Source organism: Pelophylax lessonae (assembly GCF_965119305.1).
Source record: "Pelophylax lessonae genome assembly, chromosome: 1".
In the NCBI taxonomy this organism is placed as follows: Eukaryota; Metazoa; Chordata; class Amphibia; order Anura; family Ranidae; genus Pelophylax; species Pelophylax lessonae.
Window position 1 is genome coordinate 818,915,101 of NC_138768.1, and position 72,089 is coordinate 818,987,189.

Here is a 72,089-nt window from a genome sequence, read left to right on the forward strand (position 1 = left end):
GTGGTCACAGCATACATTTTCATTTTATAGCATCAGCATTATAATACCAATACAAACAATAGTTACATTTGAAAATCCAATGTAACCTTAATTGAAAAAAATCTCTTTTTATGTTGTGAGTTCTGCCTGTCTTCTTTCCCGCTCTTTCAACAACTTCCTGGATTCCCTGTATTCTTTGCAGCTTCTACTCTCCTGTTTACTTTCCATTAATAAGGACTACATGGTACCTTGCTGCCTGCAAGCAGTGATTCCTGTACTGACTCCGCCTCCTGAAACTCCTCTCAGCTCCTCTGTAATTTAGAAGGCAGGCTCTGGGAAATGTGTGACACAGCAGTGCTACTCACAGGACATAGTGACTACATGTCACAGAATTAATGGAAGGAAAAGTAAGGCCCGAAGCAAAAAAAAAAAAAAATAAGCGAAGGGCCTCATGAGGGGGTTTACTGGGCCACGGGCAGTTTAGGGGTTAATGTCATCAGGCCATGTAGGTCAGGTCACGGATTGGGCAGTTCACTTAGTAGGTGGGGTCTACAGTATGGTAAGTGGGGGGGACTTACGGTCTTTCCAGCACATTCCTCGAGGCAGCAAGAAGAAAGGATCCCCTGGGTTTTCTCCCTGTGCTTGCTGCTGCGATCGACTCTTGATGGGGGACTTGGAGGCTTTCATCTCTCGGCTGCGGGAGGCAGCGGCGTCTCGTGGGACCCTGTGGCTTGAACGTCACCTGGAGGCGGCCATGGCGGAGGACGTTGCAGAGGTGGGGGAGCGGCATTCCCACGCTCGGCAGTCACGGCCGCCGGAGCGCTATAGCCCGGAATTCTCCCCTGGAGCTCAGCGCCACGATGGGAGCCCCGGTGGGGACCCTCCAGGGCCGCCGTCCCATCGTTCGCCTGCTGGGGGCGGCGGGGCCTCTGGGAGGAATCCTCGGCGTCGGCGGAGCTCCAGTGGGCGGGGCCATACTCGTGCAGGGCCTCCGGCCCCGCCCGCTCGTCCAGATGGCGGAAGTACAGCGGCTGCCCGTAGCGGTGAAGACCGGCCGCCCGGGTCAGCTCGGCGGGGGAGAGGAACTAGCAGTCGCCCTGGCCAGTCGGGAGGAGCGGCCGGCACTGCTACACTGCGCATGTCCGGTGCGGCGGTGGCCCCGGAAGTGGATGCGGAGCCCGGTCACGGCAGGAAGCGTCAGCGGAAGTCGGTGGGGGACGTCAGTTCCGGTCATCGGCGGGGGGGGAGACGGAGCGGAGTGCCCCCCCTGCGCTTGCTGGTTCCAGGTCGGTCGGTGTGGATGAAGATCCGGAGGTCCGGTCGGAGGGCGAGCTGTCCAGTTCCGAGGAGGGAAGTGCTCCAGGACCGTCGTCTGCTGTGGCTGCGGGACCCGCGGCCGCGGGGTCTCAGTCAGGTGAGCCTTTGTCTTTGCACCCTTTGTCTGTCCGATCTGCTTTGTCTGCGTTGGTGGGGGCGTTGGGGGTGGAGCAGAACCGGGGGGGGGGCCCGCGGTGGTGGTGGGGGCTCCGGGGGGGATGGGCTCTCCGCAGGTCGTGGAGGGGAGGGTCCCAGGGCCTGCTGCGCCGGTTGCGGCGGGGGGCCTTGGGGACTTGCTGGCGGGCCTGCGGTCCTTGGTCCAGCGTTTTGATGGGAGTGTGGTGAGTTCGGCGCCGGTGGCGGCGTGGGGTTCGGTGGGGGCTCCGGTCGCGGCGGCGTCTGGCACGGGGCCTGCGGGGACTGGGTCGGCCCCGGCTGCTTCGGGGGACACGGTGGTGACGCCGGTGGAATCGCCTCCTGCGGTGCCGGCGGTGGACAAGGTTGCAGAGCCCAAGGCGTCAGGTAAGGATGATGCGATTCGTTTGGCGGATTCCGCGAAGTGTGAGGTGTACGTCTGTTTTGAGGGCCCCTTGGGGGCGCACCTCAAGGCGGAGGTCCGGGAGAAGATCTGGAAGGATGAGTACGTCGAGATATTTACGTTACTTCCGTTGGAGAAGTTTAACCTGGATAGGGTGAAGCCGGAGGAATCGAAGAAGGAAGATGAGGAACGGCAGCGTTTTCGTTTAATTCCGCGCACGTTTAGCAATTGGCTTCAAGCTTTTGCTATTTTTGCGAGTGTGGTGGGCGAAAAGCATCCAGAGCATTGCTCCGCTTTGTTTTGCTATCTGGATGCGATCGGGGAGGCCCACAGGGTGTATGGGGGGGTGGCGTGGCTCCGGTATGACGAGCAGTTCCGTCAACGGAAGGCGGTTCGCCCATCGTTGAGGTGGGATCATAAGGACATTAGTTTGTGGATGCGCCTCATGACATCTGCCCGGGCGGTACCGTCTTCCTTTCCGAGCGACCTTCCCCAGGACAGCCGGCCGCGAAGCGTTGGGGTTTCTGTTGGCAGTTCAACGAAGGGACGTGCCGCTTTGGAACTGCCTGCAAGTTCAAGCATGAGTCTCCGGTTGTGGGGGCTCTCACCCCTTCTCCCGTTGTTTTAAGCAGGGTAAGCCCCGTACCGGGGACGCTCAGCACAAGAGGGACGATGCCGGTGATGGTGGAAAGGATGCGGCCTTTCCTAAGTAGGTATCCGGACCGGGCGGCGGCCCGCTTGCTGGAGGAAGGGTTCTCGGTCGGTTTCCGCATTCCTTGTTCTCTTGATTGTGTCCCCCCTTTGGCGGATAATTTGCGTTCGACTCGGCTGAACCCCGGGGTGGTGTCCGACAAGTTGGCGAAGGAGGTGGCTTTGGGCCGTATGGCGGGTCCTTTTGATGCGCCGCCCTTGGCTGATTTGGTGGTTTCCCCGTTGGGTTTGGTGCGGAAGAAGGAGCCGAACAAGTTTCGAATGATCCACCATCTGTCCTTTCCAAAGGGGGGTTCGGTCAATGATGGGATTGATCCGAGTGCCTGTGCAGTGTCGTACACGTCTTTTGACGCTGCCATTTGTTGGGTTCGCCGTTATGGGCAGGGTGCGTTGCTGGCAAAAACGGATGTGGAGGCCGCGTTTCGTTTGTTGCCGGTGCATCCGAGCAGCTTTCGGTTGTTGGGTTGTAGGTGGTTGGATGCCTTTTATGTCGATCGCTGCTTGCCCATGGGCTGCTCCATCTCCTGTGCGTTTTTTGAGACCTTTAGTTCGTTCGTGGAGTGGGTGGTACGGGAGGTGTCGGGGGTCAATTCGGTTATCCATTACCTGGATGATTTTCTGTTTATTGGCCCCCCGTCTTCTCCCTTGTGTGGTGTCTTGCTGGCTTCCATGCAACATGTGGTGGAGCGTTTCGGTATTCCTTTGGCGGCTGATAAAACGGAAGGTTCGAAGACCACGATCAGTTTTTTGGGCATTGTCATTGACTCGGTGTTGATGGAATGTTGCTTGCCGGACGACAAGTTGCGGTTGGGGGTCTTTGGAGGCGGTAAAAAACAGTGTTGGTAACAAAGTGTTTAGGGTGACCCATCTAGGTATGGAGCCCTCTGGTATCCCGGTTAATAGTGGATATTAACAGGAAGTGGTAGGAGGTATCAGTGGTCAAGTGGGTTTTCCCTGAGCTGGTGTTGCGCGGCTGGGGACCGTTTAACGGATTACGCTGATACCAGGTTAATTGGAATCTTGTGCCTCCCAAGACCAACAACTTATTTATGGTACTGGAATATTTATGGTTATGTTAAAATGTGTTTTGGTTATTTTGGTTATTTGTTAATAAATGGCCCACCGGGCCAATTTTCTCCAAAACTGGTGTCACTGGTATTTTGTTTAGGTTAAGCATATGGTTGGGGCTAACAGGGAGTAAGCCTCAGGAATACCCTAATCATGTGTGGGGATCGTCACAAAGCAAGTTTACAAATTTCAAGATCATTCAGAATAATAGGAGAAGGCTAGAAATAATTGAAATACAATGTGGAAATGAATATATGATTTTATATTCTGACCATAGATACAGTTTAACTACTTAGATACCGGGCACTTTCACCCCCTTCCTGCCCAAGCCAATTTTCAGCTAATAGCGCTGTAGCATTTTGAATAACAATTGTGCGGTCATGCAACACTGGACCCAAACAAAATGTTTACCATTTTTTCTCACAAATAGAGCTTTCTCTTGGTGGATTTTTTTTTTTTTTTTTTGCTAAACACATAAAAAAGACTGAAATTTTTGAAAAATAAGGAAGACTTTCTTTGTTTATGCTATTAAATTATATAAATAGGTTTTATCCTGCACTGATGAGCACTGATGAGGCGACACCGATGGGCACTGATGAGGTGGCAGTGATGGGTACTGATGAGGTGGCAGTGATGGGTACTGATGATGAGGCACTAATATGCAGCACTGATGGTCACTGATATGCAGCATTGATGGACACTGATAGGCGGCACTGATGAGCAGCACTGATAGATGGCACTAATAGGCAGCACTGATGAGGAGGCACTGGCAGGCATTACTAATGGGCGCTGATTGGCATCCCTAATATGCACTGATTGGCATCTTTGATGAGCACTAATTGGCATCCCTGGCAGCCACGGGTTGGTGTAAGGGATGTCAGGTACTGTCAGGTACCCCATAAAAAAAACACATTTCCGTTTTATGGCATTTCTATTAATTTACCTGTAGATAGCAGCACAAAGCACAAAGTTCAACTGCAAGCAAGGCATGGGAGGAGCTAAAAAGTTAGACCTTTTGTTCCTGGGGGACAGAATAGCAGTTGCTGTCCACCAGATTAAAAGGTCATCATACCTCACTCATGTCCTTGTAATTGCAGGTAAGAAGGAGAGTTGGGATGCCAACTCTATCCCTAGTGGCATGGGTTGGCATCCCTGGTGGGCTTTAGTGGGCATCCTTGATGGGTCTGCACTGATAATCAATGTGCTGTTTATCAGCGCAGACCCCCCCTGTCAGGAGAGCCGTCGATCAGCTCTCCTCTGCTTGCGCCATGTCAGCGCGAACTGAGGAAAGCCGATAAACGGAACCTCCTGGTTATAATGTGACCAGCTGTGACTAGACTACGTCATAGGCTGTTTACCAGGATCGGAGATGCGGTGTGTCAGAGTGACACACCACTGATCGCTGCTCTGCGCCCAGTCAGGATAACCTAACCACTTTGCGACCATCATTCTGCTATATGGCAGGTGGAAAGTGGTTAAGGCCTCATGCACACGGACTTCTGAAAATAAGGAGCATTTTTTCTGCCAGAATTTGGCAGAAAAAAACATCTGCAATGTTACAATATACACTAGATTGTCAAAAGTATTGGGACGCCTGCCTTTACACGCACATGAACTTTAATGGCATCCCAGTCTTAGTCTGTAGGGTTCAATATTGAGTTGGCCCACCCTTTGCAGCTATAACAGCTTCAACTCTCCTGGGAAGGCTGTCCACAAGGTTTAGGAGTGTGTCTATGGGAATATTTGACCATTCTTCCAGAAGCGCATTTGTGAGGTCAGGAAGTTATGTTGGACGAGAAGGCTAGGCTCGCAGTTTCTACTCGAATTCATCTCAAAGGTGTTCTATCGGGTAAAGGTCAGGACTCTCTGTAGGCCATTTATGTTCCTCCACCCCAAACTAGTTCATCCACACTATATTGCCAAAAGTATTGGGCCACCCCTCCAAATCATTTGGTGGAGGGGGGATTATGGTGTGGGGTTGTTTTTCAGGGGTTAGGCCCCTTAGTTCTAGTAAAGGGAACTCTTAAGGCGTCAGCATACCAAGACATTTTGGACAATTTTATGCTCTCAATATTGTGGGAACAGTTTGGTGATGGCCCCTTCCTGTTCCAACATCACTGCGCACCAGTGCACAAAGCAAGGTCCATAAAGACATGGATGAACAAGTTTTGGGGTGGAGGAACCTGACTGGTCTGCACAGAGTCCTGACCTCAACCCGATAGAACACCTTTGGGATGAATTAGAGTGGAGACTGCGAGCCAGGCCTTTTTTCCAACATCAGTGCCTGACCTCACAAATGCACTTCTGGAAAAATGGTCAAACATTCCCATAGAAACACTCCTAAACCTTGTGGACAGCCTTCCCAGAAGAATTGAAGCTGTTATAGCTGCAAAGGGTGGGCCAACAGACTAAGACTGGGATGCCATTAAAGGTAATGTGTTGGTAAAGGTAGGCGTTCCAATACTTTTGGTAATATAGTGTATTCCTGCACATACTTTCAAGTAGAGTTGCACCGATACCAGTTTTTTTTACCAGTTTTTTTTACCAGCGAGGACAAGTACTGATACTTTCGGTTAAGTAAGTACTCGCCGATACCAAGTACTGATACCTTTGCGGTGTCGTTTTGCCCATACTGAATGAATGGGCTCAAATCGCACTGCAAAGTATAACATGCGATTTGAACAGGAATGCTGTGCAATTCCTGTCTGAATCGCATGCGGTTTACCCTACTGCTCCTGTGTGAACCCAGACTGAAGTCACTATGACAAGCCTGGGTTCACACAGGAGCAGTGTGGGAAACTGCATTTGATTTGAACGGGAATCACATTCCTGTTCAAATCGCATGTGTTTCTTTACAGTCTGATTTGAGCCTATTTATTATGTATGGGCTCAAATCTCTCCACAAAGATACTGGTTTAAGGTAGTGGAGCATTTTCACGAGTATAGGTATCGGTGCAACCCTACTTTCCTGCATCTTCTAATATACCCAAGAAACTTCAAACCAGAGGAGTTGTGTTACTTAAATATCACATTCAGCCTAGGAAGTGAGCACTTTGGCCCATCGTCTCCTGTGCACTGTATATATCATTAAAGCCACTTACCATAGTGAAGTGATTTTAAAGTCTTTTTTTTTTTTTTTGTTTAAAAATAACAAACTTTTTATACTTACCCCCTCTATGCAGTGGTTTTGCACAGAGCAGCCCAGATCCTCCTCTTCTCATATAGTTACATAGTTACATAGTTAGTGAGGTTGAAAAAAGACATCAGTCCATCCAGTTCAACCTATGATGCGTGTGTGTGTTTGCTTTTAACCGTACATTGTATACCCCTGTATGTTGTGGTCTTTAAGGTGTCCATCTAATAGTTTTTTGAAACTATCAATGCTCCCTGCTGATATGACTGCTTGTGGAAGAGAATTCCACATCCTTACCGTTCTTACAGTGAAGAACCCCTTACGCACTTTAAGGTTAAACCGCCTTTCCTCTAGTTTTAGTGAGTGGCCACGTGTCTTATTGTATCTCCTTTCTCTGAATAGTTTGTTCCTTATGCTCGGGTCACCAGTACAGTATTTGTACATTGATATAATATCCCCCCTCAATCGTCTTTTCTCCAGAGAGAAAAGGTTCAGGGCTTGTAGTCTTTCCTCATAGCTGATGTCCTCCATTCCCCTAATTATTTTTGTTGCCCTTCTCTGGACTTTCTCCAGTTCCAGCACATCCTTCCTGAGGACCGGTGCCCAGAACTGGACAGCATACTCCAGATGTGGCCGGACCAGAGTCTTGTAGAGTGGGAGAATAATCTCTTTATTTCTGGAGTGAATCCCCTTTTTTATACATCCCAGTATTCTGTTGGCTTTGCTTGCGGCGGCTTGGCATTGCATGCCACTGCCAAGCTTGTTGTCTACCAGTACCCCCAAGTCCTTTTCCATCCTAGACTCACCCAGAGGTTCCCCCCCTAGTGAGTAGCTTGCTTTCTGGTTTCTGGCCCCCAAGTGCATTACTTTACATTTATCAACATTAAACCTCATCTGCCATGTAGTTGCCCACCCCGTTATTTTGTTCAGGTCTGCTTGCAAGGTTTCCACATCCTGCATAGAAGATATTGGCATGCCTAGTTTAGTATCATCTGCAAATACTGAGATTGTGCTAGATATCCCCTCCTCTAGATCATTTATGAACAAATTAAACAGGATTGGTCCCAGGACAGAACCCTGGGGGACCCCACTTTCCACACCCGCCCAATCCGAGTACTCCCCATTAATCACCACCCTCTGTACTCTCCCCTGGAGCCAGTTCTCTATCCAGTTACTCACCTTCTGATCCATACCTACCTTCCTTAGTTTGTACAGTAATCGTTTGTGGGGAACGGTGTCAAAGGCCTTTGCAAAGTCCAGATACACCACATCCACAGGCTTACCTTTATCTAGGTGGCTGCTCACTTCATCGTAGAAGGTTAATAGATTGGTTTGGCACGAACGATTTTTCATGAATAGTGCTGATTACTACTTATAATACCGTTTTCATTACTAAAGTCTTGTATGTGGTCCCTTAACATCCCCTCCAAAATTTTGCAGACTACAGATGTTAGGCTGACCGGCCTATAGTTACCCGGGATATATCTCGGCCCCTTCTTAAATATTGGTACCACGTTGGCTTTTTTCCAATCAGCTGGCACCATACCCGTCTGTAAACTATCCTTAAAGATCAAGAATAATGGTCTGGCGATCACCTGGCTGAGCTCATTAAGAACCCTCGGGTGCAAGCCATCCGGTCCCGGGGATTTATTTATGTTAAGTTTCTCTAGTTTGGCTCTAAGTCTGTCTTCTGTTAGCCATGGTGGCACTTCCTGAGGTGTATTATTTAGTTCGGCCTTACAAGCTGGGTTTGTGTAGCCCCCCGATTCTTTTGTGAAGACTGAAGAGAAGAAATGATTTAACACTTCCGCCTTTTCTCTGTCCTCAGTGGCCATATTTCCTTTATCATCTTTTATGGGGCCAATGTGTTCTGGTCTCGCTTTCTTACTGTTTATATACTTAAAAAACTTCTTGGGGTTCTTTTTGCTCTCCTCCGCTATATGTCTCTCGTGTTCTATTTTAGCCGCCCTGATTTCATCTTTACATTTCTTATTACACTCTTTGTAGTGCTTAAATGCTGCCAATGAGCCCTCAGTCTTGTATTTTTTGAAGGCCTTTTCCTTAGCACTAATATGCATTTTTATGTTGGAGTTTAGCCATCCAGGGTTTATTTTTGCTCTTTTAAATTTATTTCCCTTTGGAATGCACTGGTCAATCCCCCTGTTTAGTATACTCTTGAAGCACTCCCATTTTTCCTCCGTGTTCTTTGTTCCCAGGGTTCTATCCCAATTGATATTTTCTAGCAGTGAGCGCAGTTTAGGGAAATTGGCTCTTTTGAAATTCAGTGTCCTTATATTACCCCTCTGCTTCCTATTACTGTAATTAATACTGAAACTTATTGACCTATGGTCACTGTTTCCCAAGTTGTCCCGTATTTCTATATCCGTGATCAGGTCTGTATCGTTGGTAATCAGTAGGTCAAGTACCGCATTGTTTCTTGTCGGTGCATTCACCATCTGACCCATGAAATTGTCCTGCAAAACATTTAGGAACTGCCTAGCCTTGGCTGAGTGCCTCATCGGCACTCCTGACCCCTCCCTCATGCCAAGTGCCCCCACAGCAAGCAGCTTACTATGGGGGCACCCGAGACAAGCCACTGCTCTGTGTGTCCTATCAGACGTGGAGCCCCGTCTCGGTCCCGCCCCCGTCTCTCCTTTTTAGAGTCACTGACTTTGATTGACAGCAGCGGGTGCAAATGGCGCTCGCTGCTGTCTCAGCCAATGAGGAGGGAGAGTCCCGGACAGTCTCTCGTGCAACAGGGCTGCTGCACACAGAAGGTTTTTTTTATCTTAATGCATACAATGCATTAAGATGAAAAAACCTTCTGCCTTTAGAACCAATTTAAGGGACCAACTGTGAGATGTGGTGGGTAGTCAATCAAAGTGCTGACCTGCTTAAGCCAGTATTTGCAGATCTGAGCACCCTGGGGTCTTAGGGGTCTTGGGATGCTCTATTAGAAAACAGAAATAATATGCAGCCACCTCTTAGACCTGCTCTAGCAGAGGACATTACATTATCAGCTCAGTACATATCCACTTAACTCCTGCTCATTGTAAGATGAGGGACAGAGAAGACACTGAGTAACATAAAGGAGACAAGGTGTAGAGGCTTGTGTATGGGGAGCCCTCTTATGCAGTGCTGTATTTTGGCCTAGGCCAACAAGGCCCAGGCCTAGGGCAGCACTTTGAAGGGGGGCAGCAAAAAAGCACAGCCCCCCCTCCACCTGAGACCCTTTTCACCACTGGTTGCTAGAGCCACCTTTCCCACCTCTCTCCCTCACCCCCTTTCTCTCTCCTACCCCCCTCTCTTTCTCTCTCACAGCCCCCCCTTTCTGTCATCTCTCTCTCCATTTCATCCCCCCTCTCTCTCATCCCCCCCTCCCCTACCCCCCTCTCTCTCTACCTCCCTCACCCACCCCCCTCTCTCTCTACCTCCCTCACCCCCCCCCTCTCTCTCTCTCTTCCACCCCCTCCCCCTCATGAGATCTCAGGGGTTCATGCTGGGACTTGAGTCCTCCAATTTTGGAGGGAGTCACATCTGTTAAAAGGGAAGGAGTGGGGCAAATTTACATAGGTAGGGGGGGAAGGGGGGCGCCCAATTTTAGTCTTGCCTAGGGCAGCACAAAACCATAATACACTACTGCCCTTATGGGGAGCAGAGTTTTCATAGAACTATAATTCTGCTAGACAATTAATCTGGGGTGGATGAGACATGACCACATTTGGTCCATTTGGTCCGTGTTCAGGATTTGTAAACCGCTCCTTATACAGAGACCATTTACAGCAGGATTTCTCAAGATTTTACCTAGGAGAAATCTTTATCAAAAAGTTTAAGATGTCGAGGGACCCCTAAAATAATGTTCACATCTACAGCTTACAGAACATTGTTGTGATCAGCAAGCTGATGCTATAACAACAGATACAGTGTATTTAGAAATAGCATTAAATAATACAACCAATATTAAAATGTACCTATTTCATGTTAAACTTGTGCTTGCCTTTTTCTGCACAGATGCTCAATTCTGGGTTGAACTTGAGATAAGCAGTGTACATGGTGAGAGCAGCATGGGGTACAGGGGGGCACAATACATGGGGGGCAGCAGGGCACATTTCATGGGGGGCAGCAGGGCACATTACATAAGAGCAGGGCACAGTACAATGGGGGCAGCAGGGCACATTATATGGGAGCAGAATGCAAAACATGGTGGCAGCAGGGCGCATTATATAAGAGCAGGGCACAATACATGGGAGGGCAGGAAGGTACATTGCATGAGAGGAGGGCACGTTACATTAGAGCAAGACGCACTGCATGTGAGCAAGGCACATTACATAGGTGCAGGGCACATTACATTAGAGCAGGACACACTGCACGTGAGCAGGGCACATTACATAGGAGCAGGACACACTGCAAGTGAGCAGGGCATATTACATAGGAGCAGGGAACATTAAATTAGAGCAGGACACACTGCACGTGAGCAGGGCACATTACATTAGAGCAAGACACACTGCACGTGAGCAGGGCACATTACATAGGAGCAGGGCACATTACATTAGAGCAGGACACACTGCACGTGAGCAGGGCACAGTACATTAGAGCAAGACACACTGCACGTGAGCAGGGCACATTACATAGGAGCAGGGCACATTACATTAGAGCAGGACACACTGCACGTGAGCAGGGCACAGTACATAGGAGCAGGACATATTACATTAGAGCAGGACACACTGCACGTGAGCAGGGCACATTACATAGTAGCAGGGCACATTACATTAGAGCAGAGCTCACTGAATGGAAGTAGGCCATATTACATGGTGGCAGAGCATATTACCTGAGTAGGGCACATTACATTAGGACAGAGTACATTATATGGGGGCATAGCACATTACATGGGTGCAAGGCATATTAAAGGGCACACAGCAGGGCACATTACATGGGAGCATAGTACATTATGGGGCACACAGCAGGGCAGGTTATGGTAGCGGTTCCCTTCACATGCAGAGCAATGCAGGGAAGAGGCTGTGATTAGTCTTCTTGTGGCGCGCTGTTCTCCGATTGTTCCTCCTCCCTTGCCCATTCCATGTGATGTTATATACATGCAACTGGGATAGACAAGAAGGGAGGAGGGGCTGGCAGGGAATAGTGTGCCACAGCCAGCTCTATCACAGCTGCTTCCCTGCACCAGTCTGCATATGTTGGCAGTGGAAATGCGATCTACCCGTCAGCTGCCTGCTATTGATGGGTAGATTGCAGCAGAACCTCTGGGGACCTCTCATGGAAGCCTAGGGTTTCATAGAATCCTGTTTCAGAAATGTTCCATAGGCATTTAAAGTGCCTTTGTTACCACTGTGTCCTATAGCGATGTTGGTGTCATCAAAAGGAACCCCAGAGAACAGCAGGGGACCAGATATATCACACACCCAATTAAATTATCAAGATTCTGCAGCAAGGGAATCTCTTAAAGAAAGTAAAGATCAGAAGAAAGGTGAGTATTAGGTCTTTTCTTTGCTGGGACACCTTCACATTTCTATTACTAATATAGGAGCAAATTTTACGTAACCATGTGTATTCAATTTAAGAAAAATTGCACTAAGAGAAACATTGAAGATGCTTTTGCTGAAAATGCAAATCACTTGGCTGTCTCTGACCTAAATGCTTTGAATCACAGACCTAGAAGGGGCATGAAGCGATCAAAGTCGGCAGAAGGTCAGAACTCCTGCACACTGGTTACAGGTCAGTCACTCCAAAAGTGCTAAATACACAGGAATAGCATAACAGGCCAGGTAACTAACATTTTCAGAAGGAGAGATGAGCAATGGCAGCCTTCATATTTCTGCAGTTCAGTTCATTACATCCCCTTGTCTTGCTGATAATCCTTTAAACCCCCACTAGAGGGCAGCATAGATCCGTAAATGCTGTGAGTGAGCTGTTTGTGTGTTCTGATGTGTTTCAGTGTATTCCCCATTTGCATCATTTTAACAACCAAGGTAGATAGACATGAGCAACCGGTTTATAAGAAGGGTGGTAAGAAGGGTGGTATATGAAGAATACTGATCATGCGCACTTTCGCCACAATCTACTGTATGTTGCCAGTATTTAAAGGTAATTTGCTGTCTGTGTTACTCCATATTTTAAAAGTAGCACACTGAAGTCTATGGGTTCTACAGCACACACAAGGGAAGAAGAGGACAGTCTGGCCAATGGTAAACTTTGCAGTGGAACCCTGGTAGACTCCATGCCAGGTTTTGATCAGCCAAGTGGAAAGGGCTGAAAAAGGAATGCTTTTCAAAATGTTCCCTAGTTAATGTAATGTTGTAAGTAAATTTCTTTATTATTATGGTCAGGACTAAAAAAAAAAAAAAAAAAAAAAAAAAAAAAAAGAGAGAGAATTAAATTAAATTTAGGAAAATAATAAAGATAGCATATTCCAGTTTTGCATTTTCCTGTTGAGCCTCAAGGTGGAGCTTTAGGCTGCTTTTTACATTTTCACACTCTGTTTGCTCCTTTGATGTGAAGCCTGCTGTTTGCACATTTAAAATGCTCTGATTGTGAGACTGTTGTCTCCTGCCTAAAGGGTGAAACTCCCCTTTCCTGGGGTAAAAAATCAACAAATAAAGAACAAACAACATAGTGTATATAATTGCAACACAAATCATATTGTAATTGAATGCTTTTAAAAATTACCTTAACGTTTCAATCTGCAGCTGTTGTAATTTTCTGAAAATGCAATATGGCTACCTGGAGGTGTTCTGTACACCGAATGTATACTGACCACACCCCAGGAACATCATTTTTCTGCTTGTGTGATTGGCTCACCAATTTTCCCAGAAGTCTGCCTAAGATACAAGTCAGATTTCTGGCATCCCCTGCAACAAAAATTTCATTTTTGGTGAGATATTTCCAATAGGAACACGTCTAAAGGGATGCAGGCCCAGCAGCTTTCCTCATTAGAGCCCTGCAGCTTCCACGGCTGGTTGATAATTATGAAACCACTCCCATTTGATCCACTCGGCACAGAGGAACAAACAATGATTTCTTCAGAATAACAAAAGGTAGGAATCTGCAACAAAGGTTGTTAAAATCCTTGCAAAGTACAGAGATCACCCAGAGGGGAATATTTTTTTCTCAACAAAAGTGGAGTTACGCTTTAAGAGCTGCCTATAATTAACCTGTACTGGAAAAGTAAAAGTTTTACTAAATAGGATTGTTATTACCTTTATTAGTTAGAAATGCCTCTTCTGTGCACCCCTAAGGTTCAGGTTCAGTGGAGGTCTGCTTACTTCTGACTTTATGGCTATGGCATGTGAAGCACCATTCCACTGTCCAATGAGAGTGCCTCAGTGGCCAAAAAAGGCATTCTCATTGGACAAGGGGCTGGCAGTTTGTAGAATATCACTAAATACTGTAGTTATCCTGTGGTGTCTTCTATTATCACTCCACAGAAACTGCTCTCCTAAGACTCACTTACTAACAGCTAAAACTAGCGGTCACTGTTCCGTACTCCTACTCTTGGACCTCTATGTTGCTTTTGATACAGTTGACCACTTCCTCCTCCTTACAAAAACTCAATTTGCTTGGTCTTCATGGCTGTGCTCTCCCTTGGTTCAAATCTTACCTATCTCACCGCACCTTCAGTGTCATTTACATCTTCACTTCCTCCTCTCCAACTCCTCTTAGTGCCGGTTCACACTGGTGTGATGCGGGAACCCTGCGATTGCACTGTGGGTTCCCGCATCGCACCAGAATCGCAGGCATTTCACACTGCTATATGCAAACTGCTGGGACTGTCAATACAAAGGTAATACAACCCCCCCAGATTAGTTTGCATATCGCAGTACGAACTGTCAATTCGGACATGAATCAATTCGCATAGGTGTGACCAAAAAAAAAAAAAAGTGTCCTGCACGACTTTGGTCCGAATGTGATGCAAATTAAGCCATACAATCTGTATGGCTGGATTCGCATTGCACAGACATCTCATGTGATTTGCATAACAGTGCGGTGCGAATCCCATGCGATATCTGACATCGCTATAGTGTGAACCGACACTTACTGCTGGAGTCCCCCAAGGTTCTGTCCTTGGACCTCTACTATTCTCAATCTACACCTCCTCCCTGGGTCAGCAAATAGCTTCCCATGGCTTCCACTACCATTTCCATGCTGATGGCACCCTAATCCATCTCTCTACCCCTCAGCTCACCCCATCAGTCAGACATATCAGCCTGAATGTCACACCATTTCCTCAAACCCAATCTATCCAAAACCAAGCTCATAGTGTTTCTTCCCCCACATGCCCCTTCCCCTTCCCCTGATCTTTTGAGATCAATAGCACAACTATCAGCCCTTCCACACATGCCAGTGTGCTAGGGGCAACCCTGGACTCTGAACTATCCTTTCAGGCTCACATCCAATCCTTGTCCTTAATCTCCGCAACATCTCTAGAATACGCCTCAATGACACCACCAAGCTTCTAATTCACTCCCTGGTCATCTCTCGCCTCAACTACTGCAACTTCCTTCTGATTGGATTACCTATACATAGACTATCACCCCCTTCAGTCTATAATGAATGCTGCTGCAAGACTCATCCACCTTACCAACCGTTCAGTGTATGCTACCCCTCTCCGCCAATCCCTTCACTAGCTTCCACTCACCCAACGAATAAAATTCAAAGTACTAACAATAGTTTACAATGCCATCCACAACTCTGCCCCCAGCTACATCACTAACCTGATCTCAAATTATCAACCAAGCCGCTGTCGTTGGTCCTCCCAAGACCTCCTGCTCTCTAGCTCCCTTGTCACCTCCTCCAATGCTTGCCTCCAGGATTTCTCCAGAGCTTCTCCCATCCTTTGGAACTCCCTACCCCAAACTGTCCGAGTTTCCCCTAATCTATCCATCTTTAGACGAACGCTGAAAATCCTTCTCCTACAGAAGCCTATCCGGCTTCTAACTAATACAATGTTTCACTTTCTTCATCAGCTAATTTCCCACAGTTATTACCTTTTGTATCGATTGACCCTCCCTCCTAGATTGTAAGCTCTAAGGAGCAGTGCCGTTTGCACAAACTGTTGGCTCTATATAAATCCCGTATAATAATAATAATAATAATATTATAGTTAGTTTATCTATCGCACTCAGTGGAAAATGTTTACATTAAATGTTGGCATCTAAATATACCTACAGAAGCCTATAATTCTCTATGAAAGATTCACATAGACACAATACATGGCAACCAGCAAAATATGAACTTTTCCTATCTTACTATCTTATACTAAGAGCTTGCTCATACAGCTAGCAGGTGGTTGAATTATGGCTTCTTCCAGGTGCTGGTTTTCGGCCGCCTTCATTGGCTGATGTGGAATGATGTCACTCCCAGACATGCACAGGTTAGTCATCCTGGCACACGGGCACAGTGCCAGGATGTACTGTAAATAGAGTTGCATATTGCAGAAGATTACAAGCAAGCGGGTATGTTTCTTTTATTTCAGAAGACACATTGCATGCCTCTTCCACAATACAAAGACCACCTGGTTGCACTTTTTTTTTTAAATGTACTCTTTTTCTCCACTTCAACCTCGTACAATTACCAGAATAGCCTTTAAACCGAAAAAAAATACAAAGAGTTATTCCTGAAATAGAAGACTGTATATATGGGAAGAGTCAGGCATCTGACACACCTGAAAGTGTACCGGACGTGAAAACGTTGCTGTACCACTTAAACAGAGCCGAGTTTGTTGTTCCCAATGCCCAACTTCACAGAAGCCATGGTTTCCATGCACTGCAATGGTGTTTGGAATAAATGGCCCTATAGCATTGGGCTGTAGCTGTGGTATACACTATTGGTATTGGATGTCCATGTTACCAAGTCAACCCGGATTGGAGCAATCTGGGCCCTACCCTCACAACGACTATGTTCTTTGGGAAAAAAGAGAAGGCTGCTTTCCCAGATATTACCACAGTGGTAAAATGTAATAGGACCATCAACAGGATGGGCCAGATGGCAACAAAATTTAAGAAGCCAGAGGGATTTTATAAATCTTTAAAACTGAGTTTATTGTGCTAAAAAGAGCTGAAAACGCACTTATCATTGTGCTGTATACTCCGAACAGACACAAGTAGTGTCTCCAGGATGCCGTGCATTCCACAGACCGAGCTATCCAAAACCGGAGGTGACCTAATGATGCTAGAGGAGCGGATTTTAATTTTATTATTTTTATAGCACACTTTTATGCATTAATTTGCACTGATTGTTTGCTTATTTAAAGGTGTAGATTTGAGTTATAGGATTGTTTATAGGGACACTATTATTTGTATATTAACAGCGCTAGCAGACTTACTCATATCACTTATTTTTAAATGAATACCTTTTTTTGGACTTAATTGCACGTTCACACATGGTACTTAAAGGGATTGTTCACAAGAGTTTACATCTATTTATTTATTGCACAATATAAGGCAGCGCCACCCTTACCTCCCCCTCTCTATTTTTATCACCTAGAGTAATGGTTGCCCTGGGAAGCTAACCGGTAAGTGTATGCCAGGAGCAACAACTGTGTGAAGCTGGTGGATAGAGCGCACCCAGAGTCACAGCTTAAAGATAGGCTTTCAGATGGAGTGTACCAGGAACTGCAGCTAAGCAGAAGAGCAGCTGGATGGCGTGTCCCATGAACTGTGGCAGTGGACAGTGGGACCAGTAGAGGGCAGGCAGGTAAGTAGCATGGGAGCTCAGCAACTACCTGGACAAACATTGCAGAAGGTGTTGGTCCACTGAATGGCGTGGGTATGCCTAATTGGCTGTACAACGCCAAGGGTAAAATCCAGAAATGTGTACGGCTGCGTGCCATAGATGACATGCCACTTGAGCGGGGGCAAATGTAACTAGCAGCCGTTACAGTACAACTGACCCTGGGGATCCAAGGAATGTTTTGCATGACTCGTCCTGTTATCCTAAATTGGGGAATATACTATTTATTTTTGAGATTTGCTTCGGCAGTGAAACATGTAGATACAATCTGTTTTGAGAATACCCTGCTGTGATTTGCATTAGGGAAGCAAAGAAATACAGTTCAATAATAGAAAACAGCTTGAAAATGTCATTCTATCAAAGGACAGCAGGGGGTGCCATCCGACTGCATTAGGCTTTAAAACTTTTAGGCAAATTCATGTGTTATAAATCACAAATCACAAAAACAAATAGTTCATTCCTCCATTTGATATATTGGTTAGAGAGACATGAATCATTTTTTATGCTCCTCTTGCCAACTATATATTATGAACTTCTGGTTATAGCAAAAACACAGAATACATATTCAGACGTCATACTGTTGTTTTAGACTTTTGTTCTCCTCAGTGGAAGAGATGGAACCCATGGCTTCTGTGGAGTGGGGTTTGTGTTGTAGGCCAAAAGGAATCAAAAATACCTTTTGAATAAAAATAACAGCATTATCCTCCCTACCTTCACAGTCTGAGCCTGTGCCATGGGATACTCTCTAAGGTTAGGTTCACACATTTACATCCTACGTTCACCGCGTAGGTAGGCCATTCGTTTCAGTGGGCTACCCTACCTTCAGAAACACAGGGAAAGAAGTATTTTTTTTTAAACATAGCGCTGGCCACAGCACTATGCAATTTGGGGTGCGCAAAAACATGCCATGTTTGCATTTGCTAATGAGCAGTGCATTTTGCCTGCGGGTTGGGAACATGCGAGATTTTGCAATTTTTTTCTTGCCCGCACAAAAGTGAACTTAGGCTAATACCTGCTTTATCACTGGACATCATCTGCTTCATTAACAGTTACGTTGTATCAGTGTAACACTTTCCACACATGTTAAGCTGGGTACACGCTATGAGAATGTAGCACTACTACCGCAGGAGCCATTTCAATATTGTTGGTTCCGTACTCTGCCGCTCAACCCCAAGAACAATCTCCGCCTCTCTGGCACACCTGACCATAGTGTAAGTGCAAAGACCAATGAAACCCACACATTATGATAAAACACAGAAATGTCTTACTATAAGTTTTCTGTGTAAAAGTAACAGACAGTAATAGTGTATTCTTGAATGAATTAGCTGAAGAACAAATACTGGGATTAAGAGCAATATAACTCGATATATATATATCAAGCTGCTCCCAGGAGATTTAACAACTGTGGACACACAATGGCCAAGTCCTGAGGCTGACCAGCCTTCAATGGATCACAGCATAACTTGATCCACAGGTAGCCATCACAAGGGTATTCTTCCGCTTGAATACCCTGGATCTCGATATCTTCCAACTTCCTCAGGTGTATATACGACAAATATCTCTCGTAAAAGTCTCTAGTCAGCAAAGTCACCTGAGCACCTGAATCAAGAAGGGATCTTGTGTAAATTCCTTCCACCAATACAGGCACTACAGACAGAGGGCCTACTAACTTGGCAGAAGGTTTGGTGGAAGCATTTAAATTATCAGGCCTATCTGACTAGATTCACACCTCTTTTCTCTTGGTGCCGGAGACGCTGCTTTTTTTTTTTTGGTCGGTAGGCATTCTTAACAGAGACAGCATAAGTGGATACAAATGCAGGTGGTCTCCATTGATCCCTTTCAATCTTATTAAGGGTTCTTCTTGAAGGCCCAGGCCTTTTCACCATCCTTGGGTCACTTCTTTGTGGTCCATGCCAGCCTTCTATCCTTTTCAGTGGACTTGGGCATACTCTCTGGTAATGACCCACACTGCCAAATTTTAGACAGACGTCAGAATTTGTTGGCCTCTTGCTAGGCACAACAGGCAGTACATTCCGACCCGTGACACCCTCGTTGGATGACTTGGGGAAATTTACTGCCAACATGTTTACCATGTCCATCATCTGAGACATTTTTAGCTTCAATGCAGCTATCTCAGACTTGATATCCACCTGTTCTGCTTCTTTGCACAGCCCGGAGGTAGCGGCTGTGCCTTCTTTGGCGATTTGTCTTGATGACCAGGTCATCATCTCTCTTAACTGGGACATCTGAGTCAATATTGACTGTATTGGCCCCCAACAGCAGATTCCAACCTTCGGCTCTTCTTCTTATTTTACAGCAGGGCTTCCTCTTCTCGAATGATCTTCATTAGTTTAGAGTAATTGAGAGAGTCACTCAAACCGCGGGCTCGAAGTTGTAGCACAGTAGGATCTAGTCTCTTTTTGCAGTTGTCACATGAGAGCTCTACTTGCAGCTTTGGGTTCCATTCCACCCTCCATTATGACTTGATGCAGAATCTGATCTAGCTGCACGACATAGGCTGATAGCTTCTCACCCTCTATCTGGTAAGTGTGGTTAAAGAAATAGATTAACCCCGCACCATCTTCAATTCTTCCATAGACCTCACGGAGCACTCGGAAGTAGTGCAGCCGGGTTTATCCCATTTCAGGTTACTAATCACATCCAAAGCTGGAGCCTGCAGACTTTCAACCACTCTCTGCCTCTTCGCTATGTCGGCCACTTTTTACTCTTTAACTGCTTGGAAAGCTTGGTCAATCCTGATGTCAAAGTCATCGTCGCCTGAGGGTAAGGGAAATTTCCCCGAGAAGAACTGTAGCTTGTGATACCCATCATTGGTCAGTAGGGCTGGCTTCTTGAGGAGCCCTTCAAGCAGTTTCCCAAACTCTGCCACTAAGAGGGAAGAGGAATCTTCAGAGGATATAGCTGGCTTTGAGGTGGTGACCTCTGAGTCTGGCATGGTGCATCCTAAGCTCTCTGGTATAGAGCTTGATTAGTCCGGATGTACTAATAAAGCATTACCATCTGCGGTTAGTTGAAAGCTATCTTTCCGCAGAACATCAGGAACTCTCTTCTTCCACTCTGTCAGGACATAGGTACAGTTGGAGCGAATATCTGTCTTCACATCCAATATATATACTCTCTGGCCCAGATCCAAGGCATCCAGGGCTTGACAAACCCAATCCTCAGTCCAGTCACCACCAGGAACATCAATCACCACACACAACTCCACTTGGCCGTTTTCTTCTCTACACCTCTGGGTTGAGGCAATCCAAGTCCATCTCTGTGTTTTTAGGGGTGCTGTCTTGAGGAGTTGATTGCAGAATAGCGAGATATCCCGGACGAGCCCCCACGTGTAGCGCTACTCCCGCCGGAGCCACTTGAATATTGTTGGTTCTGTACTCTGCCTCTCAACCCCAAGAACTCTCTCTGCCCCTATGATAGATCAGGCAATAGTGTAAGTGCAAAGACCAATGAAAACACACACATTGGGATAAAACACAGAAATGTCTTTACTATAAGGTTTCTGCGTAAAAGTGACAGTAATAGTGTATTCTTGAATGAATTAGCTGAAGAACAAATACTGAGATTAGGAGCAATGTAACTCAATACAGTATATTAAATCAGGCTGCTTCTAGGGGATTCCACAACCGTAAATTACCCCAGAAGCAGAGGCAAGCACTTAAACAGCAATGAATCACAATATAACAACTTTACACAAGCTTGGTTACCTCTACTTAAATTAGCGCTATGAGTCCAGGCAGGAGGAGAGCAGAAGAATGACATTTTCTTATGTCAGACCTCTCTCTTCAATCCCCTGACACCACAGATCCAACTACAAACACGGTAACTAATTCAGTGCTTAGTGGTTTATCTACCAAGTCAGACTACACTCAGGGCCAGCGTTAGGGGGGGCAACCTGGGCAACTGCCCAGGGCCCCGAATGTCCAGGGGCCCCGGGCCCCGTGTCACTGTCAGCAGCGGGCTCAGGGCTCGAGTCCTGCGGGAACGCATGGGAACGGCGTCCCTGTACTTATTCTACAACAGGAACGCCGTTCCCATTCCCCCCGAGCCCCGACACGATCCCAGTGCCACCTCCTGCTCTGGGATGGCGGTTCGGTAAGCCCAGATTGCGGGTCCCCGACTCGCCATCCCAGAGCATTGCTGTAAACATAGCCAGAGGCACTACAGGAAGCAGAGCGGATGCTTCCTGTATAGCGCCGGCTTCTGTCACAGGCGGAGTGATATCAAATGTACTCCGCCTCTGCCTGTGACAGGGAATAGGAGCCATAGAGGAAACATCGACTCTGCAGATGGGAGGGAGGGAGGTAAGGAGAGACATGAGAGGACAGAGACACGAGAGAACAAGAAAGAGAGACATGAGAGGACAGAGACACGAGAGAACAAGAAAGAGAGACATGAGAGGACAGAGACATGAGAGAACAAGAGAGAGAGAACAAGAGAGAGACATGAGAGGACAAGATAGAGACATGAGAGGACAAGAGAGAGACATGAGAGGACAAGAGAGAGAGACATGAGAGGACAAGAGAGAGAGACATGAGAGGACAAGAGAGAGACATGAGAGGACAAGAGAGAGACATGAGAGGACAAGAGAAAGACATGAGAGAGAGACATGAGAGGACAAGAGAGTGAGACATGAGAGGACAAGAGAGAGAGACATGAGAGGACAAGAGAGAGAGACATGAGAGGACAAGAGAGAGAGAGACATGAGAGGACAAGAGATAGAGAGAGAGACATGAGAGAGAAAGACATGTGAAGAGAGAGACATGTGAAGAGAGAGACATGTGAAGAGAGAGACATGTGAGGAGAGAGACATATGAGGAGAGAGACATATGAGGAGAGAGAGAGACACAAGAGAGAGAGACATGAGAGGAGAGAGACATGACAAAGAGGAGAGAGACATGACAGAGGAGAGAGACATGAGAGGAGAGAGACATGAGAGGAGAGAGACACGACTGAGAGGAGAGACATTGGAGAGACATTAGAGAGACATGAGAGGACAGAGACACAAGAGAACAAGAAAGAGAGACATGAGAGGACAGAGACATGAGAGGACAAGAGAGAGACATGAGAGGACAAGAGAGAGACATGAGAGGACAAGAGAGACATGAGAGGACAAGAGAGAGAGACATGAGAGGACAAGAGAGAGACATGAGAGGACAAGAGAGAGAGAGACATGAGAGGACAAGAGAGAGAGAGACATGAGAGGACAAGAGAGAGAGAGACATGAGAGGACAAGAGAGAGACATGAGAGGACAAGAGAGAGAGAGAGACATGAGAGGACAAGAGAGAGAGAGAGACATGAGAGGACAAGAGAGAGAGACATGAGAGGACAAGAGAGAGACATGAGAGGACAAGAGAGAGACATGAGAGGACAAGAGAGAGAGAGAGAGAGACATGAGAGGACAAGAGAGAGAGAGACATGAGAGGACAAGAGAGAGACATGAGAGGACAAGAGAGAGAGACATGAGAGGACAAGAGAGAGAGACGTGAGAGGACAAGAGAGAGAGACGTGAGAGGACAAGAGAGAGAGACATGAGAGGACAAGAGAGAGAGACATGAGAGGACAAGAGAGAGAGAGACATGAGAGGACAAGAGAGAGAGAGACATGAGAGGACAAGAGAGAGACATGAGAGGACAAGAGAGAGAGACATGAGAGGACAAGAGAGAGAGAGAGACATGAGAGGACAAGAGAGAGAGACATGAGAGGACAAGAGAGAGACATGAGAGGACAAGAGAGAGACATGAGAGGACAAGAGAGAGAGAGAGACATGAGAGGACAAGAGAGAGAGAGAGACATGAGAGGACAAGAGAGAGAGAGACATGAGAGGACAAGAGAGAGAGAGACATGAGAGGACAAGAGAGAGACATGAGAGGACAAGAGAGAGAGACATGAGAGGACAAGAGAGAGAGACGTGAGAGGACAAGAGAGAGAGACGTGAGAGGACAAGAGAGAGAGACGTGAGAGGACAAGAGAGAGAGACATGAGAGGACAAGAGAGAGAGACATGAGAGGACAAGAGAGAGAGAGACATGAGAGGACAAGAGAGAGAGACATGAGAGGACAAGAGAGAGAGACATGAGAGGACAAGAGAGAGAGAGAGACATGTGAAGAGAGAGACATGTGAAGAGAGAGACATGAGAGGAGAGAGACATATGAGGAGAGAGAGACACGAGGAGAGAGAGACACAAGAGAGAGAGACATGAGAGGACAAGAGAGAGAGACATGAGAGGAGAGAGACATGACAGAGAGGAGAGAGACATGAGAGGAGAGAGACATGAGAGGAGAGAGACACGACAGAGGAGAGGCATTAGAGAGACATGAGAGAGAGAGAGACATGAGAGAGACATGAGAGAGAGAGAGACATGAGAGAGAGAGACATGAGAGAGAGAGAGAGAGACATGAGTGAGAGAGACATGAGAGAGAGAGAGACATGAGAGAGACATGAGAGGAGAGAGACATGAGAGAGAGAGAAAGAGAGAGATGAGAGAGAGACATGAGAGAGAGAGAGAGAGAGAGACATAAGAGGAGAGACATGAGAGTAGAGAGACATGACAGAGAGGAGAGACACATGAGAGGAGAGAGACATGACAGAGAGGAGAGACACATGAGAGGAGAGAGACACGACAGAGGAGAGACATTAGAGAGACATGAGAGAGAGAGAGAGACATGAGAGAGAGAGACATGAGAGAGAGAGACATGAGAGAGAGAGAGAGAGAGACATGAGAGAGACATGAGAGGAGAGAGACATGAGAGAGAGAGAGAAAGAGAGAGATGAGAGAGAGAGAGACATAAGAGGAGAGACATGAGAGTAGAGAGACATGACAGAGAGGAGAGACACATGAGAGTAGAGAGACATGACAGAGAGGAGAGACACATGAGAGGAGAGAGACATGACAGAGAGGAGAGACACATGAGAGGAGAGAGACACGACTGAGAGGAGAGACATGAGAGAGAGAGAGAGAGACATGAGAGAGATATGAGAGAAGAGAGACATGAGAGAGAGAGACATGACAGAGAGAGAGAGACATGAGAGAGAGAGAGACATGTGAGAGAGAGAGAGGAGAGAGAGAGAGAGACATGAGAGAGAGAGAGAGAGAGAGAGAGACATGTGAGAGAGAGAGAGAGAGACATGAGAGAGAGAGAGACAGACATGAGAGAGAGAGAGAGAGACATGAGAGAGAGAGAGAGAGAAATGAGAGAGAGAGAGAGAGAGACATGAGAGAGAGAGAGACATGAGAGAGAGAGAGAGACATGAGAGAGAGAGACATGAGAGAAAGAGAGACATGAGAGAGAGAGACATGAGAGAGAGAGACATGAGAGAGAGAGAGAGAGACATGAGACAGAGAGACATGAGAGAGAGAGAGAGAGAGACATGAGAGAGAGAGAGACATGAGAGAGAGACATGAGAGAGAGAGACATGAGAGAGAGAGAGACAGACATGAGAGAGAGAGAGACATGAGAGAGGGAGAGAGACATGAGAGAGAGAGACATGAGAGAGAGAGAGAGAGAGAGAGACATGAGAGAGAGACATGAGAGAGAGAGAGACATGAGACAGAGAGAGAGACATGAGACAGAGAGAGAGACATGAGAGACAGAGAGAGACATGAGAGACAGAGAAAGACATGAGAGAGAGAGAGACATGAGAGACAGAGAGGTATAAATTTGGGGCCCCACTCTTAGGTTTACCCAGGGCCACACTTTGTCTAAAACCGGCCCTGACTACACTGCACACACAGTACATATACAGAGCCCCGAGTATGTGTGTACATGCCCATATGGCACCAGTAACTTCAGTCCCTTGGAAGAAGGATGAGGCCTTGTATCTTTGGCTAGCCACTTTAGTTTGTGCACTTAGAACTCCTGCTTGGAAAAGTGTAACTGGCATGCTGACAGTATCCGGAAAGCAAGGCGGACACTGTGACTGCTTAACAGGGCTTCAATAAGACCCAGGTTCTGGCAAGTGAGGACAAAGTGAAGTAACTCTGTCTGTGTGCAGTGCCCTTGTTTCCTGCAGATAGGCAAGTGCCCTCTCACCAATCCTGCTGTCAAGGCCCAAACTAATGTCCTGGAACAGGCAGACTTTTCTGGTAACCCGACTGGTCACCTCACACTGGAACGCTTCACGGCTGTTGGTGCAGGTGCACCTGGATATGCACCTGGGATCCCCCTCTCTCAGGCTGGATGTCTGGAACTAGCTGTGGATGCCTGAAACAACGCAGTGGATTGACCCAGTAGGCGACACCTCTCCCCTGGGTCCGGTCTCTTCTCCTGCCTTGTGGTGACTGAATTCTCCTCAGCAGGTGGATGTCTCTTCTTTTCCTCTTGCCAGATAATCCTAGCGAAGATCCCAGAATAAAGAAAGGAACTGTGTGTGAAACTCAGATAGGCCTACCTGTCTGGTTCCGTGTCTAGCTGAGTGCAGAGTGTAGTCCAAGAGAAGAGAGTGACAAATACCAATTGTAGTTATATAATTGACTGAGTATACTTAAAGCAGTTATTGCGGTATTATTCTTATCTTTCTAAGTTGGCTTGCATAACCCTTTAAAGAGCCAGACTTCATTGTATCATAATTCTTTACTTGATACAGAGTAAATTCATCTTTATTTAACGCAAGCCTGTGTGTTGTCCCATTGTGTCACCGTGAAGGACTGCAGCTGGAGAAAGGTAACAAGCCATTATTATTTATTGAATTGGTATATTTCAACCTGTGTTATCCTGTAAACCAATGGTATTCCAGTCCTACACTGGGTCAGTTGTGCCTAGGGAGGGTTCCAGCCAATTTGGTGGGTTGTTAGGCAGAACGTAGACCCAATTATCTAATTAGCAGCTCCTATGGGGTTGGTGCTACATGTTTTATAGCAGAAAGTAAAAAATATATATTTTTTCTTTTCTAAATTGTCGGACTTTTTTGTTTATAGCGCAAAAAATAAATAATGCAGAGGTGATCAAATACACCAAAAGAAAGCTCTATTTGTAAGAAAAAAAAAGGAAATCTATTTTATTTGGGTACAGTGTCACGCATTTGTCAGTTAAAATAATGCAGTGCTGTATCGCAAACAATGGCCTGGTTATGAAGAGGGGTAAATCTTCTGAAGGACAAGTGGTTAATAATTTTTTACAGCCCATTTCTGGGGAAAGGAAAAGTGCTCCCTTGTAGTGAGGATGCCCCTGTAATGGAAGAGTTAAATGCTTGTTTAGGTCTAGGGGGCCACAAAAAGCGGTTTTACTTGATCCCCTTTTCCCCTAGAAGCTGATGCTCTCCTCTACTCCCTTAGGGTGGTTTCACACCTCTGCACCGCAGTTTGGCTGTAGTGTGGATGCAGCACCGTGTGCCGGCAGTTTATGTGCAGGTTTCCTGTAGTTTCCAAATTACTTCTATTAGTTTGTGCGTTTTTACTGCGTTTTCTGAAATTGCACCAAAAGTCCTTTGGTGCGCTTTTAGAAAACACACCAAAATGTCACGGTCTAATAGAAGTCTATGGAAAAGTGTGGGTAACAAAAACCACGGCTACACAGCGCGGCAACCAAACTGCAGCACGGTGGTGTGAAACCACCCTTGGACTCTGGCAGTGGACAGTCCCGCTGGGTCTTCACATCCAGTTCAGAGCTTTGGGCTCTGCATTGGACTTTAGATAACCCCCAAGGAGAGAAAGAAGAGAAAAAACTGTGGGGACCAATCAGTCTTATGTCCTGGAGGGAACCTGTGAAAGTGAAGTGCGGGAACAGCCCCACTGCAAGGGAAGGAACATATTTACCTTCCCTTGAGTTAGGTTTTAGGGAGGTCCTCATACTAGGCAGAGAAGGATTTTATAGAGATTTTACAATCAGATTGCAATGTGTGTGGCTAGCTTAGTGGTTAATAGCACTTTTTATTCTCATTGATATCCACTTTGAATTTGATGCATTTTACCTGTTTTTTCCAGACATTGAGGAATTTCTAAAGCATGGTGAAGAGATTCCAATGGGTCCAGCTGCAACCCAATTAACACCAAGCAGGTTAACCTCCCTGGCGGTATGATTCTGTCAGGAATTCTGTTCCAAAAGCGGTACAATTCTTTTCATGGAAATTTGGCGTTATGTATTATAGGCCTACAATTCTTAGTAATTACTGACTTAAACCTGACCAAAATAAGACTCTAGTAGACATCCCAGATGTGATAAATTTGAAACACAAACAAGTGAATTATAATCGAATCAATAATATTATTTTACTATTTAATATATAATATATATAATAAAATTATATTATTGATTAGATTATAATTCATGCGTTATATATTATATATATATATGTGTGCATATATATATATATATATATATATATATGTGTGTGTATATAGATATATATTTATATATATATGTGTGTGTGTATATATATACGCATGAATTATAATCGAATCAATAATATAATTTTATATATATATATATATATATATATATATATATATATGTGTGTGTGTGTGTATATAGGTATATATATATTTGCATATGTATATATATATATATTTGCACATATATATATATATATATATATATATATATATATATATATTGTGAGGGATTAGCTCGGTAGCGGGTGTGGATAACCCCTTTTGGGGGGGGTTCGTCACACAGGGAGATAGCCGAGGAGTGGTTGAAAACAACAGTTTATGGTTTATTCGTCCAATTTCTTCAAAACAGTGCATGCAGCAAAAACATCAAAATAAAACAAAACACAAAATAAATCCTGGCCACTGTGGGCGTCTACCTTCTCACACACCGGAACCTATCTAAGGAGTCTTCCCAACCTACTCTTTGGGCAGACCCTGCTGGTTCTACAGCAGACACTCAAATGTCCATTTGTGTTTTCTTTACACAGAAAAAAATTCAACACCTCACCTTTAGAAGTCTCTCATCTGACTGCTCTCCCCAGCTTACACAGCCTCAGGAGACAGCAATCAATAGACTCCCTTTGGACAAGTTATAGAGATCTTAATTGCCTCATTCTGAACAGCTGAAAGTGTTCTCAACTTCCGTACACCTTCCTGCCTACCTCTGCAGCCGACACCTGATAGCAATTAGTGAATTGTCTAAACCAAGCAGAAATATATCTCCCGTCAGTGACAACACCCATAGATTTTCCTGACTTCCTGTCACATACCCCCCCCCTCTTGTTTCAACCCTAGGGTTGGGACACAGGTTGACAGGCACGCATGTGCACGGGACAAACCATCTGCATTCCCCATTTGAACACCGGGGCGATGCGTTACCACAAAACTAAATTCCTGAAGGGCCAGAAACCACCTATTTATTCTCCTATTGGTCTCCTTGTTCTGTGCCATCCACTTCAATGGGGCGTGATCCGTCACCAGTTCAAACTGTCTACCCAGGAGGTAGTATCGGAGAGAATCCAAGGCCCATTTCACCGCCAAACACTCTTTCTCAATGGTGGCATAATTCTCTTCATGGGCCTTCAACTTTCGGCTGAGGTACATAACAGGGTGTTCTTCCCCATTGATAATCTGGGACAGTACAGCTCCTAAACCCACATTTGATGCATCTGTCTGGACCACAAAGTCTCGTGAAAAATCAGGCGACTTTAAAACTGGCTGGCTACATAAAGCCTGTTTTAAAGCCTGAAAAGCTGTTTCTGCCTCGGGAGTCCATTTGATCATGACAGACTCCTTCCCTTTGGTCAGATTGGTCAGGGAAGCAGCCTGTGAGGCAAAATGGGGAATAAAACGGCGATAATAACCTGCAATCCCCAAAAATGCCCGAACCTGTTTCTTGCTGGTGGGACGTGGCCAATCCTTAATAGCTTCAACTTTGTTTATTTGGGGCTTGATTAGACCTCTACCAATGGTATACCCCAGATACTTCGCCTCTTCTAGCCCAATGGTACATTTTTTTGGATTGGCTGTAAACCCAGCTTTCCAGATGGAATCCAACACAGCCTGAACTTTTGGTAAGTGTGAGTCCCAATCCTCACTGTGAATGACCACGTCATCGAGGTATGCAGCAGCATAGGCTAGATGAGGCCGAAGGGTCTTATCCATGGTGCGTTGGAATGTGGCAGGAGCATTCTGTAACCCAAAAGGCATCCTCCGATATTGGAAAGATCCGTCTGGAGTTACAAATGCTGTTTTTTCCCTGGCCGACCCCGAGAGAGGAATTTGCCAATAACCCTTGGTAAGGTCTAACGTGGTCATGTACCGGGCAGTGCCTAGGCGATCAATTAGTTCATCTATGCGGGGCATAGGATAGGTGTCAAACTTAGTGATTTTATTCAGGCGGCGAAAATCATTACAAAACCGCCAACTTCCATCTGGTTTGGGCACTAAGACAATGGGACTGGACCAATCACTATTTGACTCTTCTATCACCCCCAACTCAAGCATTTTTTTTACTTCCTGGCGAATGGCATCTCGCCGGGCTTCTGGAATTCTATAAGGCTTTAACTTGACCTTATCCCCTGGGGTGGTGATAATGTCATGTTTAACTCCCGAGACCCAACCTGGCAGGTCTGAAAACTTCTCCCTATTACGGAGCACAAATTCTTTAACCTCCTGTTTCTGAAGTTTGGACAGAGTCTCTGCTATCCCAACTTCAGGGACAGCCAGGTGAACTGGAGCAGAAACTCGGGTAGTCTCAGCGACCAAGGACTCTCTATCCTTCCATGGTTTTAACAAGTTCACGTGATAGAGCTGCTCAGGTTTTCGTCTTCCTGGTTGGCTAATTTTATAATTCACCATCCCTATTTTCTCCAATACTTCATAGGGCCCCTGCCATTTGGCTAGGAATTTACTTTCGACCGTGGGGACCAACACCAACACCCTATCACCAGGTGCAAAAGAACGGACCTGGGCCCCACGATTGTAAATCCTTTGTTGAGCCAACTGGGCTTGGGCTAAATGTGCCTTCACAATCGGCATCACTTGGGCAATTCTATCTTGCATTTGGGCAACATGCTCAATCACACTTCGATGAGGGGAACTCTCACTCTCCCATGTTTCCCTGGCAATGTCAAGTAGGCCCCGGGGGTGCCTCCCATACAGCAACTCAAACGGAGAGAACCCTGTGGATGATTGGGGAACCTCTCTTATGGCAAACATCAGATAAGGGAGCAGATAATCCCAATTCTTTCCGTCTTTATCCACCACCTTCCTCAACATTTGTTTTAACGTTTTATTAAACCTCTCCACTAACCCATCTGTTTGAGGGTGATATACTGAGGTACGTAACTGGGTCACTTTCAGGAGTTTACAAAGTTCTCTTGTCACCCTGGACATAAACGGGGTGCCCTGGTCAGTTAGGATTTCCTTAGGTAGACCCACCCGGGTGACAACTTGAAATAACTCCTTGGCTATGGTTTTAGCAGAGGTATTTCGGAGAGGAATCGCTTCTGGGTAACGGGTGGCATAATCCATTATCACCAAGATGTGCTGGTGCCCTCTTGTGGACTTCAGTAAGGGCCCAACCAAATCCATGGCGATCCTCTCAAAAGGAACCTCGATAATGGGCAGGGGTACCAAAGGACTACGGAAATGGGGCATGGGTGCATTAATCTGACACACTGGACAGGAAGAGCAGTACAATTCCACTTCCTTAGTGATCCCAGGCCAATAAAACCTCTGGGTGATTCTCTCCCGGGTTTTTTCTGCTCCCAAATGTCCCCCAAGAATGTGCCCATGGGCCAGTTCCAAAACCATCTTGCGGTACGGTTTAGGCACTACCAGTTGCTCAACAGTGTCCTCTATCCTCTGTGACACTCGATATAAGAGGTCCCTCTCAATAATGAAGTAAGGGAGGGCAATCCTCTCGTCAGGGTTAACTAGCTCCCCATCTATCTTCACTACATTCTCCCGGGCTCTTAGCAATGTGGGGTCCCTCAATTGCTCAGTGATAAAATTTTCTCGGTGCACTTTAAGGTCATCCAACCCTAACGGCCGCTGTTCCTCTTCTGAGGTAGCAGGCTCCTCCCTAGGGACTGGTGTTTCCCCGGCTAAGACTGAGCACGGAAACTCAGGATAATCCTCACAGTTAGAGGATTCTGGAGTAGATGGTTCAGGCTCAGAAGAACCACCTACTGGGGAATCTGGGCAATCCCAGAGTTCCCAGAATTTTGGGAAATCCCTTCCCACAATGGCGTCATGTGGCAGTTTGGGAACTAAACCCACTTGGTGACACAAGTTACCGAGGGAGGTTTCAAAGGAAACTGTAGTCACCGGATATTCTCGAGTGTCCCCATGTACACAAACTACCGCCATTTTCCTAGGATGTACGTTTTTTTTCACCACTAGATCACTTCTCACTAAGGTAACCAGGCTACCTGAATCCAACAATACCACAACATCTTTACCATCTAAACACATTCTATATAAAGGTTTCTCATTCCCCTTTACTGCAGTGTATGTGGTTGCAAAAAAGGACTGTCGTCTCTCTGTCAGAAAGTCACAATGCATGGGTTCATCATCCACTGGGCAAACCGCTGGGCAAACTGCTGCTACATGTCCCTCTTCCCGGCAACGGTAACAAATCAACCTTCCAGTCCTCTCCTGTGGGATGGGTCTTCCAGGTCGCTCTCGCCAAACATTAGTAGTAGTCCTACTAACACCTCGAGTTGCTCTTTGGATCCTCTCTCCACCCCCATCCCCTGACGCAGTCTTACTTATAGGTGGGGAGGGTCTGGTCTTGGGGTGAAAAGTCTGTGCATCTCTGGAAAAAGAGGTCAAATTCTCAGTTGTTAGGTACCTTTCGACCAGGTCTACTAATTTGTCTGCGGTTTCCGGACCACCATGGCTTACCCATTTCTGCAGGGTGTTAGGAAGAGACCTAAGAAATTTGTCCATGACTACTCGCTCCAAAATTTCTGGTCCGGACAGAATTTCTGGCTGCAGCCATTTCTTAGCCAAATGGATGAGGTCATACATCTGCGACCGGGGTGGTTTCTTCAGCTGATAACTCCAATTGTGGACCCGCTGAGCACGGACATCCAAGGTTACCCCAAAACGTGCCAATATTTCCACTTTTAATCGATCATAGTTTTTTGCATCTGCAAGTTCCAAGTCAAAATATGCCTTTTGGGCTTCTCCAGCTAATAGGGGGGCCACTAGTCCAGCCCACTGTTCTTTAGGCCAACTCTCTTTCTCCGCTGTTCTTTCAAACGTGGTCAGAAACATCTCAGGGTCCTCATCTGTAGTCATCTTTGGCAATAAGTGGTTTACCCGAAAAGTCGGTATGTTACTGGCCTGACTCCCAACCTCGGTCTGCTGTCTCTGAAGCTGTTTCACAATGGCCTCCATTTGCTGCTGGTGTCTCTGTTCCACGCCTTCAATGGCCTCTCGGTGAGCTTGTTGTTGAGCTGCAAAGCTCCGCTGAAAATCCGCATTTGCCTGCTGTTGAGCTGCATTTGCCTGCTGTTGGGCTGCATTCGATATAATCAGTTGTTTCAGTATTTCCTCCATTTTTTTTTGGGTTTACTTTAACTGCCCGCATCCTCCACCATATGTGAGGGATTAGCTCGGTAGCGGGTGTGGATAACCCCTTTTGGGGGGGGTTCGTCACACAGGGAGATAGCCGAGGAGTGGTTGAAAACAACAGTTTATGGTTAATTCGTCCAATTTCTTCAAAACAGTGCATGCAGCAAAAACATCAAAATAAAACAAAACACAAAATAAATCCTGGCCACTGTGGGCGTCTACCTTCTCACACACCGGAACCTATCTAAGGAGTCTTCCCAACCTACTCTTTGGGCAGACCCTGCTGGTTCTACAGCAGACACTCAAATGTCCATTTGTGTTTTCTTTACACAGAAAAAAATTCAACACCTCACCTTTAGAAGTCTCTCATCTGACTGCTCTCCCCAGCTTACACAGCCTCAGGAGACAGCAATCAATAGACTCCCTTTGGACAAGTTATAGAGATCTTAATTGCCTCATTCTGAACAGCTGAAAGTGTTCTCAACTTCCGTACACCTTCCTGCCTACCTCTGCAGCCGACACCTGATAGCAATTAGTGAATTGTCTAAACCAAGCAGAAATATATCTCCCGTCAGTGACAACACCCATAGATTTTCCTGACTTCCTGTCACAATATATATATATATATACATATATATAATCTAAAATGTGTTATGTGTTTTGTGCAACGTTTTTTTTTTTTTTGAATTTCCCTCCCTAGTTCCGCTCCCATGCAGCATTGCTGCTGCAGGGAACGGAACTAGGAAGTCCTCCTACCGACAGACGAGCGGCGGAGATCTCACTGGCGGTCACAGCAATGAGAGCTCATCGCTGGATCGCCAGGATAAGGTAAGAGACGCTCCGCTGCGCTGTCTGCATAGCTCTGCCATTCACCCCGAGCGTGACTCGGGGATACCGCTAATAGCAGAAAATTCCTACCCCGAGTCACGCTCGGGGATACCGCTAAGGCGGTTAAACAGAGTCCCAAAATGATCATCCACACCAGTGGTCTCATAACGGCGACCTGCGGGCCAGATGTGGCCATTTGCTTACCTTTATCCAGCCCTTGGGACACTATTCCTTCCACGGACATCAAAGTCGGAGAACTATCCCTCTGACACTAACAATGGGGTACTTTTCCTACCACGGGCACCAGAGATGGGGAACTAATTCTCCCACTGACACCAATGGTGGGACACTATTCCTTTCACTGACACCAATGATATATTTTTTTTACTCTCACTGACCACCAAGCCAATGGCATTATTTACTCCTACCGATTTCAGGGCTTTTTTCTGCTCCCCCTGACCACAGTCCAGTCCCTTTAACGTTTGAAGGACAATAAACTGGCCTTTTGTTTCGAAAGTTTGGAGAACCCCGATTCACACTATACAAATAAATAAATTGGTAGGCATCAAGCACAGAAAATCAAGTCTTGTCTACCTGAAGTGTAGTAGAGTTACATGCATACCTTTGCCTGTGAATCCTGTGCAGTGGTCTTCCTACCCATGCCATTCACATGACCAATGTATACACAATACCGATAGTGAGACATAGACAACAAGTCCTGACTTGGAGCCCATAAAGCAGAGGACCTTCACCCTTCTCAATGTTACAGCACTGTGTGCAAGAGCTGCCAATTACCAAGCACCAGCAATGGTTGCGCTGCTGGTGGAGCCACCATGAAAGTGTTTTGTTGGCCCAAATGGCATACCTCTCAACTTTTGAGCTTGAGAATGAGAATGAGGGACAATTGAGGGCGGAGTTAACCTGCAGCGGGCTCTGCGCACTGTGCCAAAAAGTGGGTGTGTCTAGACTGTTAACATTGGGAGGGGCTTAAGGGGCATGGGTAAACAAGACCTAACCTTCCTTCTACTTACAAAATATACTTTGATTTCTGTGCCACAAGCAAGAATCTAACAGACACATATAAACCTCAACACAATCATTTAAAAAAATAAAAAAAAAGGTTCCATTACATTTGGTTTGCTTGAACTGAACCAACCTTAGAAAAAGAACGTCATTAAATTAGTCAGGAACTGCACAGAAACCAGGAATTATGGAGACAATTAACACTTTGGTTAGAAGTGTGTAATGTACAATATAGTGTATATAGTGCAGGAATATGTAAGGCAGAGTGCATGGGTCAGGGGTATGTAATACAATGTGTTTTAGGATCAGAAGTATGTAATGCACAGAGTGCTGCAGTCAGTGTCGGTTTTAGGAATACTGCAGAGTGCAGGGGTCCAGGGTGTGTAATGCACAGAGTGCAGGGGTCCAGGGTGTGTAATGCACAGAGTGCAGGGGTCCAGGGTGTGTAATGCACATAGTGCAGGGGTCCAGGGTGTGTAATGCACATAGTGCTGGGGTCCGGAGTATGTAATGCATAGTGTGCAGTATTCAGTAATATGTAATGCACAGAATGCATGGGGACAGGAGTGTGTAACGCACAGTAGGATATGCAAAGCAAAATGAAAAGAGTGCAGGGGTGTCGTTCAGTGTAGGGGCCAGGAGACTGCAAAATCCCCCCCCTCAAGCAATGCTGTCTACCAACTTTACCCTTTCAACTAAAATATTCACTCTCTCCCCCCAGAAAAAAAAAATCCAGCGCTAATCTGCACACTCACCTCTCCCAGCACAAATTCTCTCCTCCCTTCACTAGGGTGTGTGTGCCGCAGGGAAGCATGAAGCCAATGTGGGATCTACTGCTGCAGGGAGCCACGGCTGTGGGCTTGTATACTGTGCAGCCTGGGGGAGAGAGCAGGAGAGGTGTGTGGGGGGGGGGGGGGGCTGTGGAGAGGCTGACAAAGTCCAGGGAAGAGTCCGCTGTCCGAGTGCAGGTGGCTCAGCAGAGTCTACTCACAGCTCTTGGGTGTCCTCCATTAAACTTGTTGGCTGCACAAGACACTATACATGGAATCCAGAGTTCACTTACTGGGCGGGAGACTGTTGAAGGCAGTGAGCCAGAGTCAGGGGGCAGAGCTGAGAGGTCCTTGCAAAGAAAAATTGAAGGAGGGGTAGAGAGAGAGTCGGAGAACGCAGAGAGAGCATTTATTGCATCCAGTGAAAATACCCCCTTTGAGTTGACCCAGCTGCCTGAACCTATTCTGGGACTCCAGCCCAGATCCACAGAACCCCGGGACAGCCCTTTAATATCGGGACAGTCCTGCAGAATCCGGGACAGTTGGAAGGTATGCCAAATGGGGAAAGCACTGGGTTACTTTAAGTCTTGGGACATATACAGGGACCTATGTGCTCTATTTAGGCTTCAGTTTTTTATCCAGGCATCACTGTGGTGTCTCAGTCCACCCCACTTCCCTTTTGTCAATAATCTGGTGACCTGGGAACCCCTTTTTGCTTTCCTGATTGTAGTGCTGGAGAACTATTCTCAAACCTGCTCCAGGGGTTTATCATTCTGTCTGTAGTGAATAACAAGAATCAAATACAGTTGGCTCACCAATCATTACTGAGATCTTAATTGCAATAACAGCATATTTAGCACTAGAGATTTGCACAAAAAAAAATTCTGGTTTGTTTCGGTTCGCATTCATTCGTTAATTAAGTCATTGTTATTTGTCATGTTGGGATTCATTTTCAGAATATTCATTTTGTATATTCGGATTCGTTTCATATATTCGTTGTTCCGAGATTGTATTTTCGGAAGCTATTTTAGAAGATTGGGATTCATTCCTATGTTTCCAGTGCTAATTTGCATTGTGATTTACTTGCGACTTCCACAAAACTCGCTTGCCTTCGATGTGACCTGCTTGCGAATTGGGCTTTGGCCAATCATAAAAATACCGAGTGTGACACAATTTATTGAACTTTCAAAACACTCTGAAGTCACAATGAATACCAATGCATTTGATGTTTTCTATATAAATTATTTTGGATTTGTTGAAATTCTTTACTATTGTGATTATACACACATACACACACACACAGTATATAGAGTACTATGCATAGTCAACAGAGAGCTGTATGGCGGGGGAAGGAGGAGAGGAGGTGTCGCTGCGCTGACTGAATTATTTTTTGAGCTATTGAGCTCTGTAAACAACAGAATGTTATCTTTTATACACCTAAAAATATATTCATTATTTTATGTAAAAAGGAGTATAAAGCCTGGTACACGTATACTAAAAGTCAGTCAGTTCAGCAGGAACTTTCGGTACATGTGTACTGTTGTCTGTTCAGCAGAATCCGGTCTAATGTTGAACGGTCTCGCTGGAAAACCAGCATTCGATCAGTGCTTGCAGCCATTGGCTTGCATTCTGGATCTGTCAGTATGGTTTTTTTTTGTTCAAATGGTTGAAAAAAAATAAAACTGAAGTTGTATACCCCAGCTTAATACACTCTTGTATATCTCTCTTTCAGCTCTGCAAAGGAGCTGGGTGGAAAATTGTGGGCTGAACAGTGACCCCAGCAGATCAGCTGCAGTCACAGTTTGGGTATTCTTACAGCTGGAGGTGACTGCAGTCACTGCTGGGCCCATAATTTGCTGCCTAGCTCTTTCGATTTTAAGATCAACAGATGTCAGACAGAGTGGTACCGGCAAGACCATCCACAGTTCCAATCATCAGGAACCATCCAAAATTTGGCCAGCTTTATGGTCCACCTGCTGGCTAAAAATCAGAATGCATCAAATTTTATGTAATATTTCATATCACACACACGAAAAAACTAAAATCTAAAATGTTATGCTTTGGTCCTGGCTGTAATAAATAAATAAAATAATTACATGTATACAAAACCACTGTACACTGCCTTTAAAGATTGCTGATTTTCTTATTCCATAGGGGCAGGAAGAGCCAGGGTCGTAGATTGACATGCCTTATTGATGGATTGGATTGCAGCTCTACAGGGAGGGCCATTTTGTGCTTCTTCTGGCCCCTCAGTGGATTTAAATGCCCCCCCGGGCCATGATGCGTTAGATAAACGGCGTTTTATTGTATATTATTCTTCCACCACATTCAGATAATAGACACACCACTAATACCGTGCAATTCATTTGCGGTTGACAAGAACCTGTTTTTTTAATAGCAGAAGCCTCTGGCACTGGGACATTTCCAGGTTCATGCTAATGACATGACCACAAGTTTACTCTGAGTAATCTCGGGCTGTGAGTAATTTGTTTGGAGCAGCCTAAATGAAGTTTGTACCTCTGGACGGGGACCAGCTGATGTCACCAGAAAAGCCTGTGCTGGGACTCTGCTATCTGCCCTCTGTAACACCCAAACTAGATTTCATTTTATCAGTCCTACATGTGAACAGGAAAATAAATGGCTCGGTGCTTTCACCGGGGCGGGTATGTGTTTTTTTTTTTTCCTTATTATTTATTTGAAGCTGTGCCTGAAGGTTTATCCTGAAAATGTGATGTCAGGAATGTCTCCTATGTAGACCCATCGGACACTCTGCAGAGACAGTCTGTTCCTCGGATTATGTCACATGGGAGGTATGCTGATCCCCCGCCAGGGGGTATTACAGGGCCCATCCCAGCTGCTTGTCTATCTACGTATGACCCAGATGAAGATTTTAATGTGGATCTGTCATTTACACAGAACAGACGCAGCATATACCTAAACCTGTTTTACATTTATTTCTGTGTTTACCCCAAAAGGATGGAAATACAGTCTGCTGAAGTCGTATTTCTAAGCTAAATAGTGTACCTGAACCCAAAAAGTAAAGAATCTGGAGGTGCTTCTCCCTGAAGCCTCCTGTTTATTTATGACCTGTGAATGAAAAAACTACAAGTCACATCCATCGTCACAACAAGGACTCATGGATCTCAATATAGCACAAGTGCAGTGATGTCACTGCCAGGGGCCCATTGCTAGACCCTGGCACCCAGGGCATGTGCTCTGGGTCTACTACTGAGTACTTCTTGCCTCTTTTGAGATATGGAGATGATACATTCTATGCATTATATGATTTTGAAACATTACATTTTTTTTTTTACTTTTCAATCCATTTTTTTTTTTTTTTTTATTCTTAATTATTTTTATTTTCTAAATTTAAAAAAAAATTTTATTGTACATATTTTGTCATAAAAACATTACTGTTTTAAGACCAACTAATTTTTGTTCACTTAGGCTTCTTTCACACGGTCCGCCTCAGTAGGCGGATCTGTGTTGCTCAGCAGGGGATCGATACACAGATCCCCGCTGAGCAGGCAGGTGACAGCTTCCTCTCCGCACACAGAGCGGAGAGGGAAGTGTTAGAGCCCCATGCATCTCTATGGGGGAATCGGATGAGAGCGGACCGTCTGTCCGCTCTCATCTGATCCCATCCGATCCCATGCCCTGGACGGATGGAAAATAGGGTTTCCATCCGTCCAGATTTCACGGACAGGATCGGATGCGGTTGGCAGCGGGTGTCAGCGGACATGTCTCTGCTGACATCCACTGCCACATAGGGATGCATAGGGGATCCGATCAGATCTGCCTAAAAAACTGACAGGCGGATCTGATTGGATCGTTCGTGTGAAAGGACCCTTAAAAGGATATGGAGATGATACATTCTGCATTACAGTTTTGAAACATTGATATTTGATCTACTTTTCACTCAATTTCTTTTTTTATTTTATGTTTAAATACATTTTCTATTTTTTTATTTACTGTATATACAGTATTCTGTCATCATATTGTGACATTACTGTTTTTAAACCAATATGTTTTTGTTCAGGTAAAAATATATGAGATGATACATTCTATGCAATTTACAATTTATAAAAATGTTATATTTTATCTACTTTTCAATCCAATTTCATTAAAATTTGTATTTTTAATTATTTTTATTTATTTTATTTTTTCATTTTATTTACTGTATATATTTTGTCATCATAATGTGACATTACTATCTTTAGACAATTAATTTTTTTTTTTTTTTTCAGTTTAAAATTGGTCTACATTTATTTATTTTTTTTTTTTTTTTCAGGCTTTTTCCCTTTATGTTTATGTGGTGATCCCACCAGTGTCAAACTTTCTGATCTACTATGACAACACTCACTGTGCTGCATTTATAGAGCAGGAGCGTTGTCACCCCAGGACAGGAAGTATGTTAGAGCTGCAGATCTCTATAACTTTGGGGGATTTCTGTAGTCCACAGTGATGTCAGAGAACAAAGTAGCTGATAACAGTCAGCAAGCAGAGAGTACAGGAAGTTATTAGCTTTCAAGTTTTCTGGCAGGATCAACAGGTATTTTTTTGCACTGTTGAACAGATATAACACACACACACACACACACACATATATATATATATATACACACACACACACACAGTATCTCACAAAAGTGAGTACACCCCTCACATTTTTGTAAATATTTTATTATATCTTTTCATGTGACAACACTGAAGAAATTACACTTTGCTACAATGTAAAGTAGTGAGTGTACAGCTTGTATAACAGTGTAAATCTGCTGTCCCCTCAAAATAACTCAACACAGCCATTAATGTCTAAACCGCTGGCAAAAAAAGTGAGTACACCTCTAAGTGAAAATGTCCAAATTGGGCCCAAAGTGACAATATTTTGTTTGGCCACCATTATTTTCCAGCACTGCCTTAACCCTCTTGGGCATGGAGTTCACCAAAGCTTCACAGGTGGCCACTGGAGTCCTCTTTTACTCCTCCATGACGACATCACAGAGCTGGTGGATGTTAGAGACCTTGTGCTCCACCACCTACCATTGAGGATGCCCCACAGATGCTCAATAGGGTTTAGGTCTGGAGAAATGCTTGGCCAGTCCATCACCTTTACCCTCAGCTTCTTTAGCAAGGCAGTGGTCATCTTGGAGGTGTGTTCGGGGTTGTTATCATGTTGGAATACTGCCCTGCGGTCCAGTCTTCGAAGGGAGGGGATCATGCTCTACTTCAGTATGTCACAGTACATGTTGGCCTTAATGGTTCCCTCAATGAACTGTAGCTCCCCAGTGCTGGCAGCACTCATGCAGCCCCAGACCATGACACTCCCACCACAATGCTTGATTGTAGGCAAGACACGTCTTTATGTCTTTGTAATATTTACAAAAATGTGAGGGGTGTACTAACTTTTGTGAGATACTGTGTGTGTGTGTGTATATATATATATATAATTTAAATACATGTTTTTAAAAAAACAAAAGGGAGAAGATAAGAGAAGTTCATTGATAGGGGTTACATACACTAACCATATAAACATATAAGGGAAACAGCATAGGGTGCCAACAAAGTGCACAATATAGGAAAAGACTTTATTAAAAATCACAAGTGGCTACTTACAAGATGCATAAGGATAAGCGTTTAGAGGAGATTAAGGGGGTATATGATCGGCATGTATAAATACATACGAGGTCCATATAGTAAACCTGATTTAGAGTTATTCACTTTAACCACTTCTATACCAGGCACTTTCACCCCTATCTGCCCAGGCCAATTTTCAGCTTTCAGCGCTGTCACATTTTGAATGACAATTAAGCGGTCATGCTACACTGTACCCATATGAAATGTTTATAATTTCTTTCACACAAATAGAGCTTTCTTTTGGTGGTATTTAATGACCACTGGGCTTTATTTCTTACTAAAAAAAAATTTTGAAGAAAAAAAAGTTTTTCTTATTTTCTTTCAGTAAATTTTGAAAATAAGAAGTTTTTTCTCCTTCACTGATGTGCGCTGATGAGGCGGCACTGATAGGCTTCACTGATGGGCACTGTTGAGGTGGCACTGATGAGGAGGTACTAGTATGCCACACTGATGGGCACTGATAGGTGGCACTGATAGGCGGCACTGGTGAGCACTGATAGGCGGTACTGATGGGCACCAAAAGGCAGCACTGATGGGCACTGAGAGGTGGCACTGATGAGCACTGATAGGCGGCACTGACAGGCGGCAGAAATGGGCACTGTTGGGCCACACTGATGGGCACTAACCGGCAGCACTGATGGGAGGCACTGATGGGCAGCATAGATGAGCAGCCACTGATGGGCACTGACTGGCAGCACTATGGGCACTGATTGTGGGAACTGTGAGCACTGATGGGCACTGTTTTTTTACTTTACTGTAATCAGGGCACTGATGATCAGTGCCCTGATTACCTGTCCTAGACTCCCCTTTGAGGAGGAGCCGCTGATTGGCTCTCCTCGCCACACACTCTGACAGTGTGAGGCGAGGAGAGCCGGTAAACCACACTTGCTCATTTTCATGTGATCGGCTGTGATTGGATTGTGATTGGACACAGCCGATCACATGGGTAAAGAGCCAAGTCATTGCAACACGGTGCAGCCACGATCGCCGCATTGCGCGCCCCCGCGGGCGCATGAGAGCGGGCGTTCTGGGGCTCCGTCATATGACGTTGTCCCAGAACTAAAGCCGCACCGCTCCACCCCGATTTGACGGTGTGTGGGCGGCAAGTGGTTAAAAATAATGAAATAAAAGGGGAGGTCGGGACTTTGAGTGAGGCGCCTGATAATAAACCAAGCACCTCCATCCCTAATTTGATTAAAAAATAAGGGGGAGTTTGAGACTTTGAATGAAACGTGTGACACGGCCAATTAAAATGTACAACATGTTTATTATGAGACGACAAGAACATCGCATATAACAGGAATTGGAAGAAAAATTGTTATGTTGAATGACAGAAATTGTAGATATGAGCTGAAATGCGTTGATAAAGTCGCACAATTGCGCAAACAGTAGTGGAATATGGCTGTTAATACATATCACTAGATTGCACCAAAGTAGGCCCGACGCGTTTCTGTGGACTGTATTCCACTTCATCAGGGAGAAGTGAGGGTGTATCTCTGTAAAAGATATATGTGTATATATAAGGAATACCAAAATAATATAGTATTAAAATGGAGAAGAAAAACCAAACCTAGTCAACTTACACTGCAGCTCAAGTCTACTGGTACATTGCTGGGTATGGCTGGAAGTATAGCTCTCCCAGGAGCTGTGGGGACACAGAAATGCGGACAAGTAGGGCACGGCAAGTGGCAAAAACTGGGAAAAGAGGGGTGAAATAAACCAGATAACATGAAGAATAAAAAATGATGCATGAAAAAATTATGAAGTGATAGTTAAGGCAAATGGTTAAGGGGGCAAATCCTTCTGGTCCAGAACTGGTTGGAAATGACGTTTGACATCTCTCTGGTCCTCCAGGGGCATGGAGTAGAGTGGGGGCCATCTTGCCTTTACAGAATCGGATTGTTTTTGCCTCTACCAATGGCTCCAGTAAGCAGGCAATACAACCGGGAAGCGGGGGGGGGGGGGGGAATTTCACTTTTATCATATTCCGGATCGCCAGATGTGTAAAAAAATACCAGTGTTATGGCAGCAACCCCGGTATTGATTGTCAAAGTACCGACGAAAATACGTGGTGGCTCAGTCCGGAAGTAGTTAAACATATAAGGGCAGACCAAATACAGCAAATGGCTGATTCCCCCAATCTGTATACACATCACCCAATCACATTACACTCAGTTAAAGCCCAAGGCCAGAAAAATGATAAATTGACCCTTGCAGTAGGGCTGCACCCGTTCTGCAAGGGTTAATAATTCCTTTTGTCTAGGGGAGAGGAGAAACCATTTTACTTTCATGATCCACTCCTCCGGGCAGATGGCACTGCCCCAGGTTCTGGTGGGGGACTGTACCTATCTGGCCTTGGTGACACCGGGACCCTAGACCACTGGAACGTAGGGAGAAGCTGCTGTAGGATAAAGTGAGGGATCGGGTAAGTAAATCTTTTTTTGTTACCCTAATAAGCAAATAACTTTTGCAAAGCAGACGCAGCCCCACTGCAAGGGATCATATTTTTAGTTGCCCGGCATTGGGCATTAAAGCCGGATACATTCTAGTCTGTTCATTGACTAAAAACAAATAGAATCATGCAAATCCATGTGACAAATTGGGTACACAGAACAAAATTCATAAATCTTGGTTGTTTGCTTTTTAAATAACAAAGAGAACATTCAGTCGGAAGGAAAAGGAAGAAGAAACGTAACAAGCTGCGGCTGATAGAAGACACAACATATGGCAGAACATTTGTCATAATATTCAAAGCGGCTCTGTGAAGAAGGAAAAGCAAATAATCATAATCATAATAAATATCTCGCTTGGAATTCAAGCCTAATGACGAGTTTGGGGCTTAAAATTTGGCCAATTCCTCTCATCCTTAAAAAAGTTGCTTTGGGTCAGATCCTCCTGCCTCTTACTATTGGCCCTTAAAGTGACCCTGTCAGAAAAAAAAAGATATTCGCCAAACAGGGTTACCTGCTACAGAACGGAATTTTATATCTTATAACGGCGTGAAGGTGGTGGGAGGAACAGCTGAGTGCAGCTGGGAACCAAGAAGATCGATGGTCGGTTTCCAATGGACGTCAGCAAAAAAAACAATATTCTGATGATGCTGCCAACATAAAGGGAAATGTTCATGCTCTTCTGTTGCAAGGAGACCTGATACACCTGTTTGTTTTTTTTATGTAGCACTGCCCCCTAGAGAGCTGCTGAGAATTACACTTCTTGGGCTCCCCTGGATTAGCAACTGACAGCAGATACACGAAATGAAAAGTTCTTGACTCAGACAATAATCAGTCCAGGGGATTTGGTTTTTGTGTTTTATTTAGAACTAGGAAGGGAGAAGGGATGAGTGGGATACTCCAACTAGTAACTATGCATAAATCTGAGGACAACCGACTGTAGAATGCGGCAAGGCCGCTGCTTCACCTTGCCACTGAAGTGAAGTTAAATTGACCGTTTCCGTATTGAATATTCTCTTCAGGGTTAACAACTTGGCACCCCCTTTATTCTGACTGCCTGTGTGCTGACACCCATCCGCTGACTCTAGCCACTGGAGTGGTCCCCTTCCTGGGCAGACCCGTTGGCAAGCTCCCCTGTACTCACGGGCACTGTTTTTCCAGAGTTGTTCTGTATTCGCCTCCACAGTCAGCTTTACTGGGACCTCTGGGTTCAGCCACACCACTGGTTCACTAGGCCGATTGCCTACAACCACCCCCACAGCTGCAGAAGAGGAGACAGCCGTCACCCTCCTTCTGGGACTTGGCTTCCCGCCCAAAGACCCCCTGTCACATGTGCCCTTGGCTTTTATAACGTATCCCAGAATGCACCACTGCTTGTGCTAACCCACTTAGATAATTACAAAAGCCTGTGTGTCACTGGCTGGGTTTCCTCCACTGTCCAACATGCTATCCTTTTGGATGCAGTGGGGACACTCCCTCAGCCCAGATGAATCACAACCTGGACACATGCAACAGGCCTAACTATTAATCAGGCTCCCCTGATAAGCAGACAGAGCAACTATACTTTCTCTGCCTAGCACCTACCTAGGAGGGTGCTACGTTTATTAACAGGGTCATTTTAACTTTGATGGGCAGCTTCAATGACCAATCCTGAGCTGCAGGAGGTGGGAGGGGGGCTAGCCAAAGTAATGACTCTCATACTGATGAACATTCAGAAGACCATGCATTGGGTTACATGTTCTCCTGGGTGCTAATGGGAATCACAAAACATAGAATATATACAGATTTGCTCCAAGAGATTATACACCCAAACAGGGGTCAAGTCCTGGGGGAAAAAAGTGTGGGAACTCCCCCAATATCCCCCACTGACATTGCAAAAAACCTAAAACGCCCATATTATGTGCTAAACAGTGCAAATATCAATATTTAAACTATAAACATGTAGATAGTGCTATATTAGCAATGTGTTTAGGTTAAACAAAAGTCAAAACCCATATTTCTCCATTTACACAAAGAACAGGTTAATATAACCCATCCAGCAAAGAGTTCCTGCTTACATCAGAGTCTGTAAAATTTCCCCTTACAGTGCAAGGGAACTCTGACATAAAGGGGAATTCTGCAGATCATGATCTAAAGGGGAACTCTGATATAAGGGGGGGGGGCTCTGGTAACCAGAGACCACTTTATATCAGAGTCCACAGTGTTCCCCTTTACATCAGAGTTCCCATTTACATCATGGCCTGCAGCATTGCCCTTTACATCAGAGCTCCCCTTCACTTCAGCATCCACAGAGTTCCCCCTTGCACTGTAAGGGGGAATCCTGCAGACTGATGTAAAGGGGAACTCTGATGTAGGGGGGACTCTGGTGACCAGAGAACACCTTCTGCAGAGTGAATGCACTAAGGAAGGGGTGGGTCCTGATATAAGGGGGAACCTTTATATCAGTGCCCACTACCTGGCTCCACTGACTTGGACTTGCCTGGCAGGGGGCACTAATGTGGGCACCTGAACGATTGCCCCACATCTCTATCAGCTCTTTACCAGCATCTCATTGATTTGGGGTGGGGGGTTTACCAACAGGATACTGTATGCCCTAGGGTGGCTTTGGAAAATGAGATGACTTGTGCTGGGGTAGGGGGGGGTGGGGGTGGACAGATTTCATGTCCAACCCCCCTCCCCCAGCACAAGTCACCTTTCCTTCCAAAGCACCCCTAGGACATACAGTATCCTGTTAGAACCCCCCACCCCATCCCCTGCAATTATTAATTTTTAGCTTGTCTCCCTCACTATCCTTCCTTGAGTTTCATCTTCCAATCCAAATCCCGTTGACCCCCCACCTCCCCGGCAAGTGTCATTTATAGTGTCTGTGGCTGTAATAATCACAGACCTGAGATCCACACGGAACATGCACAGCAATGTATCTCCTCCTTCCAAGCTCCTCCTGTCTGTACTCTATACATCAGAGCCGAGGGAGGAGGGGGACGGGTTCAGTCTGCTCTACAGTGTAAAAGGCGGCAGGGCGAGGTAGATACCGGGTGAGGTACAGAGCAGAGATTGCAGTATGTGGGACATCAAACACCCCGCACAAGCTGTGAGACGGGTGACACTGGTGCCCACGCTAACGCCCCCCTGCCGGGCAAGTAACTATCTCTGCTAACTTCTCTGGGATTTACTTAAAATCCCAACAAGGTGGCTTATCCAAGAGGTATGGGAATTAACCGCCCCTTCCACCCCGCTACCTGAGCTGCCTTATGGTGGCCCGGCCCTGCCTGCAGGATTCGGCTGCTAATGGGAACGGCATTCCTGCTGTGGAAAAAGTACAGGAACGCCGTTCCCATGCGTTCCTGCAGGACTCAAGCCCTGCACACAAAGTTGATTATTATCAGTGTGTGGGAATGAAAATCCGCGCTTAGGATAAAAAGTGATCAAGGCTGCTGCCCACCTCAAAGTATTACTCAGATGAGAAATACTAAATAAAATTGAAAAAAAGTGAGGTAGATGGCGCTGCCATAGGTAAGTAAATTAATGATAAGTATGGGACAGAAAATGTGCAAAAAGTGCAGAAACAATTGATGTAAATATAAAGATAAAGTGCAACGTGAAGCAGATAAAGGTCAGTGAATGGTGACTGACTTGAAAGAAAGGGAATAAATTGGTGCAAGGTCATCTAGAAAAAATAAAAAAATTAACCACTATGCTCCAACTGGTAAGTGCAAAGTGCACATAAATTAGTTGTTAAAAGTGCCACCAGGTGGATAAGTCTCATATATAGAGACACTATGAGGTAGTGGCTGTGATAATAAATGACAATAATAACAACATTAAGTAAGTGATCAATCCAATATATATAACATAAACAATGTGAATATAAATAAATCAAGTGGACCAAGCATATATAAATAATGATTTAGGTGATTAAAGTGATGGATGAAAAGTCCATATAACATTGTGGATGGTAATCTCCAGCAACTGAATTGTTCCTAGGTGATCTGTTTCTGGGGAACTTCTTTCCAACAGGACCATCAATGTAGGACAGGGGTATTGAATTAAAATTTACAAAGGTCCAGTCAGTAAAATATTCTTCCAGCAGAGGTCCGAATCGCATGTTTGTGCAATGACCGCCCTGTATCCTCGCAACCAATCACCTGCTTGTTAACTTGGATAGCCCCCGCCCTCTGTCTATAGCTTTACTGCCTCCAGCTGTTGGCTCTGTGAGACTGGCAGTGGTGATGGCTGTGGGCAGAACGACTCTAAAGGGTGGGACCGCAGGGGTCCGGATGAGACATTAACTGGGTCCGGATCCGGACCGCGGTCCGCCATTTAGTGATGCCTGATGTAGGATATCCTAGGACAGGGACACTTCTCCACAAATGGTATAGCTAAATTGGATCCAGGGGACATCAATAAAGGATCAGGGAAAAGAAGGAAGTGCCGGACCATATGAAGGAAAAAAGACCTTCCACCCCGAACACTGCGACTATGTATATTGCATTGGTAAAGCAGTAGTAAACTGTAAGGCTGTTTAAAAATAAAAAAAAAAAGCCTGTAAGGTAATTGCAATCCATACTAGCACATTAATTCAATTATAATACAGTACTTACTTTGGAACAAAGCCCTCTCGCACTGTCACTGCTGAGAGGGCTGACATCTTCCCCCGGTCTTTCTTTCGGGTTCGCTCTGGCTATGTGATTTGGCAACACGAAGCTCTGTTCTGGCACAAAGCTCTGCAGGTTTGGCAAGGTATGCCGCACCTTCAAAGTGCATGTCCCGGTGACGTAACTGGCTGCATCCAGGGTGAATATCTCCTAAATGGTGCTTACCTGTAGGTGAGAATTACCAAACGGGCTTTACTACCGTTTTAACAAACGTTTCTGCAGAGTCCTACCTTTTGTTGAAGAAACAGCTCTGTGTTTGTCTGTGTCCAAGTGAATCTAATGGGAGTGGTTTCATATATATCAATCAGCTGTTGCACTTGTAGGGCTCTAATGAGGAAAATTGCAGGGTCTACATCCCTTTAGAAGTGATTTCCTATTGGGAGTATCTCACCAAAAATTTGTGTTGCAGGGGATGCCAGAAATCTGACTTAAATCTTAGAGAAGACTTCATAAAAAATAAGTGAGCCAATGACACAAGCAGGAAATGATGTTTCTGGGGTGTGGTCAGTATACATTCTGTGTACAGAACACCTCCAGGTAGCCATATTGTATTGCATTTTACAGAAAATTGCAGAGTTGCAGATTAAAAAGGAAAGGTAATTTTTAATAACATTCAATTATATGACTTGTGTCGCAATTGTACACAGTATATTATTTTTTTATTTGCTATGTTTTTTTCCCACGAAAGTAGAAAATCCTTAAAAACTGAACTCTGGGCACAACATTTTTTTATATAAATGTATTCCTCAATGGTCACAAAGGATATAGTGTAGGTTCACATTGAGGCCGGTTTGAAATCGAGTTCAGCTGAACTTGCACGATTTCAAACTGGCATTTTCAGTCCAACTTCGGAGGCAATTTCACAGACATCTGTGCGGGTTTCTGCACAGATGTCTATACAAATTGCCCCCCGAAGTCACCAAAAGTAGTACAGAAACTACTTTTGGGAATTAGTGCGGCGCCGCAAAGTCGGCGTTGCACCAATTTAGACCGTGCCATTATTAATTCCACTTTGCATGCACTAAATTCCTTTGCAAATACAGATATTACCTTGTAAAAATAGCAGTGACATCATCACTGTGCTGTACCTAGCCTGTGCAGACAGCAGAGCTGGGGGAGGGGCCCCAAGGAGGGACGGATACAAGACCAGTCACCTTGCACAAGGAGAGAGAGAAACAGTGACCGGTCTTTATTACAGGACGATCCTGCAAAGAAGTAAAGTTTCACTCTAGATTACTGCACAAATCTGGAAGAAATACACATAGCACACCAAGATTTAGGTAAGAATACACAAGATGAATGTACAGTGGGAAATATAATTATTTGATCCCCTGCAGATTTTGTAAGTTTGCCCACTTACAAAGAAATGAAGGGTCTATAATTTTTATCATAGGTGTATTTTAAATGATAGAGACGGGAATATCAACCCAAAATCCAGAAAAAAAACACATAATACAAATGTTATAAATTGAGTTGGAGTTCAGTGAGTAAAAGATGTATTTGATCCCCAAGCAAAACATGACTTAGTACTTGGTGGAGAAACCCTTCTTGGCAAGCACAGAGGTCAGACGTTTCTTGTAGTTGGTGTCCAGGTTTGCACACATCTCAGGAGGGATTTTTGGTCCACTCTTCTTTACAGATCTTCTCTAAATCCTTAAGGGTTCTTGGCTGTTGCTTGGCAACTCGATGTTTCAGCTTCATCCATACATTTTCTAAAGAATTAAGGTCTGGAAACTGTCTAGGCCATTCCATGAAATAATGTGCTCCTTATTGAGCCACTCCTGGCGGTATGTTTTGGTTCATTGTCATGCTGGACCCATCAACGACCCATCTTCAGTGTTCTGGCTGAGGGAAGAAGATTCTCATCCAAGATTTTACAATACATGGCCCCGTCCATTGGCCCCTCAATGCGGCAAAGCCAGCCTGTACCTTAAGCAAAGAAACAGCCCCAAAGCATAATGTTTCCCCCTCCATGCTTGATTGTAGGGATGGTGTTCTTAGTGTCATAGTCAGCATTTTTCATCCTCCAAACTTGGCGAGCCGAGTTAATGCCAAGAGCTCAATTTTGGTCTCATCTAACCACAGCACTTTCTCCCAATCCTTCTCTGAATCATTTAGATGTTCATTGGCAAAACTCAGACGGGCCTGTACATGTGTCCTCTTGAGAAGGGGTACCTTGTGGGTGCAGTAGGATTTCAATCCATGGTGGCGTATTGTGTTACCAATGGTTTGTTTGGTGACTGTGGTCCCAACTATCTTGAGATCATTCACAAGCTCCTCCTGTGTAGTTCTAGGCTGATACCTCAATTGCTCGTGATCCTCCTTACCCCATGAGGCGAAATCTTGCATGGAGCTCCAGATTGAGGGCGATTGATGGTTATTTTGTATTTCTTCCATTAGCAAATAATCGCTCCAACAGTTGTCTACTTCTCATCAAGCTTCTTGCTGATGGTCTTGTAGCCACTTCCAGCCTTTTGCAGGTCTACAATCTTGTTCCTGACATCCTTTGACAGCTCTTTGGTCTTGTCCATGATGGTGGGTTTGAATGGACAAAAGATTCTGTGGACAGGTGTCTTTTATACACATAACGAGTTGTTGTTAGGAGGATTCTTAAATTGACAGGATTTATTTGTGTACCACATGAACACATACTGTAGTCAGTTTGTGGGAGCCAGAATTATTGTTGGTTGGTGGGGGATCAAATGTTCATTTTACTCGCTTAGCTGCTACCTTATTTCTATCTTGTGTTTTTTTGGTTGCCCATGGTGAAGAGAAAGAACGGGCCCCCTCTCCCCTGTTACTAATGTAGAATGGGTATACCACCCGTTGTCCCCTTGCTCCGACTTCTCTTAGCATGGAGTGTGCGCTGCGCGTGTGTGGCCAGTCACTTGCTTTCTAACAGCTGGAAGGTAATTGCGCATCTGCTGTGTTTTTTTTGTGTCGGGTGTAAGCTTCTGGGCTGGAGGGTGACCTCACTGGCTGCATAAGCAAGTATGGTGCTGTTGTCCACTGGTTGGCATCTGCTAACCTGAAGCATGCGTTCAGAGAGGAGAGCACCCACGTGGCTCCCCCTCTCATGTGACGATGCTGCACCCAGGGCAGCAGATTCTCCTGCCCCCTCCCTATATTTTAGGCCTGTGTGACATGCATGTATAGGTGTGAGTAGACCCTAAACAATGTTAAAAACTCTCATAAAAGGTGTATTCATTTAGGCAGTATTTATGTAAAGCGGAAGGATTCCTTTGAAAATAACTAAACTAACTGCATGATGCCTCAGCTAACCCTTTATGTGAAAAAAAAAATACCTGAAGACAAATGTGGCAGGTCACTGGCATGGACCCTTTACCCAAGACTGTGGCATACATTTATCCCCCATCTCAAAAGCCCTAATGATGGACACAATTCTTCCCCTTCCACTATTGTACAACAGTTTAGAGATTTTTATAGAGAATTGCATCATGTCAGATCCGCAGGTGGTGCTGTTACGTTTTGTGCAAAGCAGGAAGTGCTGAGGCAGCATGGTGTGGTGTGGAGTTAGTTGGGAGTTGCGGACCTGACCCCCCCCTCCCCCCCATTGAGACCGTGAGAGGCGGCGGTGGGTGACTCGGAGACCGAGTGCGGCGGTAGGTGCGGACCACCTATCACAGCTTGGAATGGCAGCAAGGATGGAAAATGTCATTATACTGTAGTGGGGGATTTTAATTATCCAGATATAGACTGGGCAGTAAGAACCGCAAAAAAAGGACTTGATTCCCTCATCCACAAATCCCTGCTGAGCTAGATCAACTTCTGTACAACCATATGGCCCATACATGGATCAAAATTCAGCCAGTCCCTGCTGAATTGGCCGAATTTCAATTCACGTATGGCCAACTTTACTCTTCCTTTTACCTTCCCTTACTGACCAAGGTTTTTAAACTCAGTATTCTTCAAATCTCCTTTCCCCCCACAATCATTTGATGCCCACATATCCCTAAACCTGACAAAGACCACACTCTATGTTCAACCTACCGCCCTATCTTGTCCTTTCTCACTTAAAGGTATAGATGTCAAGATTTTCATCAAGGTCATAGCAAATTGCAACCCCTACGTAACCAACTGGGTGGGTTTTGTTAATGGTCAAGAAATAAGGGGAAATACTATCAAAGCGCTTGCCCACCAACATATTACATACATGTGTCTTCTATTGATTGTCGTCAGAAAAGCTTTTGATCGGGTGAATTGGAAGTTCCTTGGCTATCCCTTTCACAAATAGGCCTTGGACTTCTTCTGATTTAGTGTATTATGTCCCTTTATTCTTCACTTTCGGCCAGGTGCTGGGTAAAGAGCTCCCTATCTTCTTGGGTTGATCAAAAACAATGTGCGGTAAGAAATTCAAGCATGCATTCCTCTACATGTTTCACGGATAGACCGCTTCTTCAGGAGGATATATGTGCACTCTAAATAATGACAACAGTAAATACAACAAAATGAACATTGTCTATACATAAAAAACAGACATATATAATTACATCCAATATATATCCAATATATATAGAGACATGTGGGGAGAAGGGTTTGGGCTCACCTGGGGACAGTAATACTCCCTGGCTGCTCAGATGGGTCAGCCACAACACACTCTCACCGGCAAACATGGAAGACACTAATAATAATAAAGTTGTAATGAGTTTTTTTGAATAGGCTATTATTCATAGCCCAAATAAGTGCGCAGATGCTGGAATTCAAGGCCGATTAAGTCGGTAGACAAAGGAAAGAGGGGAAAAAAGAAAAACAAAAAGCTAAATAAAAGAAAATAATGAGGTGGAAGAAAGAAGAAAATAGGAGGAAAGGAAAGAAAGGAGGGGGGAGGGGAGGGGGTGGGGAAAGGGGAGGAGGGAAGAAAAGAGGGAGGGGAAGGAAAGAGTGGAAAGAACCAAGGATAAAGAAAGGACAAAGGGAAAGAGAGGAAGTAACACAAAAAAAAGGGGGAAAAATCATTGAAAACCAGAGCATAGGAGAGGGCTAAGAGCTAGTAAATAGTAAAAGGCATACCAAAATTGATGACATATTCAAAAAATCCACCATGGGGATAAAAAAATCAGGCACAAGGCTGCATAAGGCTAAAGGGTGCAGAGGCATACATACTGCGTGCAGATATCCTTAGCCACCAAGAGCAGATCAATATATTGAAACCCTATATGGTAGAAAAAATCTAATAGGTGATTGCATAAAATATATAAATAAATAAATTGCAGGCTATGCTGGGTGGGTTTTCCACCATTCCCCGGCTTTGTAATATCGAGTTTGGGATGTTGGTACCTTTTACTTGGTTTGGTATATTTTTCAGGCTTGCCATTCTCAACTAGGTGGTATAGATGCCCCTCTGTTCTTTATCACTTTCACCCTGCAGTCTCAGACACTTGCTGGTGATGCCACACCTCCAAAGGCACTATGCTTCATATCTGGTGGGACTGCCCCCCATTCAGGCATTCTGAAAGTAAATCTTTAATCTTATGGGGACTCACGTCACATTCTCTCCTATAATAGCACTCCCCTCCATAATTCCTGAGCCCCTTAAATCCACGAAAAAAGATGTCCTCAGTCATTTTCTAGCTGTGGCCACGATGGTCATACCTCAATATTGGAAAACAGCTTCTGTACCTCCCCTTGTAGAATGTGCAACTGAACTTATATGCATCAGGGACCTGGAACATCTGTTGTCACAGGAAACCAGAAAGGAAGAAAAATTCAAACAAACTTGGACCACTTGTTCACAAATCCTTCTCTCCCCCCTTTATACCCCCAGTCGTTCTCTTACCCATTTTTCCATCTCAACTGGCTACTATTCAGTAACCCTTTTTTCTTGATCTTGGACACATACCTTACAGGTTCAGTTATCCTCAATGTATCAATAGATAAAACTGTTAACTGAATTGCACTACTTTACATTATGTCTTCTGATGAAGGTAACATCGAACAAGGGGTGGACTGGGCCAGCGGAGCAATTGCCACCCCCCCCTGGGCGCTCTGATGCCCAAAAAAAAGACACACTGCTTCTGCCCAGACATGCCTAATGGCTTCCTGGTGAAGAAGAGTAAAATGTCCCCGCTGGTGTCCTACCGAGTGCGGGATGAGGACAATGACAGATCACATGCTGCCCCCCTTGTATGGATGGTGTACACAGTGTCTGAGCAGAGGCTGGCTCTGTGCCCCACCGGAGGCTCTCTTCCCCCACCAGCCCCAACTGAGCGGCCCCCGTTTCCCCCTGCCAGCCATTTCGGGAACCTGGAGTCAGTGCAGCAGGCACTGCCCAGCCTGACCTGCCTGGTTAGCAGAGAGTACCTGGAGCGGAGCTCCAGCCTGGGATGGGGTTCGGGAGGAGAAAGGGAAGAGGAGGAGCGGGAGGTGGGCCAAGCTGCTGCACCATGGGCCTCTGGGATGTACTTGCCCCCTGGGCCAAAAGTTGCCAGTCAGCCCCTGCATCCAATTAATCTAGTTGGGTAGTTGCCTTCCCAGTTACCACTTAGACTCAACCTTTTCAACAGAGATGAACCCTTGAAATACTTTTTCAGTCTCAAGGAACCGCTGCTAAAAATGACTATATCTACAACTCATAATACGTTAGTATGATGGTCAGTGGGAACAATGCTCCTCACACTTGTGGTCATTGGGAAGAATTACCTCAGTGGATATCTAAGAGGCAGAAATTGCTCATTGTTTAAGGAGCCCCTAGCAACCTCTGGAGGAACCCTGGTTGGGAAACCCTGTCATAGATGATCTGAAACAGTAATGCCTATTTACTGACACCTTCTGTTTACCAATATTGGAATCTGTTACTATGACTGCATTCAAACTGAAGCGGCACGACTCCTGCACGACTTCGGGGTCGACCTGTGAAGTCCCGTGCACCGCCACTTCTGCGCGACTTGCATGGACTTCACATAATTGAAGTCAATGCAAGTCGCTCCGAGGTCGCCCCGAAGTAGTACAGGACCCTTTTTCTAAGTCGGAGCGACTTGTGTAGCTCCTATTAGAACGGGTCCTGTAGCAGTCAATGGACCGCGACGGACCGCGACTTGTCAGGCTGACAAGTCGCCTGACAAGTCGGTCGCAGTAGTGTGAATGGAGCATATATAAAATGTTGATGTGTATACTATCTCATTTCGGAAGATTTGTATCTTAGCTCCTTTGTACTATTTCTACTCTTTGTAAAGAACTCTCGAATCTATAAAAAGTTTAATGAAAAAAAACATGACCAGACAAGAGTGCCCCTGATCCCCACTCTTATACTGTATATTATAACTATGGAACACTTAGCCGTGGCATTACGACAAAATCCTGACATCTCTGACATTTCTATAGGCCAGAGTTCGTCTTTAACAACCCCCCCCCCCCCCCCCCATCCCCTCACTCTGAGCATAACACATTGCCACTCAGAAGGCACATACAGCTCTTTGTACAACTCTCCAAATAATGAATTATTTTCACCTATCAGTTCCAGCCTGAGACGCCACCACACGTAGAATAAAAAGGAAACAAATGACATAGTGAAATGTTCAAAAAAAAATTGCTATGAATTGGCTCTTTAGAAAAAACAAACGGTGGGTGCCAGCTGGAAATGTTTGCTTTGGGGCTGAGTTATAAGACTGGCGTCAGTCAGGGCAGAAGACCTGCCAGCGGAATGCAATGCTCCGAGTAAGCAGCAGGTCACTCAATCACTGGCACTCTGCCCAGGAGCAACTGGATGTCGGCTTTTTTTTTTTAAGGTAAACAGATCTCTCACAGTTTAAGGAAATCTGAAAATACAGAATGGGGTTTTCTAGGCTCAGACAGCTTCCCTGCACAATGCAATGTGTGGTCTTCTCCCCAGAGCCGCGCCGTGTCCCCAGACTGGGTGTGAATTAAAAAAAAATGATATATATTGTGAGGCATTGGCTGGCAGGATTGTGGACGGTGTAGAGGTGTCACCTTTGGTTTCTCACCTACACATGGTGAGGGCCTCCCGTGTTTATGGCTGATATGGAGACAACAAACCGTTGTGTTCTCAGAATCTTAAAGCTGACCACCAGGTATTATAGTTTTTGCATACTTACATTGGTCCAGCTTGGCTTGATGTAAGTATACAATATCTAAATCTGGAGGGCTACCTGGACGGCCTCTGGGGATGCTGAAAACTGACCACAGAGGGGTCGCTCACTTGGCACGGACACCATTTATAGAACACCTTGTATTTTTTTCCCTGAATACAAGGCATTCTCTAATTGGATGAGGTTGGATTGGATGAGAGTAAAGCCCCGTACACACGATAAGATTATCGAACGATCTGTCGTCCGTTTTTTGTGGCATGCTAGTCTGATGTGGAAAGTGAAGAGGTTTTATTTTATACAAATTTTCCCGTACGACAGAATTCTACTTCAGAAGTGATGTCATGTGTTGGATTGCTTTGTATGCGCTCTTTCGTCTCCGAGCATGCCTAGTCTTGCTTTTAAGATTTTTTCCCGTCAAAATCTGTACTAATGAGACGAAAATCAGACGTTGTATTATGGACGACAAACATTTTATAGCCTGCACATCAGGATTTTTTCGGCCGAAAAATCTGAGTCAGCTGTCGAAAGCACCATACTAACAATCCAAAAATCGGCAGATCGGTCGTCGGACGAATTTTCCCTTCAGATTTTCTTATCGTGTGTACGGGCCTTAAGTCATGGTCTCTACCTCATTCAGTCAGGGAAAACCTTGTATTCATTGATTAAATACATTGATACTCATTGATAAAAATACAATGCGTCTATGAATGGTCAAGGTGCCAAGCAAGTGGCCACCTGTAGTCAGTGTGCAAGGGGGAAGCCGCTTGCATAGGACCCAGAAGATCACAGCTCTCACTCTATGTATACAACAGTGATTTTCTGCATCCCCAACAGCCCTCCAGATATTACATATGCTGAGTCCTGGAGCCGGGAGCTTTGGGTAGGGTAAAGCATCTGTACCTAGGACCACATCTTACCTGATAGCCAGATCTCATTATTAAACCTAGCAGTCCGCAGCACTTATATATTTGAGCTGACTGATGTCCAGGGCCCTCTTCCTGCTGTGAGAGCCTACTGCTGGGTGAAAAGGCTGACTGCTGACAGAACACTAAATAGGAACGCATGCTGACAGTTTATCTAAAACTAAAAAAAATGTTGGTTTTACATACACTTTACGGGCTGCATTTCTTAAATGCACAACAAAACACATGTAGCGCACCCCATGTAGGAGCAGCAAGTGAAATGGGATCCTCCACCCTACACAGCCAGGCATACCGAATTTCCACAAGCACACTTGAGACAGGAAACAGTCCAGCTCTTTGGTTTTTTTTTTGTATTCTATTGAGGTGATAAAACTTGGATGGGGAGTAGGAATATTGTGGGGTGCCCACTTGACTTTAAACAAAACTCTCCAGGGACAACTTTTCCTATATACACCTATATACAACCCTCCCCTACTAACTTGCTAGCAGAATTCCTTTGGTACACTTGACAAAGATGATACTGACACAACACTCAGCACCACCTCTTCTGGCACTACCAGTCCACCTGGCTGCAGCTGCCCCTTTACTATCCCTCCTGACTACCTTCTCCCCCACAGACCTCCAGACTGACACAACAGTCCTCCCAGACTGCTCACTCACTATTATTTCCTCCATGTGTTGTAGAGGGTCCCTCCAGCACCTGAGCCCAAGGCCCGAGGTCACCCCCCACCCCCAGACTAGGGGGCATCCTCAATGGCTATCGACAGCCTCCTCAGCACTCCTTCTCCATCTTCCACCCCACTGCCCCTGCTGGCATGACCCATAAGTAATTATGAGGTCCTGCCCCCTGCCAGTCCACTTTGCTGGGGATTGGCTGGGACCCTCATCAATACTCTAAGCAGCTCCTCCTAGACTCCACCTTCTGCTTCTTGAACCTTCTCCAAGGTTCCAGAAAAGCAGGGGGAGTCACCAGAGATGCTGTTTGATGAGTCATCCAGCCTCCCTGAGTCACTTAGCCCTGATCTAGATTCAACCCAGACTTGGCTTTTAGTCAAGCCAAGTTTACCTACTTTAACAACTATGTACACTAGTACCTAGCTAGAGGGTGCTACACACTCAAAAATGTGTGTCAGGTTTCTTTGGTAGCAACACACCAGGATGCCGAATGCCAATGTGTGAATGGGCCCTAACTGTGGCTTCCATTTATGGTGATGATAGTAGATGATACCACATGCCCCGTGCCAAAATCTACTGCTCCAGTTTTCTGTTCCTGAAAACTAAGGCTTACCATACACATTACAATCTGACCATACAATCTCTGTACAATTAACATGACATAGTTGTTGGAAGATTGAAAAGAGATTGTACAATCAGATTGTAACGTTCATTGTGGGTTTAAAGTGACACTAAATTCTGGTTTCAAAAAAATAGTTTTCAAGCATGTATTCCTAACCCATTCATACGCTGTCAGTCTCCACCAAATCTCCAAATTCCTTTTTTTCATGCTGCTGTGATCTGATTTTCTGTTACAGGGTGGCTATGTTCATTCTCCATGGTCCTACTGTATGTATGGAGCCTTCACTCCAGTCCCAAGATGGACTTTGTGATGTGTAATGTGCATAGAGCAATGCACATGACTGCAACTTATGTGTACTACTCATTCAAAACAAACGGAAATGAGGGAGTGAAAAGGAGAGGTGCGGGAGCTCATAGAGGACATTACAAAGAGTCAACGCAGTAAGAAATAGTTGGATTAAAACAAGATTGCAGGGCCACTAAAGTAAATAGTACATTTAGGATAGAGTAAGGGAGGGTTATAACCTCTGTTAGATTTTTTTTTTGCCATCTGTGTCACATTGCGGAGATTTCCCTTCACTTCCTGTCCCCATAGCCAAGCACAAAGCTAGAGGAAATCCCTGCTAATTAAGGGAATTCCTTGGGGAATCCCAGGTCCCCAGAACTAGTGTCTCATTGGAAGATTTCCCCTCTATTAATTAAAGCATCACCCCTTTATTCACTGACTGTACTTGTCCTGGTCGGCTGAAACCCTTTTTACCTTGTTCCACCACTGACTCTACACTGCCTGAACTGGTTGCTAGGGCAGCCGGCCATCTAGCAACCAGTGACATCACGTCACCACAGAGCGAGTCTGAGGCCCCAGCATTCAAAGCAGAGGAGGATTTAACTTCCTCCTCCGCACCTAGTGCTTTAGTTCCACCACCTCCTCCTCAATCTTCTCTGGCGGCATGCTCAGAGGAAAGGGAACTGCCAGGATTTGAGAGCGACTCTCAATACTCAGAGATGAGGCCAGGGGCTGAGGTTGGATGGAACGCCAGGTGTGTCATGAGGCACTGACTGCAAAGAGGATGGCAGATGAGCTGGAAGCAGAGGAAAGATGACACCCTCAGAGGGATGGGAGGAGGACACATCTTCAGATCTCAGGGGTTCATGCTGGGACTTGTAGTCCTTCACATACTTGCAAACTGTCCCGTTTTTGCTGGCACAGTCCCGGAAAATAGGAGCCTGTCCCAGGTAATTTACATTGTCACGGCAATGTACTTATTTACATTTTGCACTTAATGTACTTATTTACATGTAGCCTGGTCGGAAAGGTTAGTGTTGTTCAGACTGTTTGTTCTGTCAGTAAAGTTTCTACAAAGTACTGCCTTGTTGAATTATGGGAGATATAGTTCTGGGAGGAGTAAGAACCATGGATTGCCTGTATGATTGAACTCTTCTCCCAGGAAGCAGTGTGATTCGCATAGCCCACTGGGAGTGTCTTTATAAAGGGGGCGGGACCAATATTCACTCTCTTGCCTCGAGGACAGCGCGTTGTGAGGAGGGAAAGAGCTGCTGCGGAGCGCAGAGAAGGATAGGGCAGAGGCCTAGCGGACAGACACCGGAGACAGAGTGAGTGGTGTGCGGAAGGATCTCGGTGGTCGACTGAGCGGAGAGACGCCCTGAGAGGCTGTAAGTGTCACTGAGGAGAGCGGGACACTGCTGGAGTGGACTGTGGAACACAGAGCTCGTCACACTGGGTGAGAGAAATCTGATTTAAAGTATATGCTGTACTACTAGACTGACCTAGGGCAGGTCTGAGGAGCAGTTCTAGCGGAAGGCCATATTACTTCTAACGGTCACCACCGGACACTGCTGCATTGGATAGTGCGTGGTGGATCAGAAGGCCTTGCCCCTCCTTTTCAGTTCTAGATTGACTACCAGTTGTGGAGTGCAGAAATGTATCTCCTCCTCTTTTGTTTGGATTACAGTCATTGGTTATTCCTGTGTGGATTACAGTTAATTAATCACCTACCCACCTACCCTTTAACTTATTTATAAATGATCTAGAGGAGGGGATATGAAGCACAATCTCGGTATTTGCGGATGATACTAAACTAAGCATGCCAATATCTTCTATGCAGGATGTGGAAAACTTACAAGAGGATCTGAACAAAATAACGGGGTGGGCAACTACATGGCAGATGAGGTTTAATGTTGAAAAATGTAAAGTAATGCACCTGGGCATCAGTAATGCGAAAGCAAGCTACTCACTGGGGGGGGGGGGGGCCTCTGGGTGAGTCTAGGATGGAAAAAGACCTGGGGGTACTGGTAGACAACAGGCTTGGCAGTGGCATGCAATGCCAAGCTGCTGCAAGCAAAGCAAACAGAATACTGGGATGTATAAAAAAGGGGATTCACTCCAGAAATGAAGAGATTATTCTTCCACTCTACAAGACTCTGGTCCGGCCACATCTGGAGTATTCTGTCCAGTTCTGGGCACCGGTCCTCAGGAAGGATGTGCTGGAACTGGAGAAAGTCCAGAGAAGGGCAACAAAAATAATTAGGGGAATAGAGGACATCAGCTATGAGGAAAGACTACAAGCACTGAACCTATTCTCTCTGGAGAAGAGACGATTGAGGGGGGATATGATATCAATGTACAAATACTGTACTGGCGACCCGAGCATAAGGAACAAACTTTTCAGAGTAAGGGAATACAATAAGACACGTGGCCACTCACTAAAACTTGAGGAAAGGCGGTTTAACCTTAAAGTGCGTAAGGGGTTCTTCACTGTAAGAGCGGTAAGGATGTGGAATTCTCTTCCACAAGCAGTCGTATCAGCAGGGAGCATCGATAGTTTAAAAAAACTATTAGATGGACACCTTAAAGACCACAACATACAAGGGTATGCAATGTACGGTTAACAGCAAACACATCATAGGTTGAACTGGATGGACTGATGTCTTTTTTCAACCTCACAAACTATGTAACTATGTAACTATGTAACCTTTACTGAGGATTACAAATACTTTCTCCGGATTGGTTGAGGACACCCTTGTCGGCGAAGACTAGCGACACCTTGCTCATCCAGTAGACACTTGCAATCTAATGTAAAGGGGGCCCCCTATAGGATACAGAGTGCACCCTGATAGATAGCTTAGTGCTAGAATATTAGAGTTGCTGAGAAGTTATTCATAGCTGGAGTTACTCTTTATTACTGTTAAACATTGTTTGTGGTTACTCTCGCATTACACTTGAGTAAGAGTGTATCTACAGATCTCCAAAATATTAAACCTTTAATATATACTAATATATATATGCTGAAATTGTCCTTTTCATCCTGAGTGCTGAATCTTATCCAGTTCCAGGTTGGGGATTCAGGATCAATCTTATTATTAATGTTCCTGTGTTGACTATTTTATTGCAACTGTCTGTACATTTTACTAAACACTAGTTAATTACAAGTAAACTTGATTCTTCACTGCAAATTTTGGTCGTTTTTTATCATTTACAATGACAGAACCTATAGTGTCAAGTGGGTTGGACAACACTCAGGGCAATGGAAGTGAGGAAGATTTGTGTACACTTAGCCACTCCCCAGGGGGCAGGGCTACATACACCTTGCACTTTATTTTTATTTACATATTACATTTTTTGTATGGTCACATCTGAGCACATTTCACACTTTAGAATTGCAGGGAATTGTGATGAGAATTTTAAACTTTAGGCAGAAGTAGTGCAGATGAATGGGAGAATTATTCCAACTCTGCTACTTTGGCCTCAAGTTCCAAAAATTCCCTTTCCAATTTCCTATAATTCTCTCTTTATTGAGTAGACCCTATAATCTGATGATAAGTAGGCGGAGAATAATTATGTGGAGTGGGCAGAGCTTCAGGGAAGTGGGTGTGGGTAGGTAATTGATAGCTGTGCAGCAAAGTGTCCCTGGAAATTGTTTTCAAATGTTGGCAACTATGCCTTCACTTTTGGAGGATGTGATTCCCCCCCAAAAGAGAAGGACTATAGGTCCTAGCATGAACCCCTCAGAGCTGAAGATGTGACACCCCCCAACCCCAACTAGTGAAGAACTACAAGTCCCAGCATGAACCCGTGAAATCCATGGGGTCACACCCTTAGATCTCAGGGGTTCATGCTGAGACTTGTAGTCCTTCAATTTTGGGGGGTGGTCACATCTTTAGATATCAGGGGTTCATGATGAGACTCTTAGTCTTTCACTTTTGGGGGATGTAACAGTGGTGGCACAGTGGGGTAGTGGTTAGCACTTTCACCTAGCAGAAAGAGGGTCACTGGTTCAAATCCCAACCACGACACTACCTGCCTGGAGTTTGCATGTTCTCCCTGTGCCTGCGTGGGTTTCCTCCAGGTACTCCGGTTTCCTCCCACACTCCAAAGACATGCTGGTAGGTTAATTGGATCCTGTATAAAATTGGCCCTATTATGTATGTATGAATGTGAGTTAGGGACCTTAGGTTGTAAGCTCCTTGAGGGCAGGGACTGATGTGAATGTGCAATGTATATGTAAAGCGCTGCATGAATTGACAGCGCTATATAAGAACCTAAAATAAACAAATAAGTCCCAGCATGAACCCCTCAGAGCTGAAGACGGGGACTCCATCTATAACTTAAACAAACGTTTTGCCTTTAGTTATACTTTAAATAGTGGATGAGTATGGATTATTTTTGGAGAATAAGGATTATGTTTAATATCCCTTTAATCGCTTGCCGACCGCCGCACGACTATTTACTGCGGCGGTCAGCCCCTCACAGGCAAAGCGACTTAGTACTACGTCACTAGCCTGTGAGGCTCTAGGTAGCGAGCGCGCGCCGCCGGTGGCGCGCTACCGCGCGGTCACGGACCCCCCCGTGCGTGTGCCCGGCGGACCCGATGTCCACCGGGCACTCGCGATCGTCCGTTACACCGGAAGAAAGGCAGGCGGCTGATGTAAACAAAGCCGCCTGTCATTCTCCCCTGTGTAAGAATGGAGTTTAGATGGTTGTACTATGTGGGACCGTTGATCACTGTTCTTACACTAGTAGCCACAGCCAATCACAGTTAGAAGCACGCCCCTAGGACACACTTAACCCCTCCCTCTCCAATACAGTTAACTCCTTCACTGCCAGTGTCATTTTTGCAGTAACAGTGCATATGTATAGCACTGATTACTGTAGTAATGTCACTGGTAACCCCAAAAGTGTCAAAAATGTCAGTCAAGGGTCCGATCTGTCCGCCGCAATGTCGCAGTCCTGCAAAAAAAATCGCAGATCGCTGCCATTATTTCTTATTAAAACAAACAACAAAAATGACAAAAATCTTTTCCTTTGTTAGTAAACGCGATAACTTTTGCGCAAACCAATCAAAATACGCTTTTTGCAATTTTTTTTTTTTACCAAACATATGTAGCATAAAACAAATTGGCCGAAAATGTTAAAAAATTTTGATTTTTACTTTTTTTTTGGGGAATTTCATATAAAAAATTGTGAAAAATATTGTTATTTTTGCAAAATTGACGCTCTTTTTTTGTTTATAGCGCATGATCAAAAAATCGCACAGGTGATCAAATACCACAAAAAGAAAGCTCTGTTTGTGGGAAAAAAAAGGACATCAAATTCGTTTAGGTACAGCGTCGCATGACCGCACAATTGTCCGTTAAATCACGCAGTGCCGAATCGCAAAATAGGCCCTGGTCAGGAAGGGGGTAAAATCTTCCGGGGCTTAAGTGGTTAAGGCTAACCATACTCTATACAATCTGATTGTATTTCTTTTTGAAGGAACTCGGACTAATATGAACAGAGAATACTGGATTGAAAATTATTTTTTTCTGATTCAGATCTGGATATTTGAACAACCTGTCGCCCACATCCCCCCCCCCCCCCCCCGCCACTTTGTAGACTTTATCTATATTCCGCACACTGTGCTCCAGTGTCAGGAAGGAAGACCAGCATGCACTGGCAGGCACCAGATGCCGTGTTTTCTCAGCTGTTCGGCTGCTGGAGTCACATGGCCTGGACCCTGCACCTGTGTGACTGCACGCCACTGCCCACCGCTATTCCCAGCCGCCAACAGAGATCATGATGTCACCGCTCTGACTTCTCTGCATATTAGACGTGTCTGACCTGATCCAATGATCACAAGTACAGAAGGGCACACCATCTGTTGCGGGAAGGCGAAGGGGATCAGAACAACTTTTAAAAAAGGATTATTTCCTAAAACATTCAAAGAAAACTAAGAAAGCAATCTCTCTGTAAAGAGATCTATAAAGAGTCAATGTTACAAAGCATGTGTCGCTTGTTCTTTTGAATACTATGAGAATTAATAGTGCCTTATCTTTTTTTTATGATGCCGCAAAGATGACATCTTTTTTTTTTTTTTTTTTTTGTACCCTCTTCTGGGTATCTCTGTCTTTTACATATGTTCTGCCGAAAAAAAACAAAAAATATTATATAAATCAAATAGAAAGCATGTATGGACATTCAATATTATCAACACAGGGTGCTACTCTTCATATTCTGTAGGTGCATGAAACGTTCTCTAGATACAGTACATCTATTCATAGGAAACTGAGTAATATATCAGCAAAATTCATATTTTATGTATGTATTATATATATATTGTATTTTATGAAAAGTATTGGGACGCCTGCTTTTACACACACATAACATATTTAACCACTTAAGCCCTGGAGGATTTGGCTGCTCAAAGACCAGGGCCTATTTTGCGATTCGGCACTGCGTGACTTTAACGGACAATTGCATGGTCGTGCGACGCTGTACCCAAATTAAATTGACGTCCTATTTTCCCCACAAACAGGGCTTTCTTTTGGTGGTATTTGATCACCTGTGCAATTTTTATTGTTTGCGCTATAAACAAAAAAAGAGTGTAAATTTTGAAAAAATAACAATATTTTTCACTTTTTTTTATATGAAATTCCCCCCCAAAAAAATGTAAAAATCTAAATTTTTTAACATTTTAGGCCAATTTGTTTTCTGCTACATATTTTTGGTAAAAGAAATCGCAACAAGCGTATTTTGATTGGTTTGCGCAAAAGTTATTGCGTTTACTAACTAAGGGAAAGATTTATGTACTTTTTAATGTTTGGCGGCGATCTGCGATTTTTTTGCGGGACTGCGACATTGCGGCGAACAGATCGGAACCCCTGACTAACATTTTTGACACTTTTGGGGGTACCAGTGACATTACTACAGTAATCAGTGCTATACATATGCACTGTTACTGTAAAAATGACACTGGCAGGGAAGGGGTTAACTTTATTAGTGATCAGGGGGTTAAGTGTGTCCCTAGGGGCATGATTTGAACTGTGGGGGGGGCGTGGCTTTTGATGTAACCACAGAGACATACGATCCTACATAGCAGGATCGTACGATCTCTGCAGTTACATCAGGGAGAATGACAGACGGCTTTGTTTACATCAGCCGCCTGCCTTTCTCCCTCTCCAGTGGGAGATCGTGAGTGGCCGGCGGACATCGGAGCCGCCGGTCACTCGCGCGGGATCCCAGTGAACGAGCGGGGCAGGAGCGCGCCTCCGGCGGCGCGCGCTCGTCCCCTATTGGCTAGCGGGTGAGTGACGTGCCAGTACATCACTTTGCCCAGGAGGGGCTGACTGCCGCCGTATATGTACTTGCGGCAGTCGGCAAGTGGTTAATGGCATCCCAGTCTTAGTCCGTAGGGTTCAATATTGAGTTAGCCCACCCTTTGCAGCTATAACAGCTTCAACTCCTCTTAGAAGGCTGTCCACAAGGTTTAGGAGTGTGTCTATGGAAATGTTTGACCATTCTTCTAGAAGTGCATTTGTGAGGTTAGGCATTGATATTGGATGAGAAGGCCTGGCTCGCAGTCTGCACTCTAATTCATCCCAAAGGAGGTTCTCTGTGCAGGCCAGTCAAGTTCCTCCACCCCAAACTCACTCATCCATGTCTTTATGGACCTCGCTTTGTGCACTTGTCCAAATTATTTGGTGGAGGGGGGGGGGAATATGGTGTGGGGTTATTTTTCAGTGATTTTCGACTGACCCCTTAGTTTCAGTGAAGGGAATATTTAAGGCGTCAGCATACCAAGACATTTTGGACAATTTCATGCTCCCAATTTTGTGGGAACAGTTTGGGGATGGCCCCTTCCTGTTCCAACATGACTGCATACCAGTGCACAAGCAAGGTCCATAAAGACATGGATGAGCAAGTTTGGGGTGGAGGAACTTGACTGGCCTGACCTCAACCCGATAGAACACCTTTGGGATGAACTAGAGTGGAGATTGCGAGCCAGGCCTTCTCTCCAACATCAGTGCCTGACCTCACAAATGCGCTCCTGGAAGAATAGTCAAACATTCCCATAGACACACTCCTAAACCTTGTGGACAGCCTTCCCAGAAGAGTTGAAGCTGTTATAGCTGCAAAGTCTGGGCCAACTCAATATTGAACCCTACGGACTAAGACTGGGATGCCATTAAAGTTCATGTGTGTGTAAAGGCAGGCGTCCCAATACTTTTGATCATATAGTGTATATTATATACTGTATGTAGCACTACTCCTGAGAGAGCTGCTGAATGAGGATTCCCCTGGGTTACCCATAGCAACAACTTAGTGATTTGAAGTACTCTAAGTGCTTGGCTCAGTCAGAAAACAGTCCAGGGGATTTGGTTTTGTTGTTTTATTGAGAACTGGGATGGGAGAAGGGATGAGCGGGATACTCCAACTAAATGAACTATGCACAATCTTGGGACTTCGAACTGTAGCTGAATGCGGCAAAGCCACTGCTTCACTTGGACACTGTAGTAAAGTAGTAATAAGCGAACTGTAAATTGAATCACTCTTCTGGGCCCCGCTTGGCACCCCCTTTACCCCTACTCTTCAGGGTTCTACTTGGCACCCCCTTTAGTCTGTGTGAACTGGCCTCTTATCCTCTGACTTCACTGGAGTGGTCCCCCTTCCTGGGCAGACCCTTTGTCAAGCCCCCTGGTACTCACGGACACTGTTTTTCCCAGATGACTCTGCCAGCAGCTCCACTGTCAGCTTCACTGGATCCTTATGGCTCAGCGGCACACCTGGGTCACCAGGTCGACTGCCTGTTACCACCTTCCTCAGACAACAGGAGGAGAGACAGCCGTCAACCTCCTCGTGGGACTCTGCTTCCCCGCCAAAGACGCCCTGTCACATGTCTCCTCAGTATTTATGGTCAATCCCAAGATGCATTGCGATGGTGCCCTCCCACTGGGACAGCCACAAACCCTTGTGTGTCACTGGCTGGGTTTCCTCCACTGTCCAATAGGCCTCGCTACTAGCCCATTGGATACAGTGGGGACACTTCCTCAGACCAAGTGACTCACACCTGGACACATGCAAAAGGCATAACTAACAGATCCAGCTCTCTGATACGCAGACGGAGCATAACAATTCCTTTTCCTAGCACCTATCTAGGAGGGTGCTACATCTATATACACTGACTTGATGCTATACTCTGATTAAAAAGTGTTCCTTTCATTTTTTTGAGCAGTGTATATTATCAAATACCCTTTTTCAGAAGTGGGTATCTGATTTTAGTTCCTGCCTCCTCCCGTAGCGATTACTGGTGCAGGGCGGGAGAGGGGCGGGCTTGGCTTGTGACGTCGGCTATTTTTTGCTGGCGCCGAATGCTAGTGTAAGGGATGTCAGGTATCCCATAAAAAAACACATTTCCGTTTTATGGCATTTCTTTTAATTTACCAGTAGATGGCAGCACAAAGCACAAAGTTCAACTGCAAGCAAGGCATGGGAAGAACTAAAAAGTTAGACCTTTTGTTCCTGGGGGGACAGAATAGCAGTTGCTGTCCACCAGATTGAAAGGTCATCATACCTCACTCATGTCCTTGTAATTGCAGGTAAGAAGGAGTATATTTATGGTTATAAACAGGGTGAAATTGATTTAATTTATATCCCTGTGATCAGTAAAGGCTGCTGTCCCTACTGTGTGATTAAATCACACTGCACAAATGTTAGTGGGTCACACTGTAGCATCACATGACTACAGTGTACCAGGAATGTGGTTATTATAGTATTATGTTGTTTATCTTATATTAGATTGTACTATGAGACCACTGTGATGCAGAAGGAGTAACAACATATCAGCATATGTTTAATTGGTTATAATTTTCTATGAGGATGTTATTCCTGTATATCAGAATGTTGATATTAATATATATATAGATATGTAATAGTATGTATGAACAGAATAGCAGTTGCTGTCCACCAGATTAAAAGGTCATCATACCTCACTCATGTCCTTGTAATTGCAGAAACGTTTTCAATAAAAATAATTCTGGTTTCACCCAGTCCGATCCCTTTGCACATTGGAATTATTGACCATACTTTCAGCATATGTGCAACACTAGCGTGATGGTTCACACACCCGCTGCCACTAATGAGGAGACCGCCGGTTGCTTTTGTACCCGGCAGCCATGTCGCCCCTCTGGCGCTCCCCACACCCCTTGGGCAGCAGACATGCTGTTGGGGGACGCCCAGTGTATATGTTTGGGGACTTCTATGAGGGAGCAGAGCTTCACCTTTTTTTTTTTTTCAAGATTCCTGGTTTTCTACACTCCACTATTGCTACAGCAAGTGAGTCTACCACTTTTTTCCACTTTTTACCTTCTCTTTTGGTACTTTTAACTTTTTTTTATTTTGTTTTCACATTTTTTCACTACTATTCATTAGTGGTTGGTTGTTGAATATCTGTCCATATTGCACACACAATATATTTCCTTTTTTGCCAGTCAGTACCACTTTTGGTCACTTATACCATACACACATTTTTACAATCTCTAATTGGCAGATTGTTTTTTTTCAACCGTCTTTTTTACTTGTACTTAGATATGGATACACACTTTATTACCACCAGGTCTGCTCTCCCCACGACCCCTCCGCCCACTGGTCTCCCCCACGGCTCCCGTGTCAGGCTTTCCGGCCGACCACCCTTTCCTGTCTTGTCCTGTTTAGACTGATCCAGTAAGTACAGAGCTTTAATGGTTTATCTGTCCAACATTTTGGCTCATTACCCATGATATTAATACAGTCAATATACTCAATATATGTATTTACACATTACTTATACTATTGTTTTACTCTATAGAGATATGGCATGCATCCACTGCTGAGGAAGCGAATTTTACTTTGCGAAACGCATAGAGTGCACAAGATGCAGGATTTTATCATGGTTCTTATATGTAAGCCAATGTAGGAATTTCATTATTTGCTAATATTGATCAGTTTATATGCTTCACTGGACAATATATACTCTTTGTTACCTGTTAAAAAAAAAACATTGTATATTATGGTATGAAATTGTATTTTGTCTTGAATAAGTGTGGTGCCTCATATAAAGTCCCCTGGGCAAATGCGGCTACCCCTGTACTAAGGGGGTAAAACCTGTGAAGTGTGTGGGATCCACCGACCGGTGAGGGTCAAATAGGTTGAAAGTACAATATACCCTAGCGGTATGTAGAGCCGGGAACCCCAGGCACGTATTAGAAAGACCAGGGAGGGTGAGAGGGGAAAGACCCTCTCAGAAGGGTTGCAAAAACAGGGCTCACTAGGTAATGTGTGCAAAAAAATACTTTATTGAAGCGGTGCAATACCCCTGTAGCTTCCTGTTCTATATGAATATTGGGATGGAGGCACCCCACTTTTGATGTTAGACCCAGATGACACTCTCCTGTTTATCTGAATTTAGTTCCAATACATGTTTCATGCACGTTTGTGAGCATGGGTGTATCTGTAAAAATGCTTAAAGTACATGAATTAGATCTTTAATGCTTCTATCATTGTAGATAACTTTTTATGTTATATTGTAGCCCTGATTTAAAGGGCCAATGTGTAGCCCCCGAAACACGTTGGCTCTTGTACCAAATGCTTGGTATAAAAGCTTTGTTTGGTCTCTAACATTCCAGTGTGGCGCTTTGATTTCAGATTCAAACATTATCTTTACGTCTCACGGTCTTTGTGGTAACTCCTTGGTGCACAGAAGTAGCCCACATAGCACATCTGGGGCATCTTTGTGCCCACATAGCACACAGATGCCCCACAGGGACAGTATCAGCACAAAATTGATAAAATAAACTTCCAGCACTAAAGCATCACATACCCATATCTTAGATTTCCAGCACCATCTATTTACTACTACATTTTAGTTCCACTTTAGCCAGCTTGCCAGGGCTTTGACTTATCTGCAGGCATAGGAGCACTGGCATGGAAGAGAAGGAATGTTCCAAACTAAACACTGTCACTTTGAGATATGCTACATAAAACTTACCATGGAAGAGGTATTTCAGATTGTAAACTGTGATATCATGTCACATGTCCAAAGTTATGGCAACAATTCAGTGTTAAAGCTGAATTCCCAGAAATCAGCTCCTTTGTAAAAAATAAAATGAAGGCACACTAAGTCCAGCGAGGTGCATGACACCTCCTGGGCTTAGATCTATTATTTATATCTTAAAAGGAAAGAGGAAGGTGCCTCTAAGTGCAGTGTAAAACATTTTAATTACACACAAATAAAAAAAAAACCCACACACAGTAATTCGTAAAGAGCAGGCATGTAAAGACATCACAGGGGTTCCTTCCATGGACTCCCTAATGGCTCCCTTTCCCTGAAGTAGTCCAGCAGCGTAGGGGGATGAAGAGGAGAGGCGTGGAGCACTATGGAGGAAGGTCCTGAGCCGAGGTCGCGGTCAAACGCACGCCTCACTCATGGACTGTAGAAAAGTGGTGACGTGAAGGGGGTGGTGACTGCACCACGTTCCTGCCATCTACGAACGAGGCATGCGGTCCACCGGGACCTTCCTCTATAGTGCTCCACGCCTCTCCTCTTCAACCCCCTGTGCTGCTCGATGGCTTCGGGGAAAGGGAGCCATTAGGGAGTCCATGAAAAGAACCCCTGTGATGTCTTTACGTGCCTGCTCTTCACAAATTATCGTGTAAGTGTTCTTTATTTGTGTGTCATTAAAACGGTTTTCACTGCACTTAGAGGCACCTTCGGCTTTCCTTTTTATATTTACCTATTGGAGTGTGCTTCTACTCTCTGGAAGAGCGGCCCTGGGGACAGCCAAGAAACCATTCACCCACACAGGAGGCCAATATTATGTGTTTTAAAGACTGATCGCTCCCACAGAAGCACCCTATGGTCCTTATATCACTTTTATTTATATTTGACAGCTTTATAGTACTCCCAAAAGACAGCAATCTTCGTAGTTCCAGGAGCCCAATGTTGGCCCTTCTGAGCTCTGCATCTTGAACAGTAAAGTCAATGCATCTGCTATGCTCATCCTCCTCTCATGCTGTCCATTCACAGAAGCCTTAGTATTATGTGAACACATACACAAAATACCAAGGCTTCTGTAAATGGGCAATAGAAGAGATATATTAGGCAGCAAGTGAACATGTTGTCCCTGAAACCAATGAGTTAAAAGCAGAAAAAATGGGCAGTGCAG